This window comes from Sinohyriopsis cumingii, unplaced genomic scaffold (assembly GCF_028554795.1).
Source record: "Sinohyriopsis cumingii isolate HCF-2022 unplaced genomic scaffold, ASM2855479v2 utg000229l, whole genome shotgun sequence".
NCBI classification, from domain to species: Eukaryota; Metazoa; Mollusca; class Bivalvia; order Unionida; family Unionidae; genus Sinohyriopsis; species Sinohyriopsis cumingii.
In genome coordinates, this window is record NW_028315879.1 from 503,057 (window position 1) to 554,749 (window position 51,693).

Here is a 51,693-nt window from a genome sequence, read left to right on the forward strand (position 1 = left end):
AGTGATGGCTTGATGAATAGAAATGTATCACAGGAGTATGACAAGCCATATATTATGGCAGTGTGCCTTCAAAGTTGGAAATAGCAGCAGGGGATCGAGGGTCAGGTGTGGAACGAATGGTTTGGAAGTTACTTGCCTTGTTTCTTTTATAGTTTGACAGACAGGGTCCTATGTCAGAACGGGTCATGTGGGTAATCTGAGGTAATTTTTCACTCGGTATGATGTTATCCTTCCGATTATTTATTTTTTCAATACTAGCTCGCATCAACCAGCTGTGCCCAAACTAGAAGGTGCACTGTGATCAAGAAACCTAGCCTAAGATGTTGTGTGCTTAACGTTAGCCAAGCTGTTACCGGGAATGGAAACGGATACAATAGTGTTTACATGGTTTTGCGAAAGGTAGGCTTAAACCTGTCAAAATATTTGAAATAAATTAATCATAGTCATACAAATTCATAATAATGTGTTTCTGTTTTGTACGATGTAAACAGGGATACAAGGCACAGAGGGTCATGGAAAAGCTGTATAATAGTTATGCAAGATGTGTTCATGACTTTGCTCAAATAATCTCAAATCGGATTGAGTTCTTTATCACAAGACAGGCAGTAAGAATAACGGAATGGAGTAGAGAAACGTGCCATCGTAAATACATGGTCCATTAGAAGAATATTTGGTATTCTTAATGCATCGTCTTGTCCTGTCTTTGCTAATGATATCCTGCCGGGTTCAGTACTAGCCATTGGCATCATACCTGGCATTAACTACTCAGCAGTCAACATTTTCGTATTCACTCTGTTGTTATCCACTTAGCTCTGCAACTTGAATGATAGGTGGAAGCCGTCAATCTGTTGTTTTAACAAAAATGATCTCTAGATAATTTCTGTATATAAAAATTAGAGTCATGAAAAGCATAGTAATACGAATTTTTTTCTGATTTGGCGGGCTTTTTTTCTGATATTTAAGAAATAAATTATATTGAAAATTTTAAACATAAATATGGATAAGGTCCGAGTAAACCAAATGTGTTTCAGTTCCGGCAGTTCGTTCCCTACCCATATGTAAGAGTTATGGATAAAGGCGTTTGTGGAAGCAAAAGAACAAACCCAGTGCATTTTCACATGAATTTGTATGCTGGATTTAGAAAGGGTTGGAGACGTTAAATCGGTTTCCACAAGGAACAGAGCGATCAACAGAAGTAACAACACATTGATGAACGGAGAGAGAGAGAGAGAGAGAGAGAGAGAGTTACATATAAAATCAGAATATTAATTTAAATATTGTATCACTACAAAGATATCGATAATAGACGTTTTGCTGCCTGCAGACGTTTGCAGTTGGTAAGGAAAAAGTTTGACCACGAATTTGGCGTATGAATTATTTATTGTGATACTAATAAAAAAAAATATTATTTTTAGCAAGAATATGCATTCGAAACAGTACGTGTAACATTGAATGTTTGATTATGCCTGACGTCACACATAATCACACTTGGTAAAGCAGCTTCAACCTGTCTGGCCATGCAACAATGTAATTTTATATTCCATCTGGTAAAAAGTATTGCATGAAAATTTAGTTCACCTTGCAACCTTTACTTTCTAAGCACCGTATTCTTCCATATCGTTCTGTGAGCGAAAAATGCCTTCATCACGCACGCGTCTGGTTTAAACAATGGAATCCATTATCAGCGATAACAAATATCATAAAAATTTTTGCCTCGCGAGAGCTGCCATGGCTTTAATGTGTCTAGACGACGGGTCAGTCTAGTTCACACTATCCTATTTTTATCAGTTTTCTGTTACGGGAAAACTACGATTTCATTTCCTTTCGTTCTCTATACATTCCTCATAGCATCCCTTTATGTGTCTTTCTTCATTATATCTATCTTAAAAGCTATAATACGGAATTCAATTAGAGAGGTGTATTTTTTAGGAAAGCAGACTGCCGTAAAGACAAAAGAGAATACTACTCTCATGGAAATTGTATTTCGCTTTATGGATATTTTCATTGTTGGGGTGTTCTCATTTTTTTTAAATACAAGAGTGTGACGTATTTTGACATAACAAACGATTTAGACTATAAAAGATATATCATGAAATATGTATTGCCTCGAATTTGAAATAATAGCAGTAAACAGGTAGAAAATATTAATCATAGCCACCTGTATTTTTTTTTCACTGTTTGATTGTTTGTTTGCTTGTTATGTTGGTGGTGGTGGTGGTGGGGTATTATCAAATGCAGATCTCGCAGAGTCATGCAGAGGGTGGGTGTGGCAGGTGCATGTCCACCCTTAATTGTTGGAATATTCTTGAAAAGTTTAAAATTTGATTATCTATTAATGATGCTTCACATTGTCTTGACAAAACTAGTATAGTTTGTTTGATGACATGAAGTCTGAAACAGCGGGAAACTCGATCACACAAAATGGACTTGGTTTATCGATCATGTTAACGAGAAAGTGACTATGATCGATCAAATCGATTAATCGGGTAGAACATTATTGCCCGCCCTACGTATTATAGACCAGATCTTAGTTTGTAAAGACAGACGTCCCACTACAGACGAAAACAACATAAGTTTTCTCCCTTCCCCACTTTTATAGAAGAAATTGAAAAATTCTTTAACATTTTTGTAATCGTCTGAAAATCGAATCAAGTCATCAGCATATGCACTTATCGATGAATCGAAACAGCTCTAAAGGACACCCAATTTACTGCAGATATGCGTGTGTTTGGTAAACAAATACGCCCCAGCTTAAATGACCAAAAAGGTTTAATTTGTCTACCTCAATCGCAGAGAGAGAGAGAGAGACAGATTGGGGGTTGTGGGGTCTGTGTTGAGGAGATATATAGCTTACATGATCATGACGTCTATATTATTTAAATTTCATTAGTATTTAGTCCCACAAATATGCTCAAAATACACCTACAGCTACCAGTTATCTAGGAAAAAATAGTATTTTGGTTTAACAATAGTGCACAACAAAGTTAACCTCTATTTACAAATGATATTGAACGTTTCTTTGATAAAACTGGTATGATGGTCAATCTCGTTAAAACTAAAACCATTGGTTTCAGAAATGGTGGATATCTCAAGGAAATGGTGGTTTGGTTTTATAAAGAAAGGCGTATTGAGTGTGTGCCTTACTACATGTATATGGGTCTATTTTTCACCCCAAAATTGGTTTTTGGACAAAGGCACTAGTGGCTTAGGCGAAGAAAGCAAATTCAAGGATTTTGAATTATCAAAAAAAGATTTGGCTGTTTAAATGTAGGATGCTTTTAAATATTTTGATTCTGGGATAAAACCAATTGCTTTTTATGAGTCAGAAATTTAGGGATATGAATTTAGTAGAATTGCTGAAATTGTGCAGTACAACACAACCATTTCTGCAAACAGTATTTAGGTGTTCTAAAAACTACCAATAATGCGATTGTGCTAAGGGAGTGAGGAAGATACCGACTTTTTACCTCATTTTGTATGATATTAAATACTGGCCGAAGGTCGTAAAAATGCATCTAACTCGATACCCCACCCACATCACTGCTATTTACTGCTGAAAATATTAGATGAAATCAACCGTGTCACCTGGGCTACCAAAGTTAAATACATGTTATTTCGCTTCGACTTTTGGGTATGTCTGACTAAATCAAGATGTTCGAGACGAAAAACAATTTTTGTCAATATTTTCGCAAAGAATTAAGGATACGGCATTTCAAAATTAGCAAAGTGATAATAACAATTCACATCAATGTGTGTATTATAACATTTATAAAAACCGAATTAGAACCAGAAAATTCATATCACGTGGATGTGTATATATATATATATATATATATATATATATATATATATATATATATATATATATATATATATATATATATATATATATAGTTTCGGAAGTTACTTGCCATTATACAGGTGCTCAGCGCTTATTCTGAATATAGAGACAGGTAGGCATAATATGGTTAAGAGAAATAATAGACAATGTGAATAATACCGAAAAAAATAATGTTTATTTGGTAGATGATGAATTCTGTTTTGTTTGTGTTTGTCAAGCTTATGATCATTTAAGTAGGAAACTTAATGAAGTTTATTATCTCTATCCGTCTGTAGAAAGGTTTGTATCCCTCGAGTCATCGTTATACTTTAATTATAAAAAGTCTTTCTTACTATAGTGTATATCAATTCGGTTTTTCGTATTAGAAAATCTTTGACAACGAAAGATGACTGATATATTTAGTGGTAGTATCCCTTTTACGATTTTATGCACTAATTATTTATAGGAAATTATGTATGTATACTCATTTTGGACACCACATTTAGTTATTATATACCATGGCACACACTGTATTAACTTGTATTTCGTAATATAGACATGTTACCTAAATTACAGAATAAATTATTATTATTATTATTATTATTATTATTATTTACAAAATATTTAACAAAGTGGTGATCTGTTTGCATCTTAAAATATGTTCCAAATATCTCTGGTATGTTCAATGGATTTTACTTGTTCGGGTTTATTTGCGTTTATGTTGCAGTTCTGAGTAATCGTTTTATGGTCTATTCACATTTGGTTCCTTTACTTGTGCCTATAGATAACAATATTTTCTGCCCCGTGTCCATCCATAACTCGAAGAGAAATAATTACATCGCTAAATTCAATCGGGCAAGTAGCCAGTCATTTATCGTGCAATTTCACAGGTAAGCGTGACATATGATGTAGTGTCGGCGTCTTCAACGCCAATTGAAGAGTTCTTTCAGCGTGATAGCTATTGTCCGATCTCTTCCGCGCCATGGCTGGAGGCATACCGGTACGGTACATGGCACGATATCAATTTGTTTTCATGTAGCATTACGATACATCGCATTGCCATATGGCGAAAAATGCCTCACTACTGGTGTGTGTGTGTGTGTGTGTGTGATTTGGATTTTCAACGTAGCTTTAACAATTTTTTCAGTCATATCGCTACGATGTCTGCATTGTGGCAGTTTATAGTGATGCCTAGCACTGGGGAATCGTGTCGCATACATGTAGCATGATATCCCACCCAGTCACATTATCCTGACACCTGGCTGACCAGTCCCAACACTAACCTCTTAATGCTGAGCGCCAAGCGAGGCAGCTGCTAGTACCATTTTTGTAAGTCTTTGGTATGACTCGGCCGGGGATCGAACCAACGACCTCTCGCATCCAAGGCGGACGCTTTAACCACTAGGCCACCGGAGCGGTCGACGCACTACTGGTAACTATTTTAATAATTTATTAAATGTAGTTCTTGCAGGAAGAGATTAATTGGCATAATTAACAGTTAAGGTATATAAAAATGTGTATATACATTATATATATAATATCTGTTATAACGAGAACAAAGTTATCGCTTCAGCCAAATTAGGATTTTGCTGCAAAATACCTGTTATAAAATGTCATTTTGACCATGTTGCTTCAAAGTTTTATTAGAAGGTATGGAGATAACACGTTTTATTTCTTTGTTTTATTTAATTATTTTTATGTAATAGATTATCGTGCAAAAACCACTTAATGCGCAACAGAGTTTCCTTATTTGAAGATTAAAAGTTAATGGTGTTTATGCGTCAACAATTTATAGATCGTTAGAGTCAATTATTTTAAGAGAGTCGTATTACGTACTTTAGACAGTTGTAAGTTGATCTTATGCGTGTCCTAAAATTCATTTTCATTTCGCCAGTAATTAAAAAAATAAATGTATGCTTGCTGTGAAAACGACCCTAGATGTTCAAATGTCAAGACAGGTCTTTTCCGTTTTTGCGTATGAAATCTAATCGCAGTTTTATTATTTTCTAACTGTTATATACTATTTTCAAATAATCGTCTCATTGTATCTATGAGAATTTGACCTAATGATCGTCCTTCATTTAAACTGTTAATGACTTTTACTTAGATTACAACATTATTCAGCTGTTAAATCACGATACCTTAGACGATTATTGAATTGTTCAATCATGACATCTTAGACGATTATTGAAATGCTTTCATTCTAGTATCAATACGATATCGTTTTCATTGTCTATTTTGACGCGATATAACGCATCATTAATGTTGGGGTTTTTGCCGGATGATTGCCTCGTTCTGGACTGCAATACTTCAACATTTTTTGTACTGCCTCGTTGAGTTTTAACGACCAAAAACATAGTTGTCAGCTGAATATCGTCAATTCTACCATATTATCCTTGCTTATTAGTCGAGACAAACTGCAAACAACAAAGATCATGATCTGTTTTAATATAACACCCCAGCAGATTATGGTTTGTTGTTTGTTCTGCTGATTGTATACAACAAATTGCACAGACCCAGGTCTGCCGGCGCATGATGCGACAGCAGATCTGAGTCTATGCAGTTTGCAGTTTGACTCGACTTATAAACGAATACATACGGTAGCTAATTAAAAGTACAGCATGTTTATAATGGTGTCAAACGTCTCTTTATTGAGGAACAAACTATTAATGTATTTTGCCAGGAGAGATAATAGTTACATCCCTTTGCATAAGGTAAACATGTCTGTAATAAATAGATAAGCGTCTGGGTTCATCGAGGTTTTGAATAAAATTTGACATGCTTTATACAATCACATAAATATACGTAAGTGGGTATCAATTCGCAGTAAAAAAAAAACAAATTCACACGTAGCTAATATTCTGCATTGATCAAATTAGTTCCCGAAATCCCTCCTGTAATGGGTCCCGATTTTCTTCTGAATAACCTCGTAACTCTTAAACTCTTCAACGTGAAGATAAACAACTTTGGTTGTAAACAATTATGTAAAGGGTCTGTGAGATCAAACCCCTAAAGGGTTCCAGGGAATCGGAGGTGGAGTGGCGAAGCCCCCTCAAGCTCCTGCATTTTAAGCATTTGCACGATAAAATTTGAACCATTTAATTGTACAGAAAACGTACTCAGGGACTCGTCCCGGTTGTTTTGCGCTGGTTGTATTCGGGGGGTGGGGTAGGGTTGGGCTTGGGTTTGGGGTGGGACAAAAAGTCAGCAACATCCACTCCTGATTCGCCCATGGCGTATTCTGTGATTAAGGCCACGCGATTTCCAATGCTACAATGATTTTAAGATCAAAGCTCACACACACACACACCTTTTTATGAAGGAGGTTCCTGTCGGATATGCTGCAAGAGAGGATAGAATACTCTTAGAAATACAGAGGTAAAATGTAGGTAGGTAAAATGTGTACACTTAAGCTCGAATCGAAAATGTACAAGATGGAGGTTAATGAGAAAACTTTTGAAAACACCAGGATCCATCTTGCGGAACAAACTGAAAAGTAGCAGCGGTAGACTTATGGGTCATGCAGGGTTTTTTAAATATTAAATTATCCAAGTCACAGAAGTATACAACAGTGCCATCTACTGTCTACATGTTTGACAAAGTTTAGAGAATTCCGGATACCAGTGCAAAAGTCTGCTAAACAGACCTTTGCTAGTAATTCGTCTTTTTTAATAACGCAGCAGAGTTGCTACCTTTGTCGCTTAAAAATAGTGCACATATGCTGCGGACAACATTTCACGCCTTTTCTTCTCAAGGTTTGCTACTGGACCAGTTTGCAAATCCTAAATGTCAGAGGTTTTGTCCCCGAGTAGACAATAAATGAGACGTGGTATTGGTTCCGATTGTTAAAGTCGTATGCTGTTAAAAACTAGTTTCTTGCACGAGCGAAACAGCTACTGTTAATCCAGCTGAGCTTGTTAGCATTTTAATTGAGGGCTGGCCCAGTCCATCCATATCTGCTCAACCTTTAATCAACGAATTCTGACCGACACAATGCGTGATGCACCATTTGCATGATTTGGGACCAATGCGCTGAAAACTTGGATACGTGTCACTTCTCGTCTGAGCCATATAAATCACATAAACGTTGTCATACTGTTCTGCAGCATACATTTTTTTCTCTCTTCGTTCTTTGTTTCCTTTTTGCTTCCATTTTCAGACAGTATCATCAAAATAAGGCACATTTAATGTACTTTTCCATGCATCATTGCATTTTGTGCATGATTGTAGCGTGATTGTACTGTCGTGCATATTTGTATTTTGAAGAGCTGAAAGTTTTCAACTTGGAAACAGGGAACTAAATACATTGGTGTTACTACTATTTTTAAGCGATGAAATTTGTAGCTACGATAACATCCGTCTACCAATACTTCACAGTACCTTACAATTTATTACGTCTGACGTGCACCGTGTGTACGTTTTCAGTTTTAATGCATTGCCATTCCGGTTGTTGGATCTGTAATTTGAGACAGACTTTACTAAGTTTCTTCCTTTTTATTATAAGTTACATATGCAAGCTCATGCACACACATATTAAACTATATATATATATATATATATATATATATATATATATATATATATATATATATATATATATATATATATATATATATATATATATATATATCGTGAGATGGAATTATAATACATAATGTATTTGATGTACGTTGCCTGCAAGGGGCCTCGAGTGGCCAAGTGGTGTAAAGCGCTGTCCGTTACGGATCACTGCCATCTCACCTCTGTCTACGTGGGTTCGAGTCTCGGATTCGGCTAATGTGGTTATGTGAGAAAGCTTGCCAGTAGCTTCTCGTGGGTCGGTGGTTCTTTCTGGGCTTTTCCGGGTTCTTCCTCCAAAATTAATACTGGCCGCCATGTATAGCCTATCTTGTGCTGAAAAATGGCGTTAAACCCTACAACAACAACAACAACAACGTTGTCAGCATAGGAACTTGTAACAAATTTTTATATTAGTTATGAACTCCCACTGACAACAAATCTGACCAACTTAAAAAAAATAAAAAGATCTGGAGACCAAATCCGACATTCCACACCACTTTGCAAGAAGAAACAGGCTTCATTGTTTATGATTTAAATTTCTTAAAATGTGTTTCATAGTTGAATATAAAACAAGTTTATTTCCACCAATGATCCGAAAGCTTCAAAAAGAAATCCTGGTTTGTTTGTTTTTTTGGGGGGGGTGGGGTGGGGAGGTGGCAAATCTCCGTCGAATATGTACATTTAATGTCGCTGCTGTTTAACTAAGCCCTTCAGACACGCCAGATTTTCATCGCCGTGTACTTTGATTTTTGTCATCATTGACATCATCTCGAAAATGACGCACCACACATGGAAATATAAACGTGCGCCTTCTTCCGCAGTTAGTCATATTTTACAAAATTCAGACCAAAAACTTGAAAAAAATGTCCCTTCTTGTGATAGAATTTAAGCCCAGAATCTCTTTATTTTCTACTACGATGTTGAGAATAATTTAGGGTTACATTTGTTGGTGGCGGAAGATGGTGGGAGAGGTATACCTTGATGCACAGATCTTTGAATGTTGGGTAAAATAATGATGATAATAATTTGAAAAGTAGTAGTAGTAGTAGTAGTGAAAGTGGTAGCACCAATGCTAGCAGTGGCGTCACTAGGGTTGGTGTCACCCAGTGCGGTAACTCATGGTGTCACCCCCATGGAACACTTCCTGCACAAAAGTCGAAAATTTTATAGACAGTCATTTGGGTGTCACCCCCTCTGATGGTGTCACCCGGTGCGGTCCGCACCCCTCCCCCTCCAATGACGCCACTGAATGTTAGCAACAGTACTAATGGAGGTGGTTCTTTCGGTTAATGCAGATTTTCCGTTCCATTGCGATGTTTACTGTCCATTCATTTTCATTACTGAATGAAAATTCTACACCTAAAGCAGAGGTGCACAAACATGGCCGGCCAACACATTTTGTGCGGCCCATGTCCTGACTTTATGCATGATGTGTATAATTTTATGATATCTACGGCATGATGCCCCAGTGCTAGATATTGCTAGAAACTGCCACACTGCAGACATCGTAGCGATATGACTAAAATTGTTAAAGCTGTAATAAAATCTAACACACACACACACACACACACACACACACACACACTTTATTATGGAGACAAAACTTTGTTCAGCACCTTTAATTTCAATCAGGATTGTTTCAAGCAACATGAAACGTTTGAGTTGTTCACCACTGACCTAAAGCAATATGTTGCCAATAATTAAACTGCCGCAGAAATATGTTTGTTGGTTCATTCGTACTTTTTAGATATGACTTGTAATTTTCCTGGTGACTTTGTTTCATTTTTTTATTTCTACACGTATGTATACATGAGGCTTGTTTGTAATGAAGTATTTTGGAACTGATGTTTACATCTACCTCTTTAACTTTGTCAGTTATTTTCTTCCTCATCAATATTGGGGCCCTGGGGTGGCCGAGTGGTTCAAAACGCTCGACTCCACCGATTTCTGCCATCTAATCTCTGTCCGTGTTCGAGTCTCGGGCTCGACCAGTATGGGTATGTGAGAAAGCTTGCCAGTAGTTTTACGTGGATTTGTAGCTTCACGTGGATTCTTACGGGGGGAGGGGGGGGGGCTTTTCCTCTGCCAGTTATACTAGCCGCCTTGTATAGTCTATCGTGTGCTGAAATATGGCATGAAACCCACAAAAAACTTCCGAACTATTCATCTATAATATGTTAAACATTATTATTATTATTATTATTATTATTAGTAGTAGTAGTAGTAGTAGTAGTAGTAGCAGTAGTATTAAAGTAATATTTATATTTGTGTTTGATATTATCAGCATCAATTTCATCGGCACTGAATGACACGCTTGTGTTGTTTTACTGTAAAACGCCATAAACATTCCGAACGAAACTATTATTATCTCTTCGAACCTTGTATCTACGATACGCACACATCTTTCTAATGATCAACGATATTATGGCATCTCAGTTTTCATACTTTTTGTGTCAGATTTATCAATTCAATAAATATGATCTGATTTAGGAAAAGCTGGGCCTTGTAAATAATTCCATTTTTTAATATTAGACCAAACACGAACTTAATAATATTATCTCCATTCCCTATCCTCGACGCCGAAAGCTATTATTTGCTTTTGACATCAGCGTGACTCTAGAATATATGTTTATAATTACTAGAAACCGGAGACCTCCATAATGGTGTAGCTATCTGATACATATACAGCCCAGATGGACAAATGTATTTTGGTGTAGTTGGGAGGGTAACACTTTTACCTCAACTCCCAGAGAGCACGGTAATATTTTTCACCTCTACAGGTGATCAGAAGAGTCATCCATTGTGTTGACCCTTTAATAAATATCCGACCCGAAGCGCGAACCTGGCACCACAATTCATCAAATAGTAATAGCTTGTTCGGATAGGGCATTCTCGTCACGCCCGAGAAATTATGGGACTGGAAAATGAAATATTATACCAGGAGCTGTTGCTTGTAGATCTCTGAGTCAAAGGTTTGCTGCTGTTTGACACTTTCCTACACATTCACAACCGATAGAATATATAAATCTAATTTAAATATGCTAAAGATGAAGATAAATATATGAAGGTTTTATCTGGATAATATTATGTTGTGACAATTTGAATGATAACGTCTTTGGTCTAATAATTTGCTCGTGTTCCTCACATATAACTCAAGAAAAGACCAGGTTGATGCAGTTCTATTTAGGAGTAATCAGTTGAACAAACAACAAAGACTGATCTGCCGGCGCATGATGCGACGACAGTTCCTGGTCCATGTTCTTTTTGTGTGTGTTTTCTTATAGTTCGGACTCGAATTATAGATGAGTATTTGTGGTAGCTGAAGAAAAACTGCTGAATTATAATTTAGTAGATTAATATTCCATTGGTCCATATACTCTCTGTATAAAAATGGCTCAGTCTAATTATGGACTGGTCACGTTTCTTTACTCGGAAAGAATACAAAATTCTAAGAAAATCATATTTGTCCGGTCTTCTTTATTGTTTTCTTATTTGTGTGTGGGGGTGGGCGGGGTGTAAGTACTTTTTTTGGTGGGAGAATGGTTACTTACAGTCATACTCTTTCTTCCCCTTTCCATACGTGATTTTTTCCGTTTTCCCAAAAATCTCTTTTGTGGTATTTTAAGCGTATATTGTATTTTGAAATCGGTAAATATTTCGAAAAAATAGTGCGTAAAACTATCAATTCTTGTTCCTCATAATATCGAGAAATTTGAATACGAAATCTACCCGATGGACGTTTGTCTGACAGTAATACCAGTAAAAGCAAGTTTAAAATCTGGACTGGAAGCTGAGTACACTAAAAACAACTTTGACAGATGAAACGATTTCTTTCCAATTGTCACCTACTTTGAAAATTGGTGAAATATAGTATAATATACCAACGTTTGAAAGTACGCTATATAAAAAAGAAAACTAATTCAATCAAAGTGCCACCAGCTGATTTTTATCAACGGAATGTCATGCTGTTGAAAGTCTTTTTAATTTTGAAACGCTATTTAATTTTAAAATGCTATTTAATTTCGTTTTAAATATCTTTTCAGCAGTCTTTAAACGAAGATATTCGCTAACAACATGCTGGAGACCTAAACTAGCTTGTATCTTCCTCCGGTGAAAACAAAACGGATTTCTGGATTTGATGTGAAAAGAAATGAACCAAGTTCAAACGGAGTATACCTATTCTAACTTTTGGATAAGTATTCAAGACTGAAGTTACTGTCATATTCATCATACGAGTTACACGAGGCGAGATCTCCTATTTCTTGTAGGTGAAAATATTTTGTTTACTCAGTTCTTATCCTTTTTCTTGCCGAAAAAACCCTGCAATTGTGTTGTTATCGAATTTAACATAGTCTTTGCTAAATATTAGCAATAATGTTTGCATGTTACTTGTAATAAATGTTTAGCCACCCACCCAACCCAAAAAAAATAGAAAATGCAGTCTCGAACTTTTTTTTTTTGATTGTTTCTACGATCAAGTAAAAAATCTGAAGGGATAAAAACTGAGTCAAGCCAAATATAGGTTTGTATTTGGTTGATTGCCTGTAATAAAGTATTATCAGAATTATGGGTGATATTCGTCTATAATTTAGACACTGGAACAGCAAAACAACATTGAGCTGCTCATAATCTGGCGTCACTCAAGGGCGGTCACTCTCGTCTACATGTGCTTGCCCGAGCATGAGACAGTGTGTCCTCCCTTGAGTGTTGGCTTCTGGTCAACGATCACACACTACAGTGGTACTCTGGATTTTTGTTCTTTTTAGCTCCAGTTAGAGTATTTTTTCGAAGACTCTAAACATTTTCTAACAATGAGAGGAGACAAGAACTTTTCAAAACATTTATTCCACTTGTTCTGATATACAAACTCGAAACCTCCATCTTCTCATTGTTGCTGAAAAAGTATTTTTGTTTTTTCTTTGTAAGCACTGATTTTTAAAAAAAAAATTAACGTTACTTACCTATAAATAATGCATGTACTATATAATGCTGCAAGATATGACACTTCGCCTTCTCGCAGGAACTACTGGAGAATCATCACGATATTTCAAGGTACAGTTTACGTAGATTAATAAATTTGGTACCGATCTTTTAGCCGAGTCATTCGACTTGTCATGCCTACACAATGTTTGACTTACTACCACACCTTTTAAGGAATGCTGGACCATTTTCCTCGAACTACCGGTCGACATGATTATGAGTTAAATCCACTGTAGTACTTAAATTTGGTGCGAGAAGATATGACGGCTTTGGATTCAGAAGACATAGCGACTTGGATACTTCACGTGACCGGAAATGATTATATATTTGTTTTCTTCTGGCCACTGTTCTTAGGAAGGACTCATTGCTCTTATAGTGACAATTACATGAGACAGTGTGTCCTCCCTCAGGCTTAGTTACCGGCCATTTTCTGCTGCTGACAACAAAAATAAAACAAAACAACAACAGAAACAGAAACAGCAGTCCTGAGCAGAGTATCTATTCTTAAGTTTTATTATCAGCAAATTTATAGATATTAGGGATCACGGTGCGTTCCTTTATGTATTACACAGTTGTGTTTGCTAACGCAATTTTTATACTGTGAATTATATATTATACAGTATTAAATCTATTACGTAATAGCTCTGCATGCCTTATGTGTAACTGAACATCATAGGTGAATTGCCTATTACATACAGAGGCACCTTCTTAATCTTTTAATGTCCAATTTGGGCAAAGTTATTGCTACTTTAATATCAATTTCCACTCGATTTGATCATTGAAACCAACACACATTGGGAATCATTAAACATATTCTGATGCAATGATTATTATTATTATTATTATTATTATTATTATTAAAATAGATTTAACTCGATAACCTGGGTAGAATCATCGCCGTTCAATGGGAGGGCATCTATAAAAGGCCATCTCAGTGAAGGAATCGGACCCGGGACCACACAGATGCAATTTCAAATTTACAACAAACATAAGTTAAGTGACTTCTTGGTTACACACCCACCCACCCCGAAAAAAGTTTTTTTCCACTTAAATTAATTATTGCCCGTTTTACTGATATTTGGTTGATAACTCATTTCATGGACGAAAATTTTGTACGGCGTGAAGAAGGAAAGGTGACCTCAGATTGACTGGACAGTTATATATTTGATTATTTCCTTTCTGTTTTTTTTTAATAAAGTAGATATGAAATTGTATATGGCTCTCTCGATCGATCGATCGATCGATCGAACACGCGCGCGTATATATTTTTGTTGCTTAACAATTCATTAATAACGGAAATTGCCTTCATCAAGTGGCAATTGCCATCAAATTTTTAAAAATATTGTATATAAGTTCAGTGTGTGCACAGACAGTAATAACTCGTTTTATATACGTTTTCAAATATTTATCTCGGTCTTAGAGATATAGTATATTTAGGCTGGCATTGCGGTTGAACATTTTGATAGAACCGGTATGGCGGGCTGTGGGTAGTGGTTTGTGGTGAACTGGGTTGAAACAGTTTATTGAAGAACTGAATAATCTTTTGCGATATGCTACCTTTGGCGGCTTTGGATACTTCACGTGAACGGAAATGATTATATATATTTTCTGGCCACCCCTAGTTTTAAATGGCTGCTGCTTAAGTACTACTGTACACAAGTCTGATGATTTCCGCAAGAACGAATACAATTGAGAGAGAGAGAGCGAGAGAGAGAGAGAGAGAGAGTTGCGCCAGACTCCACCGGAACTATAAACGATAAGTCTCCAATTCGTACGACTGTATTTAAGTGGCATCGTGATTAATATTAGCCATTTGAAATAGTAACACACACCACTCTTTCCCTTTATATATGAATAGTAAGATGTACAGCATTTCTAGGACTTCGGATATATCCACAATCTCGCTTGTAGGTGAATTGCACGTCCCAGATTTTATTTGATAGCATTGCACAGAGCTCTTATTATTAGCTTTTTAAGAAAGGTTAGGTGCAAAACTATATCAATCTGTATGTGACCTGATGAATACAATTCTGACCTTGCTTTACCAGGTCGAATAATACGGGAAATAACTCTTCTCTTATTACCAATTCATCCAGTCTTTCTGCGGTTACCTCCCTGCAGCAGAAAGTAATAACAAACGGCGACGAATAGGTGCACATAAAAGGAAAGAGAGACAGACAAATGGAATGACGTTTGTTGTTTTTTTACACATCCACGTAAAGTGATCTCTGACCCCAGAGTGCCAAGTTTAAATGTTTGTTGGTAAATTCGTTCAATTTAGCAATTAAGGTAGATTTAAAAACAACGAGGCACTGATATCACATTTCCGGCAGCTTAAAAATCCGTTTTGTTCAAGTTCTCTTTTTTGTTGTTGAGAGTTAGATATTTTCAACATCACGTGCATAATTCAACTGAAACTTGATGGTATATTACTCTCTGTCTATATTTTGTTATCCTTGAAATTCCTGTTTATCGGGCGTAAGCAAAACAGTTAAGTCTCATAACTCTTTGTTGTTTTTTTTAAAGACAAGAATCATCGGAATCCTCGTTTATTTACAATTTGCTAATACTCTAGACTTAAAATAAGTAGATCTGACAGGCACAGACATAGGTTAATGTTCTGCCAGCCTCTGGAATTCCCGGCCCACTTATTTGATGCATTGTTTCAGGAGAAGGGTTGCATTTCGTATTAAGGAGAGTCACCATAATCATGAAAACTGTAACATGACTAGTGAATCTTAAGACCAACACGCATGACCTCGTATTGATGTCCGTAATGATGGAGATCTCATTTTTAGTCACAGTAGTTTTTATTTATATCCTTAAATAAATTTTGATTTCTTGAAAAGATACTTATTTTATGGAATTGTTTAGACACCCTCATGAGTTGATTAACTTGGATTGTTCAAATGATCCACTTTGAAGTTTAGCCACCTAAAGGCTTAAGCATTAAAAATCTCAGATAAAGAAATTTCGGGTCAAAGCGCGTATACACGTCTCTACTTTTTAATAGTATAGAAGAATTTAATGCGAATTGTTTTATTTTGAAGTTATTAATGCTTGCGTGTGTTTTCGGTGACTAAATTTCACGTTCCTCTGCCATTCAAGCTGAAATATCCATTGGCGTAAGTTTTCAGAGGTACGGTTCGACCAGAAGTTCTCCGCCTTGGGGGGGGGGGGCACTTGTAATGGAGAAGACCAGCCGAGCGAGGCATAATAACTTGGAATGAAGTTTTCAATCTTCTTTCAAGGTGGACTATTGGCCGCTCGCTAAAATTTTATAAATTTATTTCGACTGACCTTTGTATGCGGATGGTAAGTAAAATCCCTCTTCTTTTGACCCCTGGCATGAACTCCTTAAGACCATTCATTTTTATATTATTAATTCCTGTCAGAACAGAACACCCGCGTATCCATCCTTTACGATCGGATTAAAATCAGATCTTCGCTGTGATGATCTGACAGTGAACAGTTAAGGATCATGTTCGGATGACCTTTGAATTAGCCAATTGAATTGCAACTTTCCTAAATCGGAAGTGAATCAGATCGTTCGCCACGCAATCATGCTCTTCAGTCATACTGCGCAGTCTCCCAAACGCGAAGATATAAGATTTCATCTGATTGGCTGATAAAATCTAGATTAAGATAATAACATACGTCACCAGAATATCTCTCACCCCCCCCCCGCCCGAGTTGCTATTTAATCTTTGCATAGGACAGTGGAGATTTGATTTTAATCAGACTGCCAACGTTTATTTACCTTTTCTTCTAATTGCTGACGCATGCATGGAATGCAGCATCACCTCAAGGTATGAGTAATGCGTGGAAATCATAGCGACAAACAAGGGCCAGATCACTAGGAAATGACTAGTGCTTGGGCAATGCTGATGTCTCTCTTGCCTTAGGATGCTGCCTTCCACGTATGCGTCAGCAGTTTAATAAAAAGGTAAATAATCGATGTATGCACCGGTATTGTTATGGCAGTAATTAATACTAAAAAAGTGAGTATTCTGAAGGATCGAATGCCATGGGTCAAAAGAAAAGAGATTTTATTTACGATCCGCATACAAAGGTCAGTCGAAATCAATTTATTAATTGTTAGCGAGCAGCCGATAGTCCGACCTGAAAGGAGACTGAAAACTTAATTCCACATTGTACAGTTGGTTTCCGCCACCATTAATGTTAGAAGACAACAAGGCGGATAGCTACTTGTTGGTACAAGCTACGGTATAACCCGTGTTTCGTTAATAATATATTCGAGAACGTATTATATGAACGTGGCAATCACCATTTAAACATGAGGTGGAAAAGGAATGATGAAGAAATTCCAGTTAATTTCAAGACAATGATTGATCTTGCTTCGATAAGGTAGTGAGAAAGGAAATTTCGCAAAGATTACGAAAAATGCTCGTTTGAAGGTCTCGTAATTTATGCTTCAAAAAAAAGCAAAACGAAACAAAACAAAACAACAACAAAACAACAAAAAAACGCGGTCACTATCACCTACACCCCCTGTGCTGATGCATACGGTGAAACCTTGTGCCATATGTTAATTGGGCCATGCCGAATTTTGGCTGATATTGACGAGGGAAAGGGTGTAATCCATTTAAAGCGTGCACGCAAGAATGACAACATGTCTCTTTAAACATTGCATACGCCAAAAAGAAAGTTATCCTTTAAAACGGAATAGCAGCACTTCCTCCGACCGTAATGCATTGTTGATACACGAAAGAACTGGGTGAAGATACAATATTACGTGTAATACATGCTTGACGGGGATGTTAAGTGCCGTGATTCTGACTTAAAGTAGTTAGGCATGTTGGTTTTTTAATGCCAAAATGTAGAAAATCATGATTTTTCGAACAATATGTGGAAGACGTTCGAAATAATATACCTTGGGCTTTTCTAAAGCGTTAAAGTACTAAAAGAAATGAAAATTCATAGCAATTTCTCTCAGAGTCTGGAGCTTCTATGAGGTAAACTTAGAACAGAACAAAACATTTAAAAATTGCATTTTTATAAACTTTTTGTCTCTATATATTAAGCAAAAATAAGCAATCATTAAGATATTGTTTAAAGAACCAATTATGATCTTTAAACCTCAAAGCTGCTTTCCACAAAATATTCGCAATCATTACACACACACACACACACATACATATATATATATATATATATATATATATATATATATATATATATATATATATATATATATATAAGGCATAGCATGATATATATAAATATTCATTTCTTCAAGACACCAAAAGCAATCATTTAAAAATGGTCACGATTATTGCGTGTATATTTGTAAGGTAATTCTGGATGTTTGCGCATGTGCCAGTTCATTGCACTTCTCTGTCTACACCTATAGTCGCAATAAGAACACTTCAAAGGTTTTTCATCCTTGTGGATCAGGAGGTGTACATTTAAATGGCGTTCTGCAGCAAACTCCTTTTCACAACCTGGCCAATTACATCGAAATGCCCTTATATTGAAATGCTTGACTCGAATATGTTCTTGTAAATGAAAATTTTTCAAGAATTTTTTGCCGCACCGTTCATACATGCAATGAAAGTACTGTTTGCCATCTCCATGTACATCGCTAATATGCTTCTCTAGTTCAGCTCCGTTGGAGAACTTCTCTGAACAGTCCTCGATAAAACATGAAATTTTTATACGTTTATGAGTCCTGCGATGGATAGCCAAACCCTTGGGAGTTTCATATGCTTTGTCACAAAATTCACACATGTAATCCCCAGTTTTGTTGTCCTTGTGATAAACTGTCCTGTGTTCATACAGGTTTGTGAAATTCTGAAAAGCTTCCCCACAATCGTGACAGAAGATCTTTCTTGGTTCCATGGGCAAGGATGATGTAGTCTCACCATCGTGCTTGCCGAACTGTTGAAAACAATTATCACAATGTAACTTTTGTTTGGGACAAAGGTTCCCAGCGCCATCCTTCACCAGGAAGCTATGATTCTCACATCCACAACTTTTGCATGCGAAGTTCGCAGGAAGATGATTTCGCCAGTGTTCGAACTTTTTTTCCATCGGCACAATGTCATTACAGACTTTACAGTGATATAGTTCTTGAAACATTTCCTGAGACATCATCTGATCATAGTTAGAACATTCAGAAAGAAGTACATTGTAATTATGGCTGTTTGTCTTCGTTTTCACGTCCTTTCTATTAAAATCTTTTTCACCTGATTCCTCTTCATCTTTTGCCTCATGTTTAATATTTGCAATCATGTCTTGGTCAGAAGCTCTGCAGGAGTCGGGGTCTGTCAAAGTCGATGCCGGTTCATTCCTTAGATCTTTCTCCAGCTCTTCATAGCTTTCCATTTGATCTGAAATATCCTGCGTCCTGTAGTTACAGCTACTCAAAGAACTAAACACATCCTCCTTCTTACTTTCAGAAATAGTATCAGCCACATTATTCTCCCCAAAATGACTCGCATCATTTTGGGGAGCTTTCACGTTTTTTGGATCAGGGGCCATCTCCTGAGCTTCCATCATATGTCTCATACATTTGGCTGCCAATCGTTCTCGTTGTGCCTGTGCTTGCGCTACCATTCTTGGCCTTATTCGGAAAGAAGTGCAAATAAAATTTTGATCGGATGATTTTTGTTTCAGTAACTGATTAGCTGTCTGTCGTTTTCTTGGTTTAATGTCTACTAGTGATTTTGAGGACAGAATCATTTCCTGGTATAGTGCTCCACTCCCCGTGTTGGCAATACAAGTTGTGTTCATCGTACTGATGGTATTTGTATCTGCATGGGCCATGACATGGCATGTATCATCACTTAAACTTGGAAGATCCATACTTGTTGAATGTTTAGCATTAATCTCAGCTGTTGAGGTAGGTCGACTGTTAGATGAACTTGTTTGAGTTGTGATGATGGAAGCTGCGGGCACGAATATTGGTTGGATAGGAGTTAGGGTGATGCTGTTTGGATATGACGTTTTGGAGCACTCATTACCTTCCGTGATTTGTTCGTGACCCTGACCTATTGCATTACCTTGACCTTGAATAACTGGGTTGTGACCTACAAATGACATTTGACTTTGGAGACCGAGAGCCTGTATTTGCTCTGCAGTGAGTATCTGTAACTGTCCAGCTGCAAGCTGAGGCTGAATCTGTATTGGTCCTTGGATTGGGTGACCTTGACCCTGACTTTGCACTTTCTGACCTTGCTCACATAGTTGGCTTGGATCTGTCAGAGTAGGAATTTGCTGGAAAGGAATGCCACCCAATGCTCCAAGCACTTGACCTGGGTTTATAACAAACATTCCCTGTCTTAGGGTCTGGGCTGGTTGTGCTGATAAAGTTTGCTGAACAGAAACTGGTAAAGGGTAAGACAATTCAGAGACATGTTCCTTCTTCGTCTTCTTTTGTGTTTGCTGAAGCAATCTAGCCAACATTGGTAGCTTGGGTGGACGTCCCCGCTTTCTCACAGGCTTCCCAAGCGAGAACAAAGTAGCGTTGGGATAAACCATCATAAATGATTCCGATGTTGTCGGTTGACTTGTATGATTTTCTGACTTTATACCCGGATGTAGTTGTGGCTGACCCGAGCATGATGCTTGGTTGACAACGGTTTCTTGTATTTCTTGTTTTATTGTTAAAGTCTCAGGTATACTGTACAGTGCTGGAACCTGGCTCTGTGATGGCGTGCCCAGCTTAGGCTTGTTCTTTTTTGTCCGCGTTCTTCGGCTCCACGGTAATTTTAAAACACTAGTGTATACTCCTGGATATGTTGTGTTTTCTGCAACCACTTTCATCTCTCCAGATTTGGATTTCGAATCTTTCCTTTTGAGAAAATTCGGAAGAAATTTAGTGTCCTCTGCATCAGTTGGTTTAGGATTATTGCCATTTATTTCTGTCTGAGACATTCTGAAGTATTTTGGAAGACTTTTTGTCATCTCCTTTTCGATTGCTAACTCTGAGTTTTGCAGAACTGGTGGAGAAACATTCTGATGCTTTTGAGCTGCAGCTGATTTCATTAAATCTGAATAGTGTGTACTAACATTAAACGTTTTGGCAGAGATCTTGGAAGTCATTGTCTGCCCTTGATTAGCAAATGACATAACCGAAGGCATGTGTTGTGACATAACACTAGTAACATCTACCATGGAAGTTGTAACTGATGTTGGATCAGTGGATATAACTCCAGTAACGTTAGACCCTGAGGGCATGGTAGGTTGGAATAAAGCTCCAGTGTAACAGACTGGATACACAAACATACAGTTATCATTCTTCTGGACCGCCACAACATTCATTGGAACTGCATGTGCTTGCTTTTCCACTATTTGCATTACTTTAACATCTGACTTTTCTAATTCTGTTTGATCATTTCTGTTTTGCTTGCCAATCTTATCAAACGAAAGGTCCAAAGGCTCATTGCTATCATCTACAATAATACGATCAGGTGTTGGTTTCTTCGTGTATTGGACTGACCTTTGACATTTATTTGAATACCTGGTTGACACCGAAAGGTCAAGTCCTTGACAGTCCTCTTCATCCAAAGTACTTGTTACCATGGTGACTGATGGAGATGAAGTTCTCGGTTCATTAGAGGTTTTATCAGATATGTAGACATCTTGTGGCTTGTCTTGGACTGTCATGGTAACTATGCTGGAAATATCAAAATAAAAAAAGATATATTACGGTAGAAAAAAAATATTTTAAATAAAACCTAATTTTTCAACAAATCTCGTGAGAGCTTCTTACATACCTTACTTTTGCTTTCTTTATATGGCATCATTTCTTCACACATACAGCTTACTTTTCTACAATATATACTTCATGCAATCGAATCAAGGCCTGTGTCAGAAAAATATTAATTGTCTCATGTGAGAAACCAAAGTTGATCGCGTGTTTAAATTTGCAACATCAATCTATGACTAGAAACAACAAAATAAATGAACTACCAATATCAGTACAAGAAACTTATAAAATTAACATGGCTGAAACTTTCTTTAATAATCTGATCAGCTTCCATAAAACGTACGATCATGCATTCATTTTATTGGCATGCTGACTACAGGTTGCCATTTTTGTAATAACAGATACAATCTCTCAACAAACGCAGTCTGATTAACGTCAGGTCTCCACTTTCCTACACGAAGATCTGTCAACGATCGCTTAAGGCAGGGCCGTTTTAACAACATTGTAGGCTCTATGCAAAGCAATGCACTGGGGCCTCCTACCGGCTCTACCCACCCACAGGAATTCCGCTAGATGTCACTAATTTTTAAATTGGGAAACGTGTTTCCCACTGCACTTTTAAAGCAAATTAAATTGCCAAAATATCTTTCAATATTCATTAACAGTATGGGCAGCATGATGCCTCTAGAAGCGTGAGGCCCTGGGCAACTGCCCAGTGTTCCCATGCCTTAAGACGGCACTGGCTTAAGGGTCAGGTTCTGATTACCCTTGTTATTACTATAATCGCTAACTTTATCAGCCAGTTAGATGAAATCTTTTATCTTAGCATTTGGGAGACTGAGTAGAATGACTGAAGAGCATCAATAAATGCCGAACAATCTGATTCACTTTCTAATTTTCGAAAGCTGCATATCCATTGGCTAATTTACAGGTCACCAGAACATGACCCCTAAGTGGCCGGTCACGTGGGAGAGCGGAGATCTTGTTTTAATCAGATTGCTATAAATGCGCCCCGATCAAATCTAAAGAAAAGAATCAATGATATCCAGTAATCCTATTAATCGTGCTCACCTCACTTCCGGTGTGAAATCAAATTTTCTAAAAGCGCAGCACACTTCCAATTTTAAATGTCCCACCCCCATTCATATTCAAGTTTCTAACGAAAATCGTACAAAACTCTAATACAGGCTATATATCCTATAATCTGGTACATTTAGACGTATATTTATGCAGTCTAACATAATCATTCTAATAGATAAGTTTATATCTTTTTCATAAATTCAGATTACTTTGAATAAAACTCAGGAGATTTCTGGGTTCTTGTAATTAATGACAAGAAAAAAACAAATAAGGGGGTGGGATGGGATGGGGTGGAAATCGACATAGAATGGAGGAAAATATGTGGACACGTATATGTGCACACGGGAGCACGCATTTTTTCTTATTCATGGCGATTCAATATATGATACAGGTTTGTTTTAGCGTGATCAGGGTAACTGTTATACAAATGTACGTGGAAAAATCGCGTGTCATATTATACTGTATGAAGTAAAGAGTAGATAATTCTGTCAAATGAACTGTAGCTTGTTTTTATTCATATACCTACAGACTTTGTGAACGTCAGTCGTTTCCATGACAACAATATATTATCAAGCTTTTTCCCACTCTCAATTTCTGCATGCAATATATATTTCTACACTGAAATGAAATATAAGTAGATTATTATTGAAATATATAAATATGACCTGTCTTTGTAATATCTACATTTATAAATAAAACGGTTTGAAGCGAAATAGGTCTTGTGATTGGAAGTGAAATAGGTCTTTCGTTCAGTAGATCAATAAGTCATCCGTTTAGAAGTGAAATAGGTCTTCCGTTTAGAAGTGAAATAGGTCTTCCGTTTAGAAGTGAAATAGGTCTTTCACTTAGAAGTGAAGCAGGTCTTCCAAGTAACCATGTCATCTTTTGGTTTACATCTAATAACATCCTATTTCTTGATGGGAGATAAGTCACTATTTTCATATCCAAATTTCATTGCTTTCTCAAAAATAACCGTTATCTTTCCAGAAAACATTTGTAAAATTTTACGACGAAACTATCAGATCCTGTTCTTTTTTCATTTTGCATATTTTAGAGGCAATCAGTGACTTCTACATAGGATATGGAGCCATCCTACATAAGGTATAGGGTCATTCTAGATAGGATATAGGGTCATTCTAAATAGGAATAGGGTCATTCTAAATAGGAATAGGGTCTTTCTAAACAGGATATAAGGCCTTTCTAAAAAAAGATATAAGGTCATTCTAAATAGGAATAGGGTAATTCTAAACAGAATATCGGGTCATTCTAAATAGGAATAGGGTCTTTCTAAACAGGATATAAGGTCATTCTAAATAAGATATAGGGTCATTCTAAATAAGATATAGGGTCATTCTAAACAGGATATAGTGCCATTCTAAATAAGATATAAGGTCATTCTACATAAGATATAGGGTCATTCTAAACAGGATATAGTGCCATTCTAAATAAGATATAAGGTCGTTCTAAATAAGATATAGGGTCATTCTAAACAGGATATAGTGTCATTCTAAATAAGATATAAGGTCATTCTAAATAGGAATAGGGCCATTCTAAACAGGGTATCGGGTCATTCTAAATAAGATATAGGGTCATTCTAAATAAGATATAAGGTCATTCTAAACAGGAATAGGGTCATTCTAAACAGGATATCGGGTCATTCTAAATAAGATGTAGGGTCATTCTAAATAAGATATAAGGTCATTCTAAACAGGATATAAGGTCATTCTAAATAGGAATAGGGTCATTCTAAATAGGATATAGGGTCATTCTAAATAAGATATAGGGTCATTCTAAACAGGATATAGTGCCATTCTAAATAAGATATAAGGTCATTCTAAATAAGATATAGGGTCATTCTAAATAGGATATAGTGCCATTCTAAATAAGATATAAGGTCATTCTAAATAGGAATAGGGTCATTCTAAACAGGATATCGGGTCATTCTAAATAAGATATAGGGTCATTCTAAATAAGATATAAGGTCATTCTAAATAGGAATAGGGTCATTCTAAACAGGATATCGGGTCATTCTAAATAAGATATAGGGTCATTCTAAATAAGATATAAGGTCATTCTAAACAGGATATAAGGTCATTCTAAATAGGAATAGGGTCATTCTAAACAGGATATAGGGTCATTCTAAATAAGATATAAGGTCATTCTAAACAGGATATAGTGCCATTCTAAATAAGATATAAGGTCATTCTACATAAGATATAGGGTCATTCTAAACAGGATATAGTGCCATTCTAAATAAGATATAAGGTCGTTCTAAATAAGATATAGGGTCATTCTAAACAGGATATAGTGTCATTCTAAATAAGATATAAGGTCATTCTAAATAGGAATAGGGCCATTCTAAACAGGGTATCGGGTCATTCTAAATAAGATATAGGGTCATTCTAAATAAGATATAAGGTCATTCTAAACAGGAATAGGGTCATTCTAAACAGGATATCGGGTCATTCTAAATAAGATGTAGGGTCATTCTAAATAAGATATAAGGTCATTCTAAACAGGATATAAGGTCATTCTAAATAGGAATAGGGTCATTCTAAATAGGATATAGGGTCATTCTAAATAAGATATAGGGTCATTCTAAACAGGATATAGTGCCATTCTAAATAAGATATAAGGTCATTCTAAATAAGATATAGGGTCATTCTAAATAGGATATAGTGCCATTCTAAATAAGATATAAGGTCATTCTAAATAGGAATAGGGTCATTCTAAACAGGATATCGGGTCATTCTAAATAAGATATAGGGTCATTCTAAATAAGATATAAGGTCATTCTAAATAGGAATAGGGTCATTCTAAACAGGATATCGGGTCATTCTAAATAAGATATAGGGTCATTCTAAATAAGATATAAGGTCATTCTAAACAGGATATAAGGTCATTCTAAATAGGAATAGGGTCATTCTAAACAGGATATAGGGTCATTCTAAATAAGATATAGGGTCATTCTAAACAGGATATCGGGTCATTCTAAATAAGATATAGGGTCATTCTAAATAAGATATAAGGTCATTCTAAATAGGAATAGGGTCATTCTAAACAGGATATCGGGTCATTCTAAATAAGATATAGGGTCATTCTAAATAAGATATAAGGTCATTCTAAACAGGATATAAGGTTATTCTAAATAGGAATAGGGTCATTCTAAATAGGATATAGGGTCATTCTAAATAAGATATAGGGTCATTCTAAACAGGATATAGTGCCATTCTAAATAAGATATAAGGTCATTCTAAATAAGATATAGGGTCATTCTAAACAGGATATAGTGCCATTCTAAATAAGATATAAGGTCATTCTAAATAGGAATAGGGTCATTCTAAACAGAATATCGGGTCATTCTAAATAAGATATAGGGTCATTCTAAATAAGATATAAGGTCATTCTAAATAGGAATAGGGTCATTCTAAACAGGATATCAGGTCATTCTAAATAAGATATAGGGTCATTCCAAATAAGATATAAGGTCATTCTAAATAGGAATGGGGTCATTCTAAACAAGATATCGGGTCATTCTAAGTAAGATATAGGGTCATTTTAAATAAGATATAAGGTCATTCTAAATAGGAATAAGGTCATTCTAAATAAGATATAGGGTCATTCTAAATAAGATATAAGGTCATTCTAAATAGGAATAGGGTCATTCTAAACAGGATATCGGGTCATTCTAAATAAGATATAGGGTCAATGAAAATAGGATATAGGGTCATTCTGAAAAAGATATAGGGTCATTCTAAATAAGATATATGGTTATTTTAAATAGGATATAGAGTCATTCTAAATAGGTTATAGGGTCATTCTAAACAGGTTATAAGGCCATTCTAAATAGGTTATAGGGTCATTCTAAATAGGTTATAGGGTCATTCTAAATAGGTTACAGGGCCATTCTAAATAGGTTATATGATCATTCTAAATAGGCTATGGAGTTATTCTAAATAGATTATAGGACCATTCTAAATAGGTTATAGGGTCATTCTAAATAGGTTATAGGATCATTCTAAATAGGCTATAGGGTCATTCTAAATAGGTTATAGGGCCATTCTAAATAGGTTATAGGGCCGTTCTTAGCAGGATATTGAGCCATTCGAAATTGGATAAAGGGAAAGCCATTGAATCCTTCTGTTTATGAATTTTTTTTTTGAGGGGGGAATATCAGAATAATGTTTTAAAAGAAGCCTCCAAACGTACAGGCTGAGCTTGGCGTTAACTTTTAGGTACTTCCAAAAATATCCTCTTAATTTTCTGTTGTTGATCCAATATTTTGTACACGTGTAGGCATACTTTTACTAATGCAGTTTCTATTTTCCTGAAAACAGAAATATTTGGTTACTTTCACCCCTCTTCAATTCATTTAACTTTGGCCTTAACCTTTACTCCTTCCATGTTCTCTCTCTTTGTTCATCTAACTTTAATCACTAGTTTGCTGCATTTTTTTTTTAAATCAAAAAGATTAATTTCTTTAATCAGTTGACTTTTTTTGAAAGAAGAAAATGATATTGTAATCCCTCCAATTTATAACGACAGTATCTCAAATAAACGTTGATTATTGATAGTACATTTTAAATCAGCAGATGGTATACTATTGACCAGATTGTCTGACCTTTTACACCAATATGCTGGTATTTTACTTTCTGAGTGGTTTCTTTTAATTTCTTTAAGTATTCTGTGATCTAATTAAGTTTGTCTTATTGTCTGCTTCTAAAACAGTTTTATTTTTCATTTGTACGAAAGATTATCGAGTCTTATATCCTGGTTCAATATTAACATTTTCAACTACTATTGGCAGCTGTGGTAGCTCAATTAGGACAGAACCAGTCTTGTAATCCATGAGTCTCCATACAAGTATCTAATTATCTATAATTCCGTGCGAATATTCAATATATGTATTCCATACAAGTATCCAAAAGTATCTATATTTTACACAGATATCCAATATCTATATATTCCATATATATATATATATATATATATATATATATATATATATATATATATATATATATATAATCTGTTTCCGTAATTCGTTGAATTAAGCCATCCCATTTTTCCAAAATGTTACGACATTTTTAATACCCCTCTGAACATTTTTAAAAATGTCCTTCTTTTTAGGACTTTAGTTTTTATTTCTTCTTGATGTTAATTTGCAAATTACTGGCTGATTGGAATCTTCATTTAATCTACTGAGTCGATGGGAGATGCTGATATCATTTTGTGCAACTGTTACATCCAGCTTACAGTTAAAAACTTCAACCACTTTCCGTACACACTGCTAATTGACTTCTTTGCGTTTTCTATAATTCAGACCATGTACCTTTGTGGGGTTTTTTTTCCTTCTATAATTCTGACTATATATCTTAGTTTTTCTATAAATCAGACTGTGCATCTTTTTTTCTTCTTCTATAATTCAGACTGTGTATCTTAGTTTGTCTATAATTCAGACTGTGTATCTTTGTTTTTTAATCTATAAATCAGACTGCATCTTTGTTTTTCTATAAATCAGACTGTGCATCTTTGTTTTTTCTATAATTCAGACTGTGTATCTTAGTTTGTCTATAATTCAGACTGTGTATCTTTGTTTTTTAATCTATAAATCAGACTGTGCATCTTTGTTTTTCTATAAATCAGACTACATCTTTGTTTTTTCTATAATTCAAACTGTGTATTTTTGTTTCTTTATATCTATAAATCACACTGTGCATCTTTGTTTTTTCTATAATTCAGACTGTGTGCCTTTGTTTAATCCTTGCGACCGTATTTTTGTTCCAATTCATTCACTTAGTCTGTCAGTCTATTTGTTCTTTGGAAACCAGTGATGTAATCAGCCTACGAATTATTGTCTCTATCGAGTCCTTCAGTTCTCATTTTCAATTACGTTGAAGTGATCTCATCTCACTTTTGAAATCTCTTCTCTGAGACCGTCCTGAAATTTCCTGCTTAATTTTCTGTAATGATGTTTCCACAATATTCATGGTGACATTTCTGGACAAGTAGATCAACTTGAGGTCATTTTGTCCACATTCAGGACAAGTAGATCAACTTGAGGTCATTTTGTCCACATTCAGGACAAGTAGATCAACTTGAGGTCATTTTGTCCACATTCAGGACAAGTAGATCAAGTTTTACTTCAATTACCACCATTTTGTTCTGTTCCACCTGATCATAGCCCAAGCAGCTCTAATGACCCCTCAAGAATTACCGTTGAAGTCGGTGACGGGGTGGTGGCGGAACAACATCACCACTGCTAGACACTTCATTTTCTTGGAGTTGCACCCACTGAACCCCACCTTTGTTACACCTTTCTCTCTATCATTGCTGTTTTACTTCATGCTTTTGTAGGGTGTAGTTCTATCACGAACTCGTTCTTTAAATCTATATTTATCTCTCAGAAACCCGATTGAGTCCAACCGTTGTTATCCTGAGATAGATCAGTTGTGCAGTTTACCTAAAGGTCAATAGACAGGGGTGTCATAGTGCACCTGATGGAATGTAGATCAGTTGTATGTATATGAACATAGACTCATATACAACAGACTGGCACATAAATCCCTCGATGTACACCTCTGTGTTTACGCCATTATATCTCAAATGTTGGTTTTAGTTACGCACGCCTTAAATGACAACGAATCACATCATAAATAATATGGTTAAGTTTCTGAAATCCTCCAAAACATCGACGCCATTCGCAACCTGCCCGTGCAACCGTGCGTCTCCGTCTTAACACACGTACTACGCCATATTGACTAAACACCTTTATTGACTCAGAACCCCAAAAAGTTCCAAGTTAAAATGAATAGCTTACGGAAGCAGGCGATCACGTGGGCTACATTAGCTCAGCCTCATTTTGGAATACCAAAGATAAAACACCATTAAATATTAGCAAAGGTGATCCACCGATTTTACGTGTGAATCAACAGTTTTATTGATCTCTAAACTTGTAGATGATGATGATGATAATGATGATAACTATTATTATTATTATTATTATTATTATTATTATCACCTTTGATAGTCCTTGAGTAGTTTCCTCATAAGCTCAGTGGCATCCATTTTCGTTTTAGATCTCAAGGCTTCAAAGTCCTTGAACAAATCAGGAGGGATTGCAATCTGGGATCCACTGTCTCTTCCTGGCGGAGATGAGGGGCCCGAATCTGACAGTGCTGACACGTTGGGTGTCTGGGTGCCAGAAGAGATAGATTCATCTTGATCCGGACAGCTACTGGAATGTAGTTCACTACTGACTTCTGCATTGTCCGGAATCTGAATTTAAGAAAGAAATAGTGCCATAACAGGGTATGTAGGATATATTCTTAATTTAGCAACATATACCACAACTGACACAATGACCTATTCCATGGACGCCCGCAGGATTTTTTGGGGGTGGGTGGGTGGGTAAGTCAGTCACGGCCGGGAGACTTAGTTGCGTAGTTAGTATAGTAAGCAGTCTGAAACTAAAGCTAATATTTACTAAACGTTTTGAACAGAATCTTGTGACATATTTTCAGCTTAATTTCCATTATTAAACTGGTCGAAATTTCGATACATATATTTGCAGCATAATTTCCAGGGGTGTCACATGACCCCCCTTGACCTATGCTGTGGGCGCTCATGACCTAGTCAGATAATCTGCAGTAAGGTGAGGTTGGAGTGCAACCATATCAAATGATCAGAAAGCTAAGAGGAAGTCTACAAATATATCAGAAATAACGTAACAGGGATCATCCCTCTCCAAAAATACTGCGAACTGTACCTTTTTGTATGCAATCAAAATTGTAAAATCATACAAATATCAAAACGTCTCTTCCTGAACAGTTCAAGGGAAATTAGAAACGTGTCTTCTGGAACATAACTAGGGTAACTTGAAACGTCTTTTCTATGATAGCTAACGGAGAATATGAGACTCTCTTCTGTGACAGATCACAGAAGAATTTGAGACGTCTCTTCTGCGACAGATCACAGAAGAATTTTAAACGTCTCTTCTGTGACAGATCACAGAAGAATTTGAAACATCTCTTTTCAGAACAGATCTTTGAGAATGAATTTGCGACGGCTCCTCTAGGACAAATCTCTGGGAATTGTAATTTCGTGCTTTACGACAAAACGGCTCAGAAAGGTTATTTAGTGCAATTGCAAATTGAGTGAAATGTATTGCCCATAACACACAACGGTAGCCGACTCGGGCTGATTTGATGGATGGATTTAAACCTACAAATTTCCTATCACTAGTTTTGCACGTGAACCACTGAACCACTCCATCAAGCAGTTACAGTAACATATCTATATAGGTCCAATCACAGGTGTTCGACGCGAGCTTAATGTTGAGAAGAAAAAAACAATGATCTAAAGGGGAAAAAATCATACAGAGTGACCAAAATACCTTAGATTACCCACCCCCACCCACCCTTACCCGTTCCAACATAGGACCATCTCTATCGTAATATATAAGATATAAGGTTGTTGTTGTTGTTGTTGTGGGGGTTTAACGCCATTTTCAGCACATGATGGGCTGAATGGCAGCCAGTATTAATAGTGGATGAAGAACCCGGGAAAACCCCGGGAAGAGCCACCGACCCACGAGAAGCTATTGGCAAGCTTTCTTACATACCCACATTGGCCGAATCCTAGACTCGAACCCACGCAGACAGAGGTGAGATGGCAGTGATCCGTAACGGAGAGCGCTTTAGACCACTCGGCCACTCGGGGCCCAAGAGAGAGAGAAGGTACGGAACTTCCAAATACTTCGTTCCACCCATGACCCTCGATTTCCTTCTGCTATTTCCCTCTTTAAAGACACACGACCATACTGTAAAGCTTGTTTAACTCCTGAGATATTTTTCTATTCATCAAGCCATTATTGACTTTTCTGCGTTCTACCAAACTGAAGTTACGGGCTGCGAAACGTGCGATTTGCGCGATATTTTACTCTGAGACAAGTCCGAGCTCATGTGATAATAAGTATAACCTTTTGAGCCAATCATATTTCGGCGTTGACGTGTGTGCCGCATAGTTTACCTATTTGAAAATAGAGTCGCATGTATACGATGTCTGTGCAGTGAAGAAGACATTGTCTAATTCTTGCCTAGAACAGGATTCCTAAGTTTAATCGAGTTAACGGTAAGTAAAAACTTACTTTTGCATCTACCACTGTTATGTGATTCAACAAGGGATGCATCTTAGAGTCGAAAACATGGTACATGTAGCTCTTTTCACCGGTTTTCACATGTGCACGCACTTGTCTCAGCAGTAAACATTGCGAAAATCGCACGTTTCGGAGCCCGTAACTTCAGTTTGGTACAACGCAGAAAAGTCAATAATGGCTTGATGAATAGAAAAATATCTCAGGAGTAAAACAAGCCATATATTATGGTCGTGTGCCTTTAAAAAGGGAAATAGCAGAAGGAACTCGAGGGTCATGGGTGGAACGAAGTATTTGGAAGTTCAGTACCTTCTCTCTTATATCCTATGTCAGAACGGGTCATGGGGGTAATCTAAGGTATTTTTGTCACTCTGTGTGATTTTTTCCTTTAGATTATTTTTTTCTCAACATTAAGCTCGCGTCGAGCACCTGTGGGTCCAATAATGACTTGTGTGTCTCCTTCCTCAAGGGTTTGTAGTAGGTATCTGTAGGTCCTGTAATAGCTGGTGTCGGCTCCTCCCATAAGTGGTTATAGTAACAGCTCTATAGGTCCAATACAAAAGTTCGGCCTCTCCCTCAAGGGTTTGAATTAGCATCTCTTTAGTTCCCACAACGACGTTTGTCGGCTCTTCACTCAGGGAGTTGCAGTAAGATCTCTATAAGTCATGTAAATACTTATGTCGGCTCCTCCCTCCAGGGTTGTAATAATAGTTCTATATTTCCTATGATGACTTGTGTCGGCTCCTCTCTCAAGAGGTTGTATTAACACTCTATAGGTCCTATCATGACTTGTGGCGAGTTTCTATGCTATGAATTATCAAGAAATAGAAGTTATAGTTCAGTTACCATATTTATGCCCTGTAATATCCATAACAATTTAAGTATCACCAAATCAAAGAAAACCCATTTTTGCTATCCAAGGTTCCGATATTTTAACCTATCTACACCTTGGCAAATCGATAAGATATTTCAGTGTTTCGGGTCTAGGAATTTCAATGGAATGGTCTCATAGATAAACAATTTTCCACTGCTAGTCCGTGCTTGCACAAATACATCCTTTCCCCTCAAATACATCTGTAATGGCTTCTCTTTGGTACGCAGTCATACTTGTGATGTTAAAATTAGAATGTATCCTTTTGAAGTCAATTGCCTCCACCATTTTCTGCCGATGTACAATGCACCGCTGTTACACGCTATGGGTTTAGTGGGCATTACAATTTTGCATACTAAGGGAGGCAACTCATGAAATCCAATAGATGTTGCCAAAACAAAGCACTGTGAAATATCTGATCGATCCAACAAGTTGTTGATAGGTTAACATAGTGAAGATGGAAAAAAAACCAAGTCAACTAATTTGCTTAGTAGTTTTAAATCAATGGTTTTCTTTTTCCAATTTTTGTTTCAGTTTTATTAAAGAGCAATTGGAGGTATATGGAGTGAATTTCACCAAAAATTGGATATACGACAGTGACGTTATAACGCTATGAATTTGTATATGTTGTGTCGCAAAAATCTGGCCATATTTTGAGACCATCAATTAAATGGCCGCTGTATAGTCAGTGACACAAAGCACATTCCTTCACAATAACATAATAAATCAAATACGTTTTGGCTCGAGAATGGGCTGCGGTCCAAGGGAATGTTGAATAAGCAACGTTTGAGTAACATCTGTTGGTAGGTAAGTGGATCTTCGGGATTCGTCAAAAAGACGTTGAACAGTTTTGGCGGGTGTCCTTGCCCAGTACAACAAGAAACATTTCAAATTGTTCTGCGCAAATGACATGCTAGATTACTTGTCAATAATTATGCACGATAATATTAAGGAATATTTCGATTTTGTGGACAACGAAAAAAATATAGCCAAGGATTTTGGTTTTTGTTAAATGTTTTACGGAATAGCAACAGGGGAAGGTGTTATAATTCTGAAGCAAATGAAGCAAGTCACCTTGCCCAGAGATACATTCTGATAGCCTGACCAAGTTAAGACTCGAACCTGCACTAGTTCTGATTCCCAGTCAGGAACACTAACCACAGAGTCACCGAGGATTACATCCCTAATGACATTAAGACAAATACATGACAGTGTCATTCTGTGATCAAATGGTATATTTGCAATGAAAAATTGCAACACCACTGAAATGTTATATAAAAGAATTTACTTTATTTTCTAAATTTTTACATGCAATTTGGTCAGTTCGCCACGGGGTATGACAGAATATATATATATATATATATATATATATATATATATATATATATATATATATATATATATATATATATATATATATATATATATATATATATATATTCATTTCATACCTATGTCAGGCGAAGCTGGACAGGGATTAAAGACTGAGCTTTGAGTATCGAAATGGCCACGGTTTATAATGTTGCGGAAGCAGCGTTTGTACTTGTTGAAATATTTGCCGTCTGAAATATTTGCCATAAGTTAAACGTTTGCTGAGATATGTATAGAGAGGGGGGCGGGAAGGTATGATCTGAGGGAGGTGTGTGTTTTAATAATGGCGGTTAGATAAACTTGAGATCTGTTTGGGTATAGGCGAAGTTTCCAGATATAAAAATGGCTTACGCAGGAATGTCAGTACAGTTGTTTCGAGCTAGGCGAAAAGGCCTTGACGCCGAGGGTGTACGAGGCCCTCGTAAAGATTATCAAAGGGATGTGTAGTTGAGATTCTATGACAGACAAGAATCATGGGTATAAGGGGACGGTTCTGCTAAACGAAAACGAGCGCGAACCTTAACAGAAAAGGTACCATGTATTAATTTCCTACAGAATGTTTCTTTCGTATGAGTCAAGATAATGGATTGAATTGTTTTGTCTTAAATGATTCATGAATCATGTATGCGATGAAATAATCGTTATTAGGTTTGCATATTTTTTGTCAATGAATTATTCGTTAGCTAAAGTATAATATAAATTAAAAGAAGTGAATTTTGTTTGATCTGTTTGTTTAACAAAGATGCGATTTCTTTCAGCCCATGAATTGGTTGTATTAATATTTGAGCAGCACAATGGCTGTGCGATTATTTACTGATCAACCGCATGTGTTCAAGATAGTATTTTATGGTTCACATTGCAGGGTCTTAAATGTCATTAACTCATGGAAGTCGATGTCTAAGGATGTATTCAGAAATAGCCCCCAAAATGTATATTCAGACGAAAACGACAAAAACTTCCAGGGGTAATGAGTTAAGCAAGAGTAGACTACGCTATCGACCAATTATTAATGGTAACTAGTTCTACGGGAGAAATACATTAATTTTCCTACACTATGTTAATTACCTATGGAACGAAAGAAGCTTGAGGATATGTAGACAAATACTACAGTTTGTATTTGATGCAAGGCTATGACCTGAAGCCAATTAGCAAGTTGAGTGTCTGTTGTGAAGTGTGAAACAGGTATTCTGAGCGTACAGGAGAGTTAAATGTATGTTCTATTCAGACAATGATGAATGAACACAGAATTAGGCCGCATACATTTTATTTTTTCAGGAAAGTAGGTTCCGCGACTAAATATAAGACACGGGTAAGAAACAGGACGACCGAGTGATGCCACTAAAGGCAGTACTGTAGGCCAGAGGAACCCGAGAGTGTTCCAGTTCAAGTTGACCCCAACCGACAAGCTATGTTGATTCTGGAGAGTGCACAGCAACCAGTTATCAGATTATGAGAGACATGATGGATATTACAGATGGAAACACTCACTCGATTTTGTGACGAAATTTGCCCTACCAGTATCAATGCAGTTTAGAACTTCGAGTTAATTTATTTTTCTGGTGGAGGAGCATCCTGCAATTGGTCATGTACAATTTCGTTTTGTTGTATCTAATTAATTAAATTTTAGTTTTAATACTCGCTCGATTCGGACTATAACACCGTGGTCGATCATCCTCTAGGCATTGATGACCACTACAAAAAATGAACCACGACAAATATATATATATATATATATATATATATATATATATATATATATATATATATATATATATATATATATATATATATATGTATGTATACACACACACACACACACACCTGGGACTAACAAAGATTAAGTCTGCTTGTCTAGTCAGATTATACGAACATCGAACAGAAATAATTCACAAATTTTCATTCTGTATTTGCTCAAATCTGAATACTTTTTTCAAAACAAATTTCGGATGTAAATGCGATTTGCGTACCTTATAACAAATGTTGGAAAGCTAATTAGATGTGTACGTTCGACCAAGCCTAAGAGTCATTTTTCTGAATCTGGATTTACATAATTGCGATAGCGATTTGCTAAAAACGAAACTGTTCAGAGTATCCCGCAGGTGTGGAATAAATTATTATTTGCAATTGACCTGTGTGCGTCAGCTTGTGAGTGTCCGTGTGTGCATATGTTCGAAAATGTGGTGTGCTGAATCAAATTAAATGAAAAATGGCATTGACCCTACAAGTAAAATCTGCGATATCAATACAAATGATGGATACAAACAATAGTGTAGCTTTCCACAGACCTTGTGATATCAATAGTAATGACGGATACAAATAATAATGTAGCCTTTTCAGACACTGTGATATCAATACAAACAATAGATACAAATAATAATGTAGCCTTTTCAGACACTGTGATGTCAATACAAACGATGGATACAAATAATAATCTAGCCTTTCCAGATACTGTGATACTAATATAAACGATGAATGCAAATAATGATGTAGCCTTTCCAGACGCTGTGATATCAATGTTAACGGTGGATACAAATAATAATGTAGCCTTTCCAGACACTGTGATATCAATGCTAATGGTGGATACAAGTACTAACGTAGCCTTTCCCGACACGGTGGTATCAATACAAACGATGGATACAAATAATAATGTAGCCTTTTCAGACACTGTGGTATCAATACTAATGACATATCAAAATAATAATGTAGCCTTTCCAGACACTGTGATACCAATACTAATAACATATCAAAATAATAATGGAGCCTTTCCCGACATTGTGATATCAATACTAATGACATATCAAAACAATAATGGAGCCTTTCCCGACACTGTGATATCAATACTAATGACATATCAAAATAATAATGGAGCCTTTCCCGACACTGTGATATCAATACTAATGACATATCAAAATAATTATTAAGCCTTTCCAGACACTGTGATATCAATACTAATGACATATCAAAATAATTATGGAGCCTTTCCAGACACTGTGATATCAATACTAATGACATATCAAAATAATAATGTAGCATTTCCAGACACTGTGATATCAATACTAATGACATATCAAAATAATAATGTAGCATTTCTCGGCTAAAACTAAACTGTTTCCAGATTTATATTATAGGGAAATATTTAATAAATGTATAACCCACTGCTTTTGTTTTTGTAGGTATTAATGTTGGCGTTGCTGCTGTTGTTTTGGATTCATGACAATACCTGCCATCTGTGAAAAATGACTAAAATATATGGTTCCATTAATAGCCAACTTCGTTTCAATAATAATAATAATAATAATAATAATAATAATAATTTGTTATTATTATTGCTGTTATTATTATTATTATTATTATTATTATTGTTGTTGTTGTTGTTGTTGTTGTTGTTGGTAGTAGTATTAATAGTCTGTTCAATGTTGTGGTAGTCAGGAACACTGGGCCATTAAAAACTCAAAACTTAAAAAGGGAACAATGGGCGTACACAGGGATAAAGGCCCATCTACTCCCCACCCCCCTTTCAATGTGTCCAAAATCAGCGGTGTAGTATATAATTAAACGTATCTATTTTATCTCGGCTCCCCCACCCCATTACTTTTGAAGTAACATTATTCCGTGACTGATGCAAACTGGCAAGAGTGTATGGGGCAAGTATTTGCTATACATGTACGAGTTTAGTATATCGAGGGCAAACCTTTAGAGGGACAAATATCAATAAACGAAACACGCTATACATCGGATTATATATAAAACTAGGTAATATTTATAGTCATTGAAAAGGTGACTTCAAACGAGAAATATGGTGTAAATCTACTTACATTGTGACCGTTTGCACTGCTTGGGGTTTCCAAGACTTCCTCGTCATCTTCCTCGGCATGGTGGGAAGGGGTGGGTAATATCCTCCTTGTTTTGCACACAGGGTGTGAACTTTTCCTCCTGTGTGCCATAACAGAATAAAAACGTCGGATTACACTCCTACTATTGTTGGACTTATCGTTCACTGCTTCCAAAATAAGTGAATAGATGTTTCAGAACTAGACTGCATTATATATTTATAGTTGTATATATTCTCTGTTACCCTTTTAATATCTATACAATGTACAAATGATCCATAACATCACATCACCATCTAATGCAGATATCTAATCAAAATTGAACCGGTTGATATAAAATTCATAGAATCATGGACCTTTTTGTTCAAAATAGAATCTAAGAATCCTTTTTCGTCACTTTTTAACGTACAATGAAACAATCATCATGTAATCCCAAAATAAGGCAAGCATTTGGAAGTTCTCTTGGAATATCGTGTCAAACATTTCTTATTTCCGTTGCATGAATCAGTTCCAAAGTCTGTACCAAAATGAGCATTCTCCTCAATATTTGATTCCACTCTGCTAAGAAAGCCCTGGGAAGTTTGCCAGACTCTGCATTTCATTGGAGAAGGCCCCATTCTGTCTAAATTTGCCAAAAAAAGCCCCTAGACGACCTAGAACTCTGCAGAGAGTTCGTGGTACCAAATATGGAGGAGTTAATTTAAGCCGGTATCAGCTTTCAGACCCAACTTACACCCCGTGGAGGCAGGGAAACTCAGCAAGCACAGCATGAAGGTAACTGGTTTCCAAGGAGCAACGAAAGAAAAATCAGAGATGACATGTGTATCCACATATGACATACACAAGTGAAGACTCTCATCAACCAGTTTATTTAAAATCGGTCAACAAAAATCAACGTCAACGCTGTTGATTATGCTTATGATTTAATAAGAATAACATATATCCTGGTTTCCTCAGTGGCTTTGAAGATATGCGTTAGCTGTTCGTGATTGGATGTGTGCTGTTAAGCTAGTACATACGGTAAGGAGTTGCGTCCCATATAAGGAAATCCCTCTTAGCGCTAGCTTCTTATTCCCTGTATACATCAGTAATTATTTACAGCCTCACAAGTAATGCTGCATGCTTTCTGGCTCCAAAAATAGACCCCTCCCCTCACAGGAGTGCTGCCAAGTTTATAGGCAAACTTCTTGCAAGCACAAAGATTTAGGTAAAACCTCCTGCATACAGTCCTGGGAGCGTACATGTATTGTCTGAAACGAACCACTAAATGGTTTTGGAAGTTAAAAGAAACACTTTACTCGGCTCAGACGAGGCACCTTAGATCTCGTCATGTAGACAAAAATATTTTAAATGGCACCATTCTGTATAGGGATATACCACAAGAGAGGCAATGATTGTTTTAAAACATTTCTAACAGGTTGTGCTTTTATAAACTATTTCATAATATTGAGGCAATGCTAAGATACAATTTTAAAATTTTTACTTTAATCATTATCAGATTTGTATTTTGTTTACATTACAATTTAAAATTTGAATAAAATCATGAGTAGAGACAATTTGCTTCCTAAGATGGTTAAAAGCAACTACTCTGTTCCAAAACTAATTAATTGCAGTATTTTTATTGCCAAAGTTACCAAATACTGACTTTTAAAATTAAATCCGAGAAAGATGTGTGTGTGTGTGTGTGTTCAAGTTACGAGCACATATCCTTTTCTATTCAATATTCTGGAATTTGTTTTAATTAAATTTTATAAGAAGAGGAATTTATTGTCTTTTAATGTCTCGTCTAAACTTTCACAGCCAATCTATCAGATCTACATAATTATGGAAAAAATTGAATTTACCAAGTTTTCAGGACACTCCTCGATTTTGAAACTCAAATAATGATACTCGCAATTAAATAAATTAGTTTAATGCGAAATTTAATAGTTGGCTGACAAATGCTATTGAATGTTTGGAGCACATGTAATTTTAGGTAATTAAAATTAATATCAGGTATTCAGAAGAATCAAATTTTAAGAATTTAACTAATATGGGGCCTGATATAGATTTGGTGATCACTTATTGATCACCAACAATACCAACTTTAACGATATTATTCAGGTTATAAAGATTTAAAAAGCTGGTTTCTTTGATTTTTGGTCTTGCTCAATTTATTCCAAGATTTAACAGGCTAATTTCTTGGAATTCTTGTCTTACTCATTAAATTAAAATAAATGGAACTTAAGAGACTTCAATCCTTTTGTTATTCATACTTACGTATATCTGTCTGTGAAGGTTTAGATGATACATTTAAAGACAATTAAAATCCTCTGGTTATAAAATTTAAAACAAATTTCAGAATAATAAATAGAAAAGGTTATGTGATATTCACAACGTTTGTTATTTGGTCCTATCACATAGTTCACATACTTACGGGAAACCTTGATACTTTGCATCGGCGATTCTGGAGCCATAAATTTGAATTGATATAATCGTATAAGAAACGTATATATCGTTTGGAAACATAATTTTCAAATTTAAATGAAGATTATCATGAAGTTTATCGTTAAAAGATGATCCTTTGATATATTTTCTAGATACAAAATTATATATATATATATATATATATATATATATATATATATATATATATATATATATATATATATATATAGTCAAACCCCTCATTGCAACCACTCCCAAAATGAGACCATTCCCTTAAAGTAAACATTTATAGGTCACCCCATTTGCTCTGTGCAACAGCAAATATATACCTTTGGAAAGATACCACTTTTCTGTTGTTGCATTTTGTAATTGTAATATTTTTATATGTAACTGCTTGTAACATACAAATGTCATGGCAGTATGTATGGATAGTATATGTGTAAGCATGTGTAATACGTAGTACACATTGTGTGTAAGCATGTGTAATACGTAGTACACATTGTTATTCATAATGTACTGTTTACGTTGTAATTTACTTCATGCAGCTGTAATGCACACCCATGTATATGTTGCTCTAAACGTATACTAACTACTTTCACCACACCTTGCCACCTAAATATATAAGCATTACATTGCTCTCATGTGCTGTCTGCCTGTGGCCTGAGATTGCAATGTCAAATAAAGGTTTTGTTTGTGTGTGTGTGTGTGTGTGTGTGTGTGTGTGAACTCAACATTCAGTTAACAAAGAAAAAGTGTAAATTACCCGAATCCGCTGACCAGGTGTTAAAACTTATTAACTAATTTTGAGTTAGGATTTCTGATCTACTCTGATACTGCCCAGTGCGTGCCAAGTGAGGTACTCGTGTTAATAATCGGACGGTGGGAATAGCGGTGATTTAATGTTATGATTTTTATTATTTATTGACCATTTCAAATTAAATACGTGTACTTTAATGCAAGCTACAATGGCCTTATTGGGACTGCGAGAACTTGCCAGGCTACAGGTAAACAAAGCGAATGTTGATAATACTTTTACCGACGATTACGATGATTACGGATGATTACGTGTCCATGGCTGCCATTACTTTTTCTTTGTTTGTTTTGCGAAGGAAAAACCTGGGAAGAACTACCAACCTACGGGAAGCTACTGACGAGCTTTCTCTAATGCCCACGTTGGTCGAGCCAAGACTCAAACATACGTTGATTGTTGAGATGTTTGACTGATCTGTAATGGCGTGCGCCTTAGACCACTCATTTGCTTCGCTATCTCGGGGGGGGGGGGGGCGGGGGGGGGGGGGCAGGGGCCAGTTTTTATGTACAAATTTAATGCCGCAATCAGCGACCTAGTATAAAAAAATCATAAAAAATCAAATACACAAGTGAGGTCAAAAAGGTCCATAGTTTTGGATACTTATATTAAAACAAAGCATTATAATATTATCCACTTGACCAAAGAAGTCAATGGCAGTTCACAGCAGAAGTTTATGCACCCCATCCCGAACTTTATAACTGCAGTTTTCATGTCCAAATGTCATTTTTGACACAATGTGATGCTCACGGTGCAAACACAAGCCCTTTTTCTAGATGACAATTCTGCAAAACAGTGTGTACTATAAACAGGCTGATGCAATCGAAAACAGTTGTCATCCAAGCCGTTTTTTAGATATCCTACTTGCCCCAAACCCATGTGTTTACTGGTATGGGAGGCTAGCTCTTCTTTCTAGCCGACTATTGGTATTTCACTATCAACATACTGGAGAGTAACTGGAAGGTGTACATGCCTGACATCAGTTTCAAGAACAACACAAGCCCGAAACACCTATTTCACAAATATATCCATATCCTAAAGTAGTAAACAATAATACCTTATAAAGTCACACCATAGCTTTAAGTTAAGAAATTTGCCAGGGCCAATTTACGAAACTCAACCCTGCCACCTTAAGAATTCGGCAGAAAATGGTTTATGTCAAAAGTTGTGTACATGTCACATATTTAGACATTATCTATTAAAATGGTATAAAGGAAAACTTTTTGTGCGCAAACTAAAAATGGTATTACGCTTTCAGAAAAGTGACTACTGTGCGGCAAAAAGCATTGTATTATTTACATTGTGAGTTATGACTGACGGCATTTCTTGAAAGATTTTAAATTGTTTGCAACCTACAATGCTTTTGGTCTTTGTTTACCACCAGAACATCAGGACAGAATCAAAATTCCTTTACAATGTTTCATGAATGTCAAGAAGAGATATGGAAGTTATAAATTGTGTGAGGGAATAACATAAGGGATATGTTAGTTGTCAGTGACAGAAGTGAAAAGTTTCTATAACCTCTTCATGCAAACTTAAAGAAATCAAACATTCAAGTAAATAATGTGCTTTAGAAGTACTGTTAGACTGATATAAAACAAGCAGTTCCTAACGTTTCATTATCATTCTGGAGATGCTAATAGCAGCAATCATGTTGTGTGGTGGGTGCGCTTGGGGGTGGGGGGGTAATCACAACAACAGTCTAGCTAATCTGGAGAGATCAAAGTTTAATCAATTAACATTAGACCATGCTGGAATATTGATATGCTGATGTGTGGGACCCTGTTAAACTTACAAAGTGACAAATCAAATAAATTCATTGATACATAGCCACTGAAATTGTCCACACATCTACAATTACTCAATACAGTTTAACAGAGAAATTTCTTCCCAGACACTAATTCACTTACAACTGACTTTAATGATTTCTGGAGTTTACAAAATCATAGTAAATACTAAGATAAAGCATAAAACAAATATTTACAGTGGAAAATTCAGTTTAAGGAAAAAAAGCATTTCACCTGCTTGGCTTTTAATAAGCACGTACCATAAAACAACTTCTGCAGAAGTTTAATTTGTCCGTCAAAATCATTCTCTTGTGCGCTGAGATCAGAATGAATATCTGGATGAGATTGAAGCTATTGTTTCTTTCAGCATGACCAACCGATTAATCCTAATTTTTTGCCATTCAATCTGAGACCTGCAGAAAGAAGAAGAAAAAAAAAACAAACAAGTGATATTGATGTACTTTTAACATTCAGTGAAAACATAAAAATTCCATAGGAGAAACTGTATGTGTATTGTCAAATGCATAAAACTGCTCCTTCATTTTAATCTTTTCCCCCTTTGTTAACTGAACCTAGAAATTTCAAGATATGTATACAACATTGAAACATTTCCTATTATCACCCAAGTATGAGATATGAATCTCTTATGTCAACTTCACAGTGGGGTCATGAAGGTAGAAATTATGTCGGTGTGCTAAAACTTTCATTCTTCTCACCAAAATATAGCAAGCAATATGCCATATGCATCACTATTTCTAAGACCGTTCCACTGGTGACATTCAATATTCACAACAGTATGTTTATGCATGATTCCTCTGAAGTCTACCTGCTCTTGTGGAAGAATGCAAGTTGACATGTTATGCAATTGTTTCTGTGTGTCTGTATTGAAATGTGAATAAGGGGTGCAAACCTTGACAATTACAGAAAGAGCAAGACAATACATTATAGTCACCATTTTGTTCCCATATTTAATAAGTTAAGTCCAAAATATGCTACTTTGTCTTGTTGTAAATAGTTCTCACAGTGAGGTACAAAACACAGTTACCTCCCTCTCCAAAGAGTATGACATACAACACTAAGTGATATATGGAAAACGGAAGGATATATAGTGAAGATAATGCATACAAATTATTTAAATATACACAAAGAAACAGAAAAGTATAACAGATGTGGCTGACTGCACCAATAAAAATTATCAGTTTTCCTTAAGGGGGCGGGGGCTATGTTTTATGTACAAATTTAATGCCGCAATCAGCGACCTAGTATAAAAAAATCATAAAAAAAATCAAATTCACAAGTGAGGTGAAAAGGTCCATATTTTTGGATACCTATATTAAAACAAAGCATAAGAATATTATCCACTTCACCAGAGAAGTCAATGGCAGTTCATAGCAGAAGTTCATGCACCCCAACGTCAAATTTATAACTGCAATTTTCATGTCCGAAGGTCATTTTTGACACAATGTGATGCTCACGGTGCAAACACAAGCCCTTTTCCTAGATGACAATTCTGCAAAACAGTGTGTACTAAACAGGCTGATGCAGTTGAAAATAGTTGTCATCCAAGCCGTTTTTGAGATATTCTACTTGCCCCAAACCCACGTGTCTACTGCTATGGGAGGCTAGCTCTTCTTCCTAGCCAACTATTGGTATTTAACTATCAACATACTCCAGAATAACTATGGAAGGTCTACATGCCTGCCATAAATTTCAAGAACAACACAAGCCCGAAACGCCTGGTTCACAAATATGTCCATATCTTTAAATAGCAAACAATAATAGCTGAAAAAGTTATACCATACCCTTAAGTTAAGAAATTTGTCAGGGACCAATTTACGAAACTGGACCCTGCCATCCTCAGATGACACGGTATCGGATCCGTAATGCAAGAGTGGCGAGATTAATACCCGCCAAAACATGACCGGGTTGGGACCCCTTCAATACGACCATGGGAAAGGCAATTAGCGCTTATCTCCTTGCCATGATATAGCTAATATTGCGTTAAAAGTGCTGTTCTAACCAACAAAAACAAAATACAAAAGGCATCTTCTCCCTTTATTCATGCGGCTTCTTATCTGCATTACCGCCTTTAAAGCGCAAAGGATGCATTTTCTAACCTCTTTAATAAAATATTTCCATCTTTAAAAAAATTGCTTCAGTTGTTTCTTTGAATTCTTTCAATAAATCCATGAAAGTACGATAGAAAGTTTCAGTCACGTTGATTCCTTACTTTCTTAGCTCTCGTAGAGAAAAAACATAAAGTAAAATATATAAATTAACAGATATTAATAACAGTGAGCCAGTATGTTAAATAAATGTTATCTTTTTGAGAGAAACAGAAAGTGTTTTTTTAATGATAGATCATTACGATAAACACGAGCTTTAAAGCAAGGTATTCGGTATACCTTATTTTTCCAAATAAGTTTTATGCTTTCTGAGATTTTCAATTTTTCAGCTTCATTTATGACTTATTATCTATGGGTAAAGTTGAAATCCGTCTACCGACACTTGGTCAACCGTATGCATCAGTATAGAATGACGGATATTCCGAATTAGGCTTCGGAGACGTGACATACCTACAATATGTCTTTGGTTACTGAAAAGCAATGACATTTTTATAGAATCTTTTTTCTCCAGTACATTTCTTATGGAACATGATCATTATTGGGTGATTGGGAATGGGTTGGCTGGTTGCGTGGTTTTTAACGGCACTTTAACCACATCATTGGTTTATGTTATCGAGGAAACGGAAGCTAAGTGCTTTTCGTGGACACACCTAAGGCAGCCTACCTGAGCTATGCCGGGCGGTTATTTTAGCCGCGACCCTTGGATTACGAGTCCGATGGGACCTGGGCCTATCCTTCGGAAAATAATTTTGACTATTGGAAATTTCAGGAGTACATTGCTGAAACAGAAATTTATGCATGATTTTAAAATATTTCTGCGGGGGCGGGGAGGGGGCTATTTTTGACCCCCGAGAACACATAGATGATATCGCTGAAACGTTGATTCAGCAAATAATGGACATTGAATTCTAGTGGATGTTACAGTATTTCTCCTGCGATAGGACTCCATCTTGTAAATTTGTTGAAGGGACTGGGATGGGTTTATCTTTTGTTCAAACTTGTTTGCATGAAATTTTGCCAACATTTTGAAATGGTAAGGTGATCATCGTCATGAACGTCGGGCATACAACGAAATAATTACAGTATCCTAACGATTATGACATATGAAACTATGTTCTCCGATATACATAATTTTCACATAAGAAACAATTCTTAAGAAATAGTATAAAAATAACAATATAATTTTTTTATAATTGTCATGGCATTTATTAATGGAATTTCTCTCACAATAACATGATTAGCATTTTAGTTCTAGAAGAACAATTCACTTATCAAATTTGTCAAACACTGTAATCCCAATTATATATAGTCAAACGTCTGTCGGAACGTTGGTCTCCACTCACCCACCCTCGAACCCCGATAAATGCTTAAAGTTACACACTTTGAGGCCTGAGGTGGACATCCCCAAGGGTTTCTCATATCCCGTCTCCATCCCCTGCTTTTACCTTGGAAAATCTCCATGTATCCATTTGGGCCGGTCGGACCCTGAGTCAGACGAAATCTATTTTTTTATTCACTGACCTGTGAAAATAGTTTTATAGTATGGTGTAAACCAATCACATAAAAAATATTACATTTTAAACGTACTTACTGATTCTTTCTGTTGAATCAAAATTTAGGCTTTATTTATCATTTAGTAAAGAAGATAAATGTTAAGCTAAATATATGAAAATTAGGTTTTAAGACACAAAGAACACTCTTAAATGATGTGTCCTGCAAAAAAAAGGGATTGTAAAAAATTGTCTATGTAAAATTTTTGAGCATTGATATTGAACAATGATCATATAAGACAAAAAAAATGTTGGCAAATTAGCAGAGCAGTAGTTTTATTTTATATTGTAAATCATAGTTTTAATATGTTTAAACAACAATTACAAGGTTCGAACCAGCGGCTCTTGGATTATGAATCGGGCGCTCTACCAAGTGAGCGACTGTTCTTCACACACACACACACACTCCCAATGAGTGAATAGGATTTAAATAAAGTCAGCTTTAGTCTTTAGTCTGTATCACATCACAGACGTGTTGAAATGGATCTGAAGCTTTCATTCTCCCGTCTAAATTACAGGATGATAACCAATCTACGGTATACATAAAAACATAAATATTTCTTTCTTGCTGATTGGCTACTCTGGTTTCGGAATGAACCTAGCTATTTCAAACAGTAGGAATCCACACTATTCCACAGCTTAATATTTAGCGGGCTACATTTTTTGTCTCTGTATATATTACTGCCTTCAGATATCAGAAAAACTACTTATTCCAGACTGCGGTAATTATTATCCACTGTTTGCACAGCTTCTTCTGTGTTCCATATTAGGATCCTAGTATGGAGGTAGAGTAGCAGTGATGTGCGATAGAGCGCCTTCCAGTGATTTCTTCATGCTGGGAATTTTAGTGATTGGAATAAAGTCTGGACCTATGGTGGGTTTTTATTTAGAGGAGGGAGTGGAAGGGAATGGGTAGTGGATCTAGAATAAAACGTTTAATGATTAAATTGCTAACATTTCAAACTTTACTATTACAAATTACTATGTTATGGGTTTGAAACCCGTTAATATCGGACTATCGGGACCTGTACACCTGATTTGTCATCTCCGTTTTAACCAGTACACTTGATTTGTCATCTCAGCTGTACATGTACACCTGATTATTAGTATACTACAATAGTACATGTCTAAGAAATGACAAAAAGTTGCACGTACAGTTTAAACGGAAATAAGACAATTTAGACTCACACTGAAAAGGAAATATGACAACTCAGGCCCGTAGTGCATCATAATTTAAGCAACTCAGGTTTACATCGTTAAGGATATAAGATAACTCAGGCTCAAAGAGTAAACGAAATAAAACAACTCAGGCTCAGTGAGTAATGAAACTAACAGACTGCTCTGTAAGTAAACAATGATGAAGTAAACACTGTCCCTTAACTTCTGTCAAATGCCATATAATCAAACCTGCGCAGTGACTTCAGGGAAGGAGGACAAGCATCTTCTTAATTCACATGACTTCTTAATACAGGCTAATTTCTTGATATAGTGACCTTAAGCATGTGACTGACTATAACTGACCATGACTGACTATGAATGACCATGACTGACCATGAGTTGACCTTTAAGACTTGGTGTACTCTAGAGTATTTTAGACTAGACAAAAAGACTAGATTGAATAAGTCAACTACGTAATTCTATAGGTAAACTCTGGTGGCTTCATTGCCAGAGACGCAGAGAATTTAAAAATGAATACTTGGAAAATGGACATCCTAATTTGAAATCTAGTTTTTCTTCAAGCAACTTTATTCACCAATCCATACATTATTGTTCAATGATAAACGTATCAGTGTTGCAAGATTTGTATACATGCAACACGACTTACTGCAAACAGTGCTAATGTAAACATGTGCTGCACTGATAAATTATTTTTAATTTTTATTTCCTATAAGTCTAATGTTGATATCATTTCTGTACTAAGAAATATTACTATAATATTAGTAGAAATATTTATCGGCAAGTAAACCATTCTGATATCATCTCGATGTCTTATTACTCAACAGCTTCCACCTACATGTTCAATTTGTTATACAGTCGGTACAAAGCTCAAACATATTATTCCAGGCTGTAATAATTCTCCGCCACTGTTCACAAGCTTCTCAGTTCCATATTTGGCAGCCAGACTTGCACCGTAAGTGGCTGACTGAATCCTAATGACTTCAACTTGAGTTCCATACATAGTTCTGGATCTGTAGTCACAGAACTGATCGAGCATAAAACGGCACTTAATTCTGCTGAAAGGAGTCAAATATTAAAGTCGTACTATTACTGCATTTGTATGGGAAAATATGAACGATGTCTGTTTCTTGTAAGCGATACTGCATTACGTCAGGCATCGCTTAGAAAAAATAGTTGATGTTCTCCATTCAGATGTAGTTAGATATTTACCGTATACTCATTTTTTTCGAATTATTTTTTTTATTATTTTTATCTGCGATAAAATGAACCCGTTTCGACACCCTATACAATGCAGGGAGAAAATGTGGTGCTTATCTTTGAGAGTCGATGCCCCCCTAACAGTAACAAACATTATTACGTAATATTCAGACGTCATTACTGACGGGATTATTTAAAATTGCAACATCGAAAACAAGTAATGTTCGATTGAAACTGATAAAATACTTTCAGTTACTTATTCATCACAAAATGAAAAGGAAATACTACTCGAAGCAAACTCATTTTATTTCTGGTAGTTCCGGGGGGAATACACAATCTTATCCAAGTAAGTCACGGTATGACGCAATGCAGTCTGGAGAAAGAAGAAAAAAAAACTTCTTTGTTCTGAAAATATTAAGTAATGGAGAAAACAAATGAGCATATAATAAGGTTGTGCAGTATCGCCCAGAGATAACAAAAAAAAAAAAGCAACAAAACGAAACCGTTCATAGTGTTCCCTACAAATGTAATAATCAATAAAACATTAAAATGTTTTATAGGTTATTACATTTGTAGGGAACACTATGAACGGTTTAGGTTAATTAAAATTAAAAGATTAATTTAAAAAATTAATCTGGAAAATGTCAGCATCATTTTCTGTGTAATTATTTACATTGTTTTAACATATTGAATTTGAATACAAAATTTGATGCCGTTTTTCACGACGACAACTCTTGTATGTGGCACCAGAGTGTGGAAACCGTTTTAAAAAAAAAATAGTAAAATTGAGGGTTTCACGATGAACGTATTTTATGGCACACGAGTGAGCTCATCTGGCAAATATTTGGAAAAGCAGAGGTGCTTTTATAAATAGAAAATGGTTTCCATAAATTTAATTTACACCAAAATTTTATTTCAATATGAAGATAGGTTAATCATCAAACATCATAATGCTAGAATTACATAATAAAATACTAATAACTATGTATACAAGTGATAATAGTAATTGGAATGTGTATAAGAATAGTATGGATTAAAAATTTTAGCTTTTAATACAATACTTTCCCACTATAGCGCCCTTTATTATAACTCTGGTCCAGTTAAAAAGTCACGTTCCCCATTTAAGTATGTGGTAATACAATTGTAGATGTAATTCGTTATAAGACGGACTCACTATAACCTGGTAAATTATATGATCAACGGGGACAGCGTTATAACGAGGGAGTACTGTGCTATTTAAATATGGGCCCTAATGGTTGCATATTTCAAACTGATGTCCATATACTATCTCAAAGTAGTATATTATACAGTGAAACTCTGCCAAAGACAACCTCGGGTTTGGATACTACATCGCTATAACAATCGTCTCTCAGTAACCAACATAATCGAAAAAAATGTTTAATGGAGTAACGAAACCAGTTTATTACCATATCAATCTCTCGCCGTCCTTCGCTTACGAGCTCTGTATCTCCATTGTTGTAGAGTGAGTATGGACGCCTGCACACCGGGCTCTAGGGGAACTTACACCCCCACCCCACCCCCGATTTAACCTATAAGCATGTTTTAGCCTACATCCGTAAACCTTAACAGCTGACCAGTATATGTTTGCCCTTCCGTCCCCGGAAACATTTCAGCGGGCTCCAGAGAGAGAGAGAGAGAGAGAGAAAACACCAAATAATGTGCTTCCAGCTTCTTAAGAAGATGGACTTAACATTAGATCATGTTAACTGTATTAATGCCTCTAAGAATATCCCCGTTTGGTTGAATCTAAGGAAAATTAAAACTATGTAGTCTGTTTGTAATGCAAATTAGTTTCATTGAGATTGTATGCGAGAGCTCAATGTTTGATAGACCCAAGTCTGTACAGAAAATGTTTAGTCAACCATCTCGGAGGAAATAAACTATGAACTGGAATAATTGGAATTTCAACCACTACTTGGCAAGAAAAGAGATGTCCTATAAATTTCTTTCTAATTGGTACTGTGTAATCATTATTCGCTCATCAGCGAAATTAATTCGATCATTCAGTAACCAAATCTTTTGAAAGAATGCACAGCGTGTGTTCAAGTTTTATAGAGTACGTACTCATTTCGTCACTCATCAACAATGTTGTTTCTTTTCAGAAGCAGTTATTATAAAACTGTTCCTTATTTCCAAAATGTGAAACAAGTACAATTATTATTTTAAAAGAATCTTCATTAGGTCGATAATGTGATGTATTGTAATGTTATTAGGAAGTTAGATGAATTATGCAGCGATTATTTTATAATGATGTTTTA

At 35.9% G+C, this 51,693-nt stretch overlaps 1 protein-coding gene across 1 annotated transcript; it reads right to left on the reverse strand.

Annotated features, from left to right (window-relative positions):
• Positions 1-18,360: 18,360 nt before the first annotated feature.
• On the reverse strand, positions 18,361-39,271 carry LOC149774424 (uncharacterized). The gene is made up of 3 exons (XM_089945120.1): positions 38,326-39,271; positions 30,136-30,392; positions 18,361-22,001 (listed from the first exon to the last, which is right to left on the reverse strand). The coding sequence occupies exons 1-3, from the start codon at positions 38,452-38,454 to the stop codon at positions 18,638-18,640; spliced, it is 3,750 nt and encodes a 1,249-aa protein (XP_089801246.1). The 5' UTR covers positions 38,455-39,271; the 3' UTR covers positions 18,361-18,637.
• Positions 39,272-51,693: the final 12,422 nt, after the last annotated feature.

What these genes read in the sequence shown, in the direction of transcription:
- LOC149774424 (XM_089945120.1), bottom strand. Translation starts at nt 38,454, where the DNA reads ATGGCACACAGGAGGAAAAGTTCACACCCTGTGTGCAAAACAAGGAGG. An exon ending in GCAGTGCAAACGGTCACAAT is followed by an intron (nt 30,393 to 38,325) that starts GTAAGTAGATTT and finishes TCTTAAATTCAG; the next exon opens with ATTCCGGACAATGCAGAAGT. An exon ending in CTACTCAAGGACTATCAAAG is followed by an intron (nt 22,002 to 30,135) that starts GTGATAATAATA and finishes TGATATTTCCAG; the next exon opens with CATAGTTACCATGACAGTCC.